The sequence below is a fragment of the Castor canadensis genome, chromosome 1 (assembly GCF_047511655.1).
Source record: "Castor canadensis chromosome 1, mCasCan1.hap1v2, whole genome shotgun sequence".
NCBI classification, from domain to species: domain Eukaryota; kingdom Metazoa; phylum Chordata; class Mammalia; order Rodentia; family Castoridae; genus Castor; species Castor canadensis.
This window is the reverse complement of record NC_133386.1, coordinates 134,931,260-135,003,348: the sequence shown is the minus strand read 5'-3', so window position 1 is coordinate 135,003,348 and position 72,089 is coordinate 134,931,260. Positions and strand designations below refer to the sequence as shown.

The window sequence follows — 72,089 nt, the reverse complement described above, 5'->3', positions numbered from 1 at the left end:
CATTCACAAGTAAATGGATAGAACTGGAGAGTATAATTCTGAGTGAGGTTAGCCTGGCCCAAAAGGCCAAAAATTGTATGTTCTCCCTCATATGCGGATATTAGATCAAGGGCAAACACAACAAGGGGACTGGACTTTGATCACATGATAAAGCAAGAGCACACAAGGGAGGTGTGAGGATAGGTAAGACACCCAAAAAATTAGATAGCATTTGTTGCCCTCAACGCAGAGAAACTAATGCAGATACTTTAAAGTGACAGAGGCCAATAGGAGAAGGGAACCAGAAACTAGAGTAAAGGTAAGTTCAAGAAGAATTAATTTAGAAGATAACACACATGCACAGGAAAGCAATGCAAGTCAATTCCCTGTATAGCTATCCTTATCTCAACTAGCAAAAACCCTTGTTCCTTCCTATTATTGCTTATACTCTCTCTTCAACAAAACTAGAGATAAGGGCAAAATAGTTTCTGTCTGGTAGCGAGGGGGTAGGGGGAGAGAGGGAGGGAGCGGGGAGAAGAGGGGGAAATGACCCAAACATTGTATGCACATATAAATAAAAGAAATAAAAAAGAACTAGCAGTGAAGTTCATAGAAAACTTTTATTCTAGCACGTTAGCAACTCTGTTCCTAGCAGCTGAATCTCACAAACAATTCAAGTGTCTATCCTCAGGTAACTATATAAACAAAGTTTGAAAAAGTCTATGCAATTGAATATTACTCCACAATAAAATAAAACACATTAATCACACATGCAATTTTATGAATGGCACTCAACACATTATGGTTGAAAATATTCAGATGAGAGTGAACATACAGTATACATTTGGCTACATATATGCATGAGTTTTGCATGTGTGGATTTAGCCAACTTTGCATGGAAAATATTTAAAAACTAAATTTTTTTATTTATTAAAATTGTTTCATTATATTAAACAAATGTAGACAATTTTTCTTGTCATTTTTTCCTTGAAAACACAATATAACAATTATTTGCATATAATCTATATTTTATTAAGTATTGCCCAAAATCCAGAAATAATTTTAAGAATGTGGTAGGTGTGCATAGGTTATGTGCACTGTTTTTTATAAGGAACTTGAGTGTCCATGGATTTTGTTATCTGTGGGGAATCCTGGAAACAAATTCTCACAAATACTGAGAGGCATTTCTATAAAATAATTTAATGAAACACTACAAAAGCAAATCTCAGGTAAAGGGATATAGAATAGCATTTCTTTGATGTTAGAGAATTGGTAGTTTCTTGGAAAGAAAAGAAGGGATGTGGGGAATGGTAAAAATTAAACTATAAAATTGCTACAGTTTATTGTATCATATTTATTATTTCATATTTTACTTTAAAATGGATAATTTTCTAAATTACAATAACTTAAAACATTGAACATTAATATATATCTTAATATAACCTCTGAACAATGTTTATACAGACTTCTTTCATAGCAAAATAGTTGAAAACATAAACTAAATAACTTTTAATATTATTAATATAACTTTCTATATACCAGATTCAATGTCAGCCCACTAAATATCCTAAATTTCAACACTTTATATTTTAAAATCTTTTTTTGTGAGTAGTGGGATTTGAACTGAGGGCATCATACTTGCTTGATAGGTGCTCTACCACTTGAGGTAGATCCCTAGCCCCTAAATTCCTATTTTAATTGCTGATGAGGATAATAGATTTTGATTTTAAGACCCATTTGAATTTCTGAGACTGGTTTAGGGCTTCTTTACAGTCAGGTGCCTTTAACTATAGTATTGCATTTAAATTTAAGGTGTCAATAGAAAACGTGGAAGATAGAGAACCTCATTTCGAGCACTTGGATACAATTTGTTGTTTTCTTTCTTTTAAACTGAATTCCTACAAATGCAGACATTTGTAAAGTCCTTTCAGAAACTTTTTATCTTAAGTTACTCTTTTTTAGGAGAAGAGATAATAGGAGTCTAATAAATATAATTTGCTCTTTACTTACAGATTGGGAATAAATTATCCTAAGAAAGAAAAAGAAAATACATCAGATATTAAGAATGTTCTAGGACTTATAATATAGTGGATCATCTTCTGTCCTAACTCAATGCTAAGATAACACCAAAGGACGCATGTTTTATGTATGTATATATCTATATACATGCACACACTTATAGAACATGCTTCCAGCAGTGGAAATGTTTGAGGCAACCAGGGCAGGAAGAAAAGGAGAAAAAATGATAGAGAATAAATAATACTGAAATATATCACATCTGTGTAGGAACAAGCCACAAGAAAATGTACTGTAAGCTGTTGAAGAGTGCAGAGTAAAGGGGAAAGGATAAGGATAAATAATAGAGGGGCTTAGAGTGATTAAAGTACAAAATGTACTTTACAAGTGAAATGTCAAGGAAAAACCCCACTGAACAAAGAACATGCACTTTAAAAATGAAGGACAGTAATGAAGAACAAGTCATGTTAAGGAGTGGTATTAGTGGGAAGTGGTGGGTAAATGGAAACAGTAAGGAAGAGTAAATATGGCTGATGTTCTTTCTACATGTGTCAGATGCAATACTGGACTTGTTGAAGTCATTTTAGGAATGGGGAGTGGAAGCAGAGAGAATTATGGTGAGGATGTACCTACTCATGGTACATTGTGCCCTTACATGAAATGTCATGAAGAACCCCCCTATACAATTACTGTATACTAAAAGCTTAAGATAAGTGAATAAATAAATAAAAGTTTGAAAATGCTGAAAAAAGAATAAAAAGGCAGAACCAAATCTCCACAGCTACCACTGATCCATTAGCTTTCAACTTGGGAAATAAGAAAACTTCACTTAAGAAGAAGAAATCAGTTTTTAATGTAAACAAGAAGGGTTAATTGTCATCTGAATGCATATATAGGAACAATGTGAAACATTAATATCAAAATCTCACATGACGTATTTAGGCTGAAGGTAAAAAGCATAAACTGCTATCTCCGTAGACAGATTCTACATTCAAGAGATGGATGATGGAGTTATTCTCAAAGCAGCATTTTAAGAAGTAGTATTCTTAATTTTCTTTGATGCCATTTTTTTCATCCAAGTGTATCAAGGAATACAAAGGATTTTTATTAAATGTTGCTCTAAAAAGTCCATTATATTTTGTTTTATTATTTTTTTCCTGACAGGTCCATGGAATGTATTCTGAAAAAGCATGCTAAAGTTTCTTTACTAACACATGAGACAGGCATTACCATCAATCCTATTCATTTTTTTTAGAAATCATATGTTCTGTTTCCTCTATATCTTCCTCTATTCTTTAAAATGTTCAGGAAATGGAATGCCCTCAGGAGCCATTAAGTCCTTGAGAGTTTTTTAAATCCATGAAGAAATGCAGAGAAATTTTAACAGTGTACACATTGTATCTTTTAATCAGAAAGCAACTCCAGGGAGTATATTCCCATTTGAACTAAGGTAACTATATAACTGAACTTCTTATCTGAATTTACCCTCTGGCATGATTTTAATAATCTTGTTCATACTTTCATACCAAGAATTCAGTGCCTTTGATTCTCCTATATTAAAGGGTAAGTTTAAATCCCAATCAGCAACCTGCTACTACCATTATTTACTCAATTTATGCGTCATTTTAAATGTAAGATATCTCTAGCATAATTTTTTAGTGTTCTGCTTTTAATTTTGTTTTCATGAAATGTAGAGAAATCAAGCATGGTTATAGATGTTCACAAGGTTCCTAAATAAGATAAAGTGTTTTATATTTTTCCTTTCATTTATATGTTAAATACACTTATTTGAATCTTACATACATACATTCTACAAATCAGTTATTAAAGGAAGAAGAAAGTATGTTCAGATTATAATATAATAAAAAGTTCAAGTTATGGGAGAAAAATGAATCATAATTTAGTCATCTTTTATCACCACTTATCCTATGTGTCTATCATTTTTTCTACATGAACATTAACTTAGTTGTTCAACTTCTACTGGAGGCATAAAAAAAGATAAATGTTTTAATTCAATGGAATATTCTTCCTAAAGTAACACTTACAATCTAAATCACAAATACTTACAAGTATTATTCACCTATCACTACATAGATAAGCTGAATTTAATGTAACTATACTCCTATTTGTTATTATTTCAGTACTCCTATAATGTAATTCTTTTTCTGAATGTGCCCCAATTCTATAAAGAACAATCACAAAATGAAGGCAAAAACACCAGTCTTTACTTATTCTGTGGACACGAAGTTGCCAATATCGTAATGTTTAAAGTATTTCCATTTTTACCTGGATCAGAGGGACCAAGTGGCAACTAAACCCACTGGACCCTCATGGAAGTTCCTTTCTGCCCAGATTGTCATCACAGGAAGGTTCTAATGGAGGATGATGGTTTGATCTTGATCACCCATGCTGTGTCCGACTCTATGAATAGGACTGGTGCCTGTGTCTGCAAATTGTTTATAGTTCTGTCATTTATGCTTCTAAAACAAACAAGAATTTATCACCAAAACAAGTGAACCATATTCTGAGGTACTAGTAACACAATGTTCTGAGGTACTAAAAACAAAATCAGGAGTTAGACACCTTTTTTTGGAATCATGCAGAAGTGAGTATGAGAAATAATAAAGTGCAGTGTAAGGACAATATAAACCAGTAGAGTTGGAATATGTCTTATGAAAAATCAAATCTTTACTTCACTTCCAAATATTATTTCAGGTAAGACTCAGATAAAGCCACTTAAAAGCACAAAAGTCTTATCCTAAAATACAGCACTAGTTTATATTTTTTGTTTATATATACATTTGTTATAAACATGTGAAAAGACTGTTAACCTTTTCAGACAAAATTAGTACTGTCAGCAGGTAGGTATGAACTGATATGTGGAAAAGACTGCATACTCAAGGAATAATGTTGCAACATGGAAACAAAGGAAGCTTGAAAAGAAGTACCTATGTTTTATAAGTTTGCTTTATTTCATGAGTTTTCTTCTCAGAAAAGCAAAAGCACTTTTGCTTCTTGAGTCCCTGTAAATTATTTCTATTTGTCATCAAAGCGTAATTGTGAGTTTATTTTCATCACATTTCATATCCCACTGCTAGTGGGTCCCCTTCTCAGGAGCCAATGCCTCAGGCTAATGTCCTAGGTATGGATGCAGAAGTTTTGTATGCTAGGTCTCTGACTACTTTTATCACATCTAACTTAAAAAAAATGTGGCATGCTAGGACTATAACAGTGGTAGCTCACTTGCCTAGCATGCACAAGGCCCAGGGATCAGTATTTGGTACTGAAAAAAATACAAAGTAGAGAAGGAACTAATTATGAAGGATAAGTGGAGTGTCTTATCCACTTAGGCTAAAGGGCCAGTATATTTATTTATTTACCCACTTACTCATTTTGTTTATTTTATGCTAGGTATTGAACCCAAAGCCTTGTACATGCTAGGTACTCGTCCCACCACTGAGATACATCCCAACCCCTACTTTTATTTTTTTCTTTGCAGGGGAACAGAATTCTTGTTTATTGATATATTTCATATTACCTTCCATAAAAGTGAAAGCAAAATGTACAAAAGACAGCTTCAATGGGACTACAGATTAAATATCCATTATCAGTTCCTATACTTTCATAAGCGAGACTTTACATAGGTTACAGTGAAATTCGCGTCTGCTACTTGTACAAATTAAGAACAGTGACTTAGATGGGTGCCGGTAACTCACACCTGTAATCCTAGCTACTCAGGAGGCAGAGATCAGGAGGATCTGTGTTTGAAGCCAGCAAATAGTTTGTGAGACCCTATCTTGAAAAAACCCATCACAAAAAAAGGGCTGGTGGAGTGGCTCAACATGTAAGAACAGAAATTTAAATGCTCCTGCAGTCAAACTTCTAATATTTTCGTTTTCAACTTACAGAATATTTTTATGGAAGAGGAAAATAGACATTGTTTCATGAGACTACAGACTCTCAAATTAAATTTTTCTAAGTTTATAGGCACACCAACCAGAGATGAGAAGTCACTAATTTCTCACATGGAGATTTATCTTACAGTTTCCAAAAAGTATTGTTATTGCACTACTTCTACCAATTTACTCCAATCTCCTTATCATTTACAGGTACCAAGAAACACAGTCACATGGGTGATGTCAATTTTATGTTTGTTACTGAGTTTATCCTTTTGGGACTGACCGATCGTGCTGAGCTGAAGTTGTTCTTCTTCGTGTTGTTCCTGCTCATCTATGCCATGTCCTTGGTGGGGAACCTAGGAATGTTCTTTCTAATCCAAATGTCTCCCAAGCTCCACACACCCATGTATAATTTCCTTAGCTGTCTGTCATTTGTTGATGCTTGTTACTCGTCAGTTTTTGCACCAAAAATGCTGCTGAATTTTTTTGTCAAACAGGAGACAATCTCATTCTCTGCATGCATTGTGCAGTATTTCTTATTTGTGTCTCTTCTTACCACTGAGGGCCTCCTGCTCGCAGCCATGGCTTATGACCGTTATGTGGCCATTGTCAATCCTTTACTTTATACGGTGGTTATGACAAAAATGGTTTGTGTTTTGCTTGTATTTGGATCATGTGTAGGAGGTTTAATCAACTCATTGACACACACAATTGGCTTGGTGAAACTGTCTTTCTTGGGCCAAATGTCATCAGTCACTTCTTCTGTGACCTTCCCCCTCTGTTAAAGCTGTCATGCTCTGACACATCCATGAATGAATTGTTGCTTTTAATCTTCTCTGGCATTATTGCCCTGATTACATTCTTGACAGTGATGGTCTCCTATGTCTTTATCGTTGCTGCTATACTGAGGATACACTCCAAGGCAGACAGACACAAAGCCTTTTCCACCTGTGCCTCGCACTGAACTGCTGTGACTTTATTCTATGGCTCTATAAGGTTTAGTTACATTCAACCAAGCTCGCAGTATTCCTTAGAACAAGAAAAGGTGGTTTCTGTATTTTATATCCTAGTGATTCCTATGTTAAATCCATTGATCTACAGCTTAAGGAACAAGGAAGTAAAGGATGCCATGAAAAGGGTTATAGACAAAAAACATTTTTCTTGCTAATTTAATACTGCATGTGTCCCCAAAAGAGATACAGTGTTTTGCTTAATATTAGGTTTATTAAGTTTTAATAAATATATTTGATATTTGTGCATAAAAGACATCCATATAAGTGCATTAATACAAACATTTTCATTTTTAAGCCAAAAAAACTAAGGTGATCATAATTAAACCTAATTTTTTGTGTTCTTCACAAATCTCCAAGAGCATTCAATATAATATCTTACAACATGAAACATAAGAAATGTGATACAGGCAAGATAATTGATAATGAGAGCAATAAGCAGAATTACTTATGAAATCTTTTACAATAAAAAACCCATAAAAGGTGGGACTGTCCTCCCTGGGTGCAGACACTCAGTTCCCTAAGGATGTATATTTGAAAGGAAGTGATACTTCTTAGGAAAAATATTTTTTGTCCTAAGATTACAAGCACTGAAGCTCACAAATAGTTACAATATTATACTATGAACAAAAACTAGATAAAAAATTAATTTTTCCATGAGAAGAAATTACTTTTGTAGAATTCTGACAGAAACTGGAGAGTCTGGTGATAGATTTTTATGAGGCAAGTTGGAAAAAGAACAAAATGTTCCTACTTTTAAAGTAAAACAACATCATAGCATATATTATATATTATCATGTATGTACATGCCATGTCACACATATTTACATATAGTATCATTTATATATGGTATAGTGTCAATTATAATTTTATTATAATCTTGACTTTTTCTGAAAGTAAATGAAATTTGGTTAAGCATATTCCAAGTGTTCTGACATGGTTGGTATAATTATTCAAGAGGAAATAAAATGAGGTCTCCATCAATGGAATATCTGACATGTAAAATATCAGGAAAAATGATCTGAGAATGGACACTTGTTGTAGCAATAATTCCTTTACTCCATGTATGAAAATAGTTACCATTCAAAATCAGCAATTGGAGAAATCTCGGCCCAGGAGATATTTATCTCACATGCCTTTCTTTTAGTTCCTCAGGGAATGTCTATTAAATATGTGCCAATGTTTTAATATGTGTAGGCTTGGAATTTGTGATTTGGGGGTTTGGCCTAACTCATCAGGGAAATACATTGCTGGTATAATCTGGACTGGTAATGGCTACATTTGCATCTTGGTCATGTTTTTTCACTTACACAGGTCCCCAGGAGCCTATGCATTGAATTCATCTTTCCACCATTCAGGGTTGAGCCTTCCTCCATAAGCACATACTGATTTCACTGATCCAAGCTATGATAGCTATTTTCAGATGCTGTTCATCAAATTTGGACTGTGTACAATTACAATACCCCAAATCAAAAACAACTGAAGATCATGTACTCATGCCATCTAGATTATAACGTAAGATGGAATACACTGCAAAAAATGCTCTGACTAAATTAATTAATGACACTTTTTTTCATTTTAAGAAAGCCATTCCTCTCTTCTTAGGGATTTCATCAGTCTTAGATATGTCTAATGAAGTCTGAGAATGTGTGTATTATTATTCATCATTCTTAAAAATCTCAAGTGTTCTATTTTTGCTAAAACATTCTAAGATAATTTTTATGTAAAAGCTTGGACATTTCTTTAATTGCCCTGGGCCACTGCAAAGTGAATCAGAATGTTTAAGAAATAAAATGTATAATGACTGAACATAATACTGATGAAGTGCCTGGAACAAATTAAGCACTTAATAAAGACAAATCATTCCAACTAAAATCCTTCTTAGCATTCCAAAGAAAAGGAAATCACCATTTTGACAAAGTGCACTCTAATATTCAACATGTGTTAATAAAACTATTTGCTCCTCCACTTTCCCTTCTGCTTCCTTATAAAATCACTACAGGTTTTCCCCATCATGTTTATCTACAGTTGATTTTCCTGGTTTTGTTGTATATGACTTATATTAGTGACTTAATTATTCTCATTATTTTCCTTTTTATAACATTTATCTGATGCATTTACCCTGCATTTATCACTTTTTTATTCTGTTCTCCAATTATCTGCCTGGTCAACATTCTGGTCCTACTTATCTAAATTATTCATGACATTTAAAAGTGATCTAGCCTATGAAAGTACACCCAGAAGCACAGGCATGCATGCACACACACACATACACACACACACTTGAAATTCTGCTTAGAAATTGCTTCCACGTTTTTGGGTTGTCCCACATTTGAAACACGAATGTATTTTTCTTAATTACTATGGTTATATTCATGGAATAAAATACTCATCAATAAATAGAATTTGGGAATTGAAAATAGTATATATTATATATAACATGTGCACATGGTTAAATAATGTTATCATTGTAAACATAACTTATAACATTTTAGTTTTTCCTTGATTAGTATCATATAGGCAAGTCAAAAACACCTGTGATAATTTTTCTGTCTAGCTGAGAAAAGGTTGAGTATATGAATTATTACACTTTGGAAAGAGTGCTAGTGATTTAATTTCCTCAGTGCTACATGGCTGTTTTAATGAAACCCAGTGTTCACAATGCACTGGGTATTGCATCTTCCAAAGTCTCCGAAGCCAAATATAAACCCAACAGTCAGGAAACTAAAAGTCAAAGACTAGGGCTTCTCAACAGCAGGTAGGTATCCAATTATATTTCCTAGCAAGGGATTTATAAATTTCTTCTTTGATTAAAAGAGCAACTCTCAGTACATGAAATGAATATAATGTGGAAAAAAATCATTTGATTCAAATTCATTCCAATTATTGAATTGAGGAAAAAAAGGAATTAGCCCACTGCTGGTGTTATGTGGATTTCTTAAACTACAATGCAGGTTTATTCCACATTTCCTCAGAAACCTACAATTAGAGCTTTCTGTTTTTTAGTAAGTTACAAGACAGAATTTATTTAAATAAATATCTTGAAATGTAAGAATTCAAGATTGTTACTAAATGTTGAATTTTTATTAATCTGAGAAGAGTAGCAGCGTTTTGCTCATTATCAGAGATAACTTTTAGACTTGAATATTAATTTGCTGCATTATAACTGATTTTACAGCAAGAGAAAAACAGGAAATGAAAGGTAGCCCAGATGAAGATTGCTATTATTAGATAAATTAAAGAAACAATTGTGAAATCAATGAAATTGAAAGCCATCTAAATATAATTACATCCAAAAAGATAAAACCATAAAAGTTAGCTTAATGAGAAAGCCTTGTCAGGTATGTGAACAGATCATCACTTTTTTTTAATTTTGAATAGGCAATGAAGATTTGGAAGTCTGTATTATATGACATTTTTCACGTTTTTTTCTTCTGTAGTTCTTACTATACCCACTTGAGAAAATTTACAGACGAATGCAATAGTTTGGCATAAAATTATAGGTTACACCAATAAAAAGTGACCATTCTTTTTAACTTCTTACAGTTTTAATAAAATGCATATAAGCAAAGAAATCTTGTAAGGTTGTTTTCAGTATCTAAATTGTTATTACATGGTGTAATTTAAGTCACACTGATACTAAGGGGTAGAAATATGAATCTGTTTATTTATCACTATTCAATTTTAGGGAGATATTATTCTCAAATAATTTTGAACTGTGTGTGGAATATATGCCACCATATTCATAAATATTCAGGGAAAAGAGTCAGCTGTAGAATCAATGTGATAAATTCTCTACATTTCTATTTCTTACTGAAAATGCTAAACCACAGTGGCATATTATGCATCCCCAAAAGTCCAGTAGTAAAGAAAGATTCCATTAAACATTATTTAATCAAGTGCTTTCCAAATATATATCAGCCCCTTACTTTTTATGTATTTTGGGTTATATGATAAAGCCTAAAATACACTTTATTTAACGATCTAGCTTTCCTTGAATAAGAAAGCCAGATCTGTATGATTGGATGTGGCGGCAGCATGTGCACTGTCCATAAAATTAGATTTGAGACTTTGATTTTAGTGATTAAAACATATTTAAACAGTTTTCTGACTCCATAATCGTGAAAAATATTTGATATGGGCAAATTCTAACCATTGCATAATAAATGCTGTAGTAAATTAGAAAATGAAATGATAACTTTTGTTTGGAGTTGCAACAATGACCTCCTGGAATAAGCTAGCATTAAAAAAAATTTATTACGATAGAAAGTGTTTCCATTTTATATCCCAGACAGTGCTAATTCATTTTCCTTTTCTCATGCATACACTCTAAGTTTTAATGTATATTACATGTGAATATGCATATGTAAACATGTGCACATACATGTATTCAACATGTAATCTTCTTATTACTTGTCTAAACATCATAGGAATACTTTTGCTAAGTGTCTCAAAAATCTCCCTGTTAAATACTGATTTTTCTTGTTTGGGTTTGCTTATTTTGTTTATGGTTAAAGGATGCTTTTCATTAGAACATGAAAATTCTTGCCTTTCGTTCTAGAACCTGGCATACTCCCTTACCCAGGATCAGTTTCCCAGACTCTCTCTACTAAGTATTCTTATTAGGGCTCTCAGACGGGATTGTGCATAGTACCAATTTATATCATTTGATGAGAGCCAACTAAAAGTTTCCAAGCTAAGTTTTCATACTTGGAAAATTTGACTTTATTATTGATTATTAGTAGCACAGGTAATGCCTGTCTAATCTACTAAAGATGTTAGTTAATCTATCTAAAGATGTTAGTAGGTTGAAATTATGTATTCAAGTTGTATGCTTTGATTATTTTATCTTTCCCTTTGTTCCCTGCAGACACCTTGTAGGGGAGCAAGATAAATGGTTGACAGGAATGTCAGTTTGATAACTGACAACCCTGAACTGAATCTTGGCCTCTTTGTGTTACTTCTGTTAATCTATGTCATTACTGTGGTTGGCAATTTTGGGGTTATCATGATAATTGTGGCTAATGTCCAGCTTCATTCTCCCAAGTACTTTTTCCTTAGTCAGTTGGCTTTCTTGGATTTCTGCTATTCCTCAGTCTTCATTCTTAAAATGCTGGTGACCTTCATGGTAGGACATAAAGTCATCTCCTATCATGGTTGCCTCCTACAGTACTCCTTTGTCAACATGTTCCTGACTACAGAATGCTTCCTCCTGGCTGCAATGGCATATGATCGATACCTTGCTGTTTGCCTCCCACTTCAGTATAGAGGGCTTATGACCCCCACATTTTGTATCTACCTAGTAACTGCCTCTTACCTATTGGGTTGTAGCAACTCACTCACCCATCTGAGTAGCTTGCTCCACCTGTCCTTCTGTGGGCCCAATCTCATTAACCATTAATTCTGTGACATTACATCGCTCTTTCAACTCCCATGCTCTGACACCCACCACAGTGAGATTTTATCACTTTCCTCTCTGTAGCAACATCAGTGACTACCTTGTCAATAGTAACTAGTTCCTATTTGGGAGTTCTTCTCACTGTCTTGAAAGTACACTCTATGACAGGCATATATAAAACCTTATCCACATGTGCCTGCCAGTTAACAGTAGTAATTCTTTTCTATGTAACAGTGATAACTACCTATCTGGGAACCAGCTCTAGCTACCTACAGAATAGAGCCAAAATATTTTCTATGTTCTATACCCTTTTGCTACCAATATTAAATCTTCTGATATATGGGGTAAGAAACAGAGAAGTCAAAGAAGCCATTAAAAGAATAATTCAGAGAAAAATAGTCACTTCCTGAATAGGAATTTCTAGGCAGAAACACTTTTAAGGAATATTTATCAATGCTGCAGCCTGGTACATAGTTAAATACTCAGAGGACCTGTGAGGCAGGGAAGGTATAAAAGCAGAGTTTACTTGAAGGAGGCAGTCATTATGAACTTTCAGTAACATGCAGGATTTCATATTCATATGGAAATATTTTCATTTATCCTCTTAGGCTCACTCTTTGGAGTCCTGTGAACTAACCCATATAATAAGAGAAAAAGCAAAGTAATCTTACATTTAAACAGAAAAGCACAAAAGATTCAGATGGCTTGATAATTAGAGACAGAGGTCTATACACCAAATTCAGAGGGAGATAGGAGAAAAGTTTTTATGGGAAGAAAAAAATGGGCTCTTAATGGAACAAATGGAAGATAAGAAAGTTAGTCATGCTTGTTTTATGCTGGTGAAACTGGGATCATCTGTATTCTTCCTTGGGGATTTATTGTCATTTTTTCTTCTTCTCTTCTTCCTGGAGTGAAGCACCCCTGGAGAAATGATTTATGGCAGCAGCACTTTAGGAAACTTCTGTTTTTAGTTAGATAAAGAAAGTTCTGAAAAAGCTCTTTTTTGTATCCATTGAATTTCAAATGTCTTCTATTAAAAGTATTTTTATATTCCTGATGTATAATTTATTCCTTTCAATTCCCAAATTATCATTTTGAAAAATCTTACTTTCTGTGTAACAAGTTGAAAGCACTTTCTATAGACTGATGAGTTATAAGATATGATATCCAATTCTCATAAAGAGGCTCAGAAGCCCAAAAGTCACATGTTCTCTCTCATATGTGGAGTATAGACCTAGAACAAATGTGGTAATATTATTGACACGGGTCACACGGGAGGACTAGGGAAAGGGAAAGAAATCTAAAACTTGAATGTGGTTGATGTGCTCACTGTAGAGGAGAGAATATAGTAATCTTAAACTGGCAAAGGCCACCATGGAAAGGGAACCAGGAAGTAGCAAAGAGGTCTGGCAGAGATGAACCAATGTGGGTTGCAATACACATGTGCATGGAATCAATGCAAGGAATCTCTCTGTATAGCTATCTTTATACTAAAATAGAAAATCACTGTGTCTTTCTTATTATCTCTTATGTTTTCTCTTCAACAAAATTGGAGAACAAAAGGACAGGACAGGTGTTGCCTGGGGGAGGGAGAGCATAAACCAATGTATATGAATGTTAATAAATGTAAAACTGATAAAATTTTAAAAAATATCAAAGAACCAGTAGGTGGACAATAACACAAATTATCCAATACACACACACATACAACAGAGGAGAATTATTTAGACAGTGATTGCAATGAAGCAAGCAGTTTTATGGAGGAGAAAACAATGGATCTAGGGAATTGAAAACTTACTATACATCGGACATCAAAGTCTTTCAGCTAGAATTCAAACGCGTAAAACTAACACATTTGTATATAGGTCTCCTTCCATTTCATATTAACAAGTAGAATTTTTTGTATGTATTTGGTATTCCATCTTTTACTGAGAACTGAAAATTTGAATATTTGATTTGAAAATAATTTCATAGTCAAAGAAAGGTTTCTTCTTATGGCATTTGTGTATCCATCAATTTGATAGAATTACTAAAATAAAAACAGAAATGTCTTCTATTATATTAGAGTACACTGGAATTCTCCAAAATCAAGATTTAAAAAAACTTCCATGAAATAGGACTGCCTTTCAAAATGCTGTTTTATTTTTTGGAAGAAAATATGCTTATAAGCCTATATTGCATTTATTCAGGCATTATTTTAATTGGCATTTATTGTTTAGCTTACTTGAGGGTATATTAAAAACTCAGTATAGGAACATAGCTATTCCTAGAGTTGATGAGAACAAAAGTAGCCTTGGCTAACTAACACATTTATTACATGTAGCAAGCAATGATTTTGAGCTTATGAAAAGGCTGTTTATCAAATAATAATAAATTGTTTTAAAAAAGAACTTGTAGCAATAAATCTGAATTGTTAAAATCTAAAACAGCCTGTGGAATTTGTCTTAAAGTTTAACAAATTTACATACTATATAAAAAGATAAGTTAAAGCAAATTTGCTTTATGAATGATATCTCCTAAACACATACAATCAAATTTAAATCTGCATTCATTCTAAAAGTATCCATTTATTGATATTGAATCACGTAGGGTGATTTATTAGTTTATTTGTATCATGATATATATGTATAGAACACAACAATATAGTCAGCCTTTACATATAGGTTCCATTTAAGGATTCAATCAACCACAGATTCATAATGTAAGAAAAAGAAACAATAAAAAAGAATACACCAATAAAAATAATACAAATAAAATTAGAGGATAGCAACTATTTACATAAAATTAGGTATAAGTGATTGTAAGAAATATTGAAAGTAAATTTCTGAAGTATTTGGCAAGCTAAACATAGGTTTTATGCAAATATGATGTCAATTTATATAAGAGATTGAATATCGATGGACTTTTGTGCCTGTGATGAGTCTACAGACAAGAACTCTGTCAATACCAAGGGAAGGATATATTGGAGGGAATGCATACATTTGCATTAGGCTTCATTATTGAACACTCTGAATTCTAGACAAGTTCTTTTTTTTACCACACATTATTCTTCAAATTAACCAAGAGAACATATTTTCATTGGACATTTGAGCACATTATATCTTACCCTCCAAAATGCCCTTCAGGATTCTTAATCCCAATATTCTTACATTATCATCACCATTGTCATTACATCCATTTTCTATGATTATATTTATGTTTTCTTGATAAAATGCAAGCAAGAAAAACATGTAGAGTCAAGTTTCAAGACAAGTCAGCCTAGATTCATACCTTATCTTCTCCAAATTTTAATTAATTATATCTTGTTGACATTTTTTTCTCTCACAAATACCCTTCAAATAAGTTGCTTCTCCTTAATTAGTCATCATTGCTTCTGTCTCAGTAGAGATCCCCAGATTCAGTAATCCTAATTATGAAAATAATATTGAAACTTTTGTCAATTTACCATGGTACATTATTCTTGCCCTACCTCTACATATGTCTGTTATTGTGTTTAGAATATTTTCCCTCTAATTTAGTAAACATTCTCAAAGACAAAGAATAAGAATTGCCATCTCTAATAACTTTGCTGTTAATGCCTTTAAATAAATCTGCATCCCTTTATTCATTATTTCATCATTACTTGTCCCATTGTAAAGATGGAACAAAAATTTGCATTTTTATTCTCTCTTCTCTTCTGGATTCTATTTTGGTAAGAAAATGAGTGTGGCATATTAAATTCTCTAGTTCTCACACTAATAAGAAAGTAACTATTACCAAGTTGTCATTCAGTATTTATTTAGTGGATAAATTGATAAATTAATCATTTTATAGATTGTTTTGTTACCACCTATGCACTAATAAATGTGATGTTAAAGAGTAAATGAATAAGTGAAAATAAGAATATGTATTACTTTTTCAATCTACTACAAATTCAAATGTAGTTGTATATGGAAGAAGGTTTGCAATAATATTTAGAGATGAACATGTAAATGTTAATAAACATGAGAAAATGTTCCATAAGCTATCTTTTGACTTCTCTAGCTCAATGAAATGTGGAGTTTCATAATATGTCAATGGTCAAGGTAGCTGAGGTGCTGAGGAAACTAAGGGTTGGGGACATTGCCCAGTCATTCTAAAATATCTCATGCTAATAGGTAGCAGAAATTTATAGTTCTGTTTTTGGTGGATGGGGAGTTTGAGATGTCTCCTCAGTCCTTAGGTATTACATATAAGATGCATGCTGCCCTAGGGACAGCAAAACAAATAAACAAAGAAACACACATCAACAGACCCGAAAAGAGTAGGAAGGTAGTAAACAATGATTTGTTAGCAAAACATAAGTTCACCTCTTTGAGGCATTAGATGGATAAAGCTGGATAGAGCATCTGTCTAAACAGAGACAGTATGCCTCAAAGATATGAGACAGGTGGATACAGAAATGCTATTAGGGTTTGGGGTTTTGTCCAATAGAGTAGGCCAACTGACTTGTATGAAACTGAGGGTCCTTCTTGTATGGTTTTGTGGCTACACATGGACTGCCCAGATGTGGGAAGGCATATACTTGTGGATTTGATCCTCTTTGTCCTTTCAAGTTTAACCTTGACATAGGTAGTGGAAAGTATAGATAGGATATTGTACTATTGCCTTAATCATCAGCCTAGGTCTAGCCAATTATGTCAATTTTTGGTCCATGTTTAAGTCATTAGGGTTTTATTGTTTTGTCCCCTCTCCCCGCAAGGGAAGTAATCTTGGGCCTTTCCTCATTCCTGTCTACATGCTAATAGTTCTGGTCCTAGAATATTACTTTTGTTATTTGTCTAAAGATAATGAGCTGGGTGTTTAATACCAGTGACTGTCAGTTCAAGGACATCTGGGGCAAAACAAAACAAAATTTAGGGACACCATATCTCAAAATAATTCAGATGTGGTGAGAGACCTTATAATCCCAGCTACTTGCTACTTGCTACCCTACGCCTTCTCAGGCAAAATGTCCAGATCCAATCTGAAAAATCAAACTAAAATGGTTTGATTGAAATGGGGTGAGGTTGAAATGGTAGAGTGCTTGCCTAGCAAGCTCAAGGTCCTGAGTGAATTCAATCCCAGTACCACTAAAAAAGGTACTGGGATTTTTTAAAAAAAAGGAATAGCACTAAAAAACATGATTCATATAAATATCTAAAAATGATGGAATATAGTTTAGTAGATATTGTAAAATATTATAAAGCCATGTATATTTAAGACACGAAACAGTTATCAATTGAATACTTATTTTGTCTTCAACATCATGCTAGATGTCTTATGTGTGCTATATTATTTAACTTAATCTTCAAAAACATACGATCACATGATGCCATACTGTTTTTTTTTCTGGCAGCACTGAGGTTTGAACTCTGGGCCTCACACTTGCTAGGCAGGTGCTCTACCACTTGAGCCACTCCATCAGCCCCAGAAACTGTGACATGAATGCAAAGCTATCTGTGATATTTCTGCACACAAACTCATAATCATGGCTCCCCAATGGAAACACTATTAACGACAGCATCTTCTCTTAAAATGTTAAAATTATAAAATTTTGGGAGTCTAAAATTTTGAAAATATACATAAGGTATTCTTAAGAAAAAATAAAAGTACACCTATGACAATAGTTTGGTACTGATCACATCGCAATATTTAAATACCACTGACAACAGATACCAAGGATCTGTGAAGGGGTGATTGATTCTAGGTCTGAGTCTAGAAAAATGCAAGTTGGCAGAATATAAGAAAGAAAAGAAGAATAAAGAGAGACAGGGACATGTTTGAAGAGCAATGCCCACAGAAGAATTGACGGTAGTTCTATCAGCAAATCCAAAACAATTTGGGAAAATTGTTTAATGACAGTGAAAGTGGAGTTTTCGACCCTGGCCCAAACTCCTGGGCTTCCACATGTCATGCCCTATGTGCCAAATAGGGAGATATGGTGAGGGGTAGAGAAAGGAGATTCAACTCCTTATCTCAGCTCAATTGGAATACACAGGGTATATTGTATAACACATTTTTAAAATTTACATCATATTTTCTTATATTGAATGTTACTTTCCCTTAAAATAACAAGTATTTAACCAGCAGATTTAATAAGATTTTATGATTGGCAATGACAGTACCAAAATTTAAAAATGTGCTACTACAAAAAACTAGATAGCATTTGTTGCCCTCAGTGAAGAGAAACTAATGCAGATACTTTAAAGCAACAGAGGCTAATAGGAGAAGGGAACCATGAACTAGAGAAAAGGTTTGTTTGAGAAGAATTAATTTAGAAGGTAACACATATGTACAGGAAATCAATACGTTTCAACTCCCTGCATAGCTATCCTTATCTCAACTAGCAAAAACCCTTGGTCCTTCCTATTATTGCTTATACTCTCTCTTCAACAAAATTAGAGCTAAGGGCTAAATAGTTTCTGCCTGGTAGCAGAGGGGTGTGGGGGGAGAGGGAAGGGGGGTTAAAGAAGGGGGTAGGGAGAATGGGGGAGAAATGACCCAAACATTGTATGCACATATAAATAAAAGAAAAATAAATAAATAAAAAATTAAAATGTACTAGATATGTCAAAAATCATGTATTGATTAAATATTTGTCAGCTCCACAAAATTATGAACATTAAGCAAATCAATTATTTTTAGGGAGAAACATAGGACATGTCCAATAGGAAAGAAAGAAAAGATGAGTTTAAAAGCTTCACAATACTGTTATTTTAATTACCTGGAACCTCCTCTCTTCTGCATGCCTCTAATGAAAGAACATTTCACATCTTTGTTTCTAAGACCAGCAATGAGAGGATTCAACATGGGTATCACAATAGTATAATAAACAGAACCCACCTGATCCTTTCCCAAGGATTAGGATTTACTTAGTTTTAAATAACTAAAGATTGTAGTGACATAAAAAATGGTGACACCCAGGAGATGAGATGCACATGCAGAGAAGGTTTTTTTCTTTCCTGAGATGGAATTAATTTTCAGAATAGTATAGAGAATGGATATATAGGACACAGATATTGTGAAAAAGGATACCACTAGGGTAAAATGAGCAAAAAAGCAAATCAAAATTTCATGTCAAATGTTTCTTTTCAGAAGAAAACTTAAGTTGGGATGGCCTCACAGAAGAATTGATGGATTACACTGGAGTTGCAGAAATGCAATCTACTCATGCAAATCACATTGATAGAGGTATTTATAAACCCAGTCAAAGAAGACCCAGTGAGGAAGACACAGCACAGCCTTGTGGATATAATAAAATGGTGGTACACAAAGGAATACTACTCAGCCACAAGGAATAATGACATGGAGCTTGAAGTTGAAAGGATGCAATTGGAGGATATCATGCTAAGTGAAGTTAGCTAAGATCAGAAACACAAAAGATGCATATTTTCTTTCATACTAAGAAGATAGATCTGAAGATAAACATATATACAAAAACAAGCATGAACATATACAAACTCAGATGTAAAACATGTTTGTAGCAGTGGAACTTCTCTATGGGACTGAGGGAAAGTGGGAAAAGAAAAGAGAATGATAGCGCATCTGTAATATCAAATACCATAATATGTAAAATTACAGGATATAAGGATGTGTATTACAAACTGTTGAAAAATGGGGGAGTGGGAGCTAAAAGGGTAAGGTAGAGTATTCAAAGGGACTGAACAAACCAAAGTAAAGCACACTCACAGTGTACACACATTGAGACACCCCTTTGAATGTCAACTTAAATATTAATAACCAAAATAAGGACTGAAAAAAAGGCACAATGTGTGTAGGTGAATACTAGTATGAAGGTGAGGGTGAAAGAAGGAGATTAAGGTGATGGTATATAGTTGATGGAATTCATATATCCATATGAAACAGAACTAAAAAACCTCTTGCAATTTCTTAAGTCGGGTGGGGAGAGGGCTGAGGAGGGGAGAAGATGGGGGCAATAAAAATAATGTATAATATAAATCTACTGGAATTATCACTAACAGTTGCCTCCCTGTATAATGAACATATCCTAATAAGAAATTTATAATAATAAAAAACCTTCTTCCAATATCATATGCATAAAAAATTTCCAGCTTCTATCTTTTCACAAATAGAATATGAAATCCATTTAAAGAAGTGAAAATAGCTGTAATGTGGCATTAGTATTCCTTGACACAGTTATCTTTACATTTTTGTTCATGCATTTTTTTATTCTGACACAGGTTATGTCACCACAGATATTTTTTCCAGTTTGCTCAGATGAAATGTTTATCAGAAATTTATTTCTCAAAAGAATCCCAAGATGCTTTAGCTGTTGTGAATATATGCAGAGCAGTGTGTGCTGTGCCTCTCCTTCGGACATGTCCAGTGTGCCACATTCAGTTGGTGAGGGGATCATGCAGCAGTTTGTCATCCTTAGGACCAATTTCCAAGGAAATTTACTTGATTTGTTTTCAAGGACAAAAATTTTAATGACTAAATGGATAAAGAGTTTGTCTTTTCAAATAGAATCTCCACAATTAAGAAAAAGATCAATGGATTGTAATTTTTTACAATTGACACACAATAATTACACAAATGTTATGATTCATACAGCCTGGCTATTAATTAGATACTTTCCTCCCGTCAAAAAGAGACAATATTTTTAGAAAAAATACTTATTATTCTCTGACTGACATATATCAAGGATATAATATTTTATAATGAATACTGAAAATTATGTTTATAGTTGCAAAATGTGTTGTTTAACAACATAGAGCACACCAAAATTCAAAGAAATTAATGAAAGCAATTCTAAACTATCACTATTTGAATGTAATTTCCCTTAACCATTTCTTCTTTAAACATAATACTAATTTGGATGTATACATATAAATACATATAGTATAATAATTGTTATTATACTATACATTCAGTATTATGCTCATTTTACATGTAAAGTTTAATAATAAACCAAGGTTTATGCTATGTTTTCCTTTTATGAACCCTGTTTCATTTGATTTGCATTTTCTTGTGTCCCGTCATTCAGTAAGTGAACTGGTGCTCATCAGCTGATAAATACACCTGTTAATGCTTCACGGGAATGTGCAAATTCTCTGTTCTCTTTTCATACTGTCATCTATCAACTGCATGCAAAAATTAGCAGTGTGCTTACTTTTATTGTTCTTTTTTGCATTTAATAAAAGATAAATGACTATTTAGAAGATTGAGATCAGGAGAATCTTGGTTTATGGCCAGTCAGGCAAAATTTTGTGAGACCCCCATATCAACCAATAGCTGTGCATGGTGGTACACTTCTGCTATCCCACCTACTTCAGGAATCATAAGCAGAAGGATGCCAGTCCAGGCCTTCCCTGGAAAAGAGCGATACCCTCCTTCAAAAATAACAGAGCTAAGGGCTTAATTTAGGGGCTCAAGTGGTGGAGCATTTGCTTAAGATCATATTTCAGCATTGCCAAAAATATTTTTAATAAAATAACAGAATGAAGACAAGCAGCACTCATATAAGGATATATTATGTGTATTATGTGTGCAATTGGACTAATTTTTTCAAAATAAAATTTAGTGTATTTAAAGCTGGAGAAGGATCTGTGGCAGAGCACTTGCAGGACAATTGCAAGGCCCTGGGTTTGTTCACATGCAAGGAGAAAAGGAAGGAAGGAAGGAAGGAAATAAGGAAGAAATGAAGGAAGGAAGGAAGACCTTCTACAAAGAGTAGGCAAGAAGAACCTGACAAACAGTCATGGTGAAATCCTTCTCTGCAGTCTGTTATTGTAAGAACATACCCTACTTTTCATGAAATGTATACATAAAAATAGGAAACATTCCTTGGGTAATTAGGTCTTCATTCTTGTATGTGCTTGTGTAACGTCACACTTTTCTGAGGTGTACTTGAATCTATTCTACAAATATTCTTTATACCAGTTTTCATTATGTACCTGAGTAGAAAACCCTAGACAAAATGAGGAGGCTTACCTAATTTGCATAAATTATGTCAATGTAAATAAGATTTTGGACACTGAATAATTGTATAAATTCTTTACTTTGATAATTTAATGTAGCAACAGGAAATAAACAACTCTAAGGAAGGTTTTTGTATATTTTTTCCATCACAGATGAGATAAACATGTATAAAGATTTTAGTAATTTCCTCAATGTTCCATAGCTGTTAAGAGTGTCATCGGCACTCAAAAGTAAACTGTCCAAACAAACAGTTTCTGCCTTTAAGCTTGTTGCACATGGTTTAAAATGATTCACTGACCTTCTCACTTTGTAATTTACTTAGTCTCTAGACAAAATTAAGGAATTACTGACAGTCTTCATTGTGTCAATGGCAGAAATGAAAGAAAAAGGAATGCATTAAAAACTTTAGGAGAAGTGGCTTCATTGGATATTATAATTGTACAGTTCATTAGATGCATAGTTTGCAGATTCTGAGCTCAGGTGATCAACATTAAAAGAGAAAAAGAAAGAATAATACAAGGAAGAGAAGATGGAGAAAGCAGGTGATGGGAATGAATATGATCAAAGTATATTATATGCATGCATGAAAAAGGCATAATGAGAATTGCTAAAAGTACAAAATAAAGGAAGGAGACATGAATGGGTAAAAGAAAGTGTAATAGAGGAGTAATCTGATTGAAAACAATATCTGCATGTACAGAAATATGACAATGAAATCCTTTTTACAATTAATATATGCAAACAATTTTTAAATGAAGCAAAGAATTTAACAGAATAAGAACAAAGAAGATGAGATCAGGGAGATCTGTACGTATTTTCATGTTCTGTTACATTTTCAAGGTGCATTATAGAAATTTTTCACTGTTAGGATAGAGGAGACATTTAAAACAATAATAATGGATATAAGACTTAAGAGTATGGAACTTGCATTTCTACCCAGGATATAAAAGTAGAACACGATCTTGCCCTCATATTATTTTTAAAAATTTCTTAAAATCTAATTATAGTTACTTCCTATGACCCTAATCCAGTGTTGAACTTGCACACATCCAAATTATCTGAAATTAGAGGATTCTTTGAAAAGGAAATAGAGCACATGAATCATTTCACTTTAGTAAACAGACAAGTGATGTGAGAATGAGTGGCAACTATAAAGGTACATAAGAACAACTCAGTGACACTTGAGATAACTGTAAACTTTTTAAATTGAAAAAACTGATAATTTTTCAACTATAGGTACTTGATAAAAGCAGACTACTGAAATGAAACTGTCAATATTTATCCTCAAAGTCTTTTTTGCCAGGACATACCAGTGCCTATGGTAATAACTAGGAAACTCACCTTATGTAAATTCACAGTTTCCTTGATAATTACTTGAAAAAAGTTTTAGGAGAGGGGAAACAACATGCATGAATATAACAAAAACATGGATCTACAAAATATGTACATTCAAATACTGGTAATACTTACACACCCAAACACATTCAAAAGCAGAGACAAAGAAATCTTACAATAGGCTCATCAGTAGTGTTAATACATATTAGTAAAGAAGTATTTGATCCTGAAAATAAAATGGTATCATGGAACTATCATTCAATATAGATGGAACAATAAAAATCTTCCACGATAAACAGATACTGAAACAATATATAACAACCAAGTCACCACTACAGAAGATTCTACAAGGAATTCTGCACACAGAAGATGAAAGCAAACAAAACCATGACAGGGCAAGAAATATCAAACTATGGGAGAAGAAAAGACAAATAATCAGAGAGTAGCATTGATTCAGCTGCACACATTCAAATCCTTAAACAGCAAAAGCAAGTAAATGGCACTAATCACCGCATACCTGTCAATATTAACAATGAGCACCAATGGACTCAACTCACCCATCAAAAGACACCATTTGGCAAACTGAATACAAAAGAAGATGCAACAATCTGTTGTTTACAAGAGACCCATCTTATTGACAGAAATAAACACTGGTTTAGGGTGAAAGGCAGGAAGAGGATTTACCAAGTCAATGGACCCCCAAAACAGGCAAAAGTAGCAATACTTATACCACACAAAGTAGACTTCAAACTTACATTGGTCAAATGAGACAAAGAAAACTTCATACTAATAAAAAGGGAAATTCACCAAAGGAAATAACAATTACAATCTGTATGTACTCCATGTCAGTGTGCCAATTTCATTAAACATACAGTAAAGGACTTAAAAGCATATATAGACTCCAAAACAGTGGTAGTGGAAGACTTTAATGCCTGTTATCACCAATACATAGATAGTTCAAACAAAAAAATTAACAAAAAAATCCAAGAACTGAATGACACCATAGATCAAATTGACCTAACTGATGTCTAAAGAATATTTCATCCAACAACAGCACAATATACATTCTTCTCAGCAGCCCTGGAACTTTCTCCAAAATACATCATATCTTAGGGGTCAAAGCAAGCCTCAAATATAAGAAAATGGAAGTAACCCCCTGCATCATATCTGATCACAATGCATTAAGACTAGAACTCAACAATAGAACAACAGGAGAAAATATGCAAATAACTGGAAGTGAAAAAAACATTGCTCAACCATCAGTGGGTCATAGAAGAAATAGAGGAAATCAAAAATTCCTGAAAGCTAATAAAAAATGAAAACACAACCAACCAGAACCTATGGGACACAGCAAAGGCAGTCCTATGAGGAAAGTTTATTGCCATGAGTCCATATATTAAAAACACAGAAAGATCTCATACAGACAAACTAATGGTATATATCAAACTCCTAGAAAAACAAGAACAAGCAAAACCCAAAAGAAGCAGGAGAGAAATAAAAAATAAGGGGCAAAATTAGTGAAATACAGACCAAAAAAAAAATACAATGAATCAACAAAACAAAAAGTTGTTTCATCAAAATAATAAGCAAGATTGACAAGCCCCTGGCAAATCTGACCAAAACGAGAACACAAAAGACCCAAATTCGTAAAATCAAAAACAAAAAAGGGGAGATAACAACAAATACCAAGGGAATCCAAGGAATCATCAGAGTCTACTTTGAGAACATATATTCCAATAAATTCGAAAATCTTGAAGAAATGTAGAAATTTCTAGATATTTATGACCATAAAAATTGAACCAAGAGGATATTAACCACCTAAACAGATGTATAACATGTGTTTGAAGCAGCAATAGAGTCTCCCAAAAAGGAAAATTCAAGGACCTCACAGATTCTCAGATGAATTCTACCAGACCTACAAAGACAAGCTCATACTCCTTAAACTTTTCCATGAAATAGAAAGGGAAGGAACACTGCCAAACCCAATCTAGGAAGCAAATATTACTCTCACCCTGAAACAAGACAAGAGCACAAACAAAAAGGGGAACTACAGGCCAATTTCCTTAATCAACATTGATGCAAAAATCCTCAATCAAATACGGCAAATCAAATACAACAATATTTCAAAAAGATCACTCACCATAATCAAGTTGGCTTAACTCCAGGGATGCAGAGATGTTTCCATATAGGCAAATCAATAAATGTAATACAGGACATTAATAGCAGCAAAGAAAAAAACCACTAGATCATATCAATAAATGAAGAAAAAATCTTTGATAAGAATCAATACCACTTCATGATAAAATCTCTAAGAAAACTAGGAAAAGTTTTCTTATACTTTTCAATAGTTTTCTCAAAATTATAAAGGCTATAAAGCCAACATCATATTTAATGGAAAAAACTGAAACCATTTCTCCTGAAGTCAGGAACGAGACAAGAATGCCCACTCTCTCCACTCCTATTCAACATGTTCCTGAAATTCCTAGCCAGAGCAATAAGGCAAGAAGAAGAAACAAAAGGAATACAAATAGGAAAATAAATAGTCAATGTATCCCTATTTGCAGACAATATGATTCTATACCTTAAAGACCAAAAAAACTCTACTGACAATCTCCTAGATATAATGTACATTTTCAGCAATGTAGCAAGATACAAAATCAACTTACAAAAATCAGTAGCCTTTCTATACAACACAGATCTGAGAAGACTACAGAAAGTGTAAAGATCTTCCATGTTCATGAAATGGTTGAATCAGCGTAGTAAAAATGGCTACACTACTAAAACCAATCTATATATTCAATGTAATTCACATCAAAATCCCAATGACATTCATCACAGAGATTAAAAAATCTACCTGAAAGTTCACTTGGAAATATAACAGACCATGAATAGCCAAGTAAATACTGAGCAAAAAGCAATGCTGGAGATATCACAATACTGTATCTCACACTGTATTACAGAGCCATAGCAATGAGAACAGCATGGTACTGACACAAAAACAGATATGAAGACCAGTAGAACAGAATAGAGGACCCAAATATGAATAAGAATAGGGAAAGGAAAGGAAACCTAAAACGTGAATGTGATTGATGTGGTCACTGTAAAGGAGTGAATGTAGTAATCTTACTGTGGCCAGTTTGGGAAGGGGACCAGGAAGTAGTGAAGACATCAGGTAGAGATGAACCAAGGTGGGTTACAATACACATGTGCATGGAAGCAGTTGTAGGACTCTCTCTGTATAGCTATCTTTATCTCAAGTAGAAAAAAACATGCTATGTTTTTCTTATTATCTCTTATGTTTTCTCTTCCACAAAATCAGAGAACAAGAGGACAGAACAGGTTCTGCACCAATGAAGCAGGGGGGAAGAGGAGGTAGACCAAACAATATACACAAGCAAGTTAATGTAAAATGATAAAATAAAAAATTCTTTCACAATTAAATCTATTAATAAATGTGTCTTTATAAGTTAGTTATTGTATAGATGAACAGTATAATAATGCCTTTTCATGGGCTTCTGAAAGATTTTCAAGGGTCATGTTGAACTAGAACCTGAATTTCTATGTCCAAAACAATAAGCCTGTCTTAATATTGTTCTGCTCTGAGTAACATCTGTAAGAAACTTGTAAGGAAAGACTTTATCAAAGCAATTACTCATGTTTTCAATTGATCTTGTCAAGATTTTAAATACTTAAACTAATCCTTAATTAAATTAGAGTTCATTTAAGTATTTGCTCAAGTAAAGTTCTCTCAAATACCTTATAACTGGTCTGTGCCTAGATTTCACCTAATTATTTTACACACATCTGCAAATTTAAAAGTGTCAGTTTAGTATATGTAAAATTACCAACTGAAGGTTTCTTTAACCCAAACAGATTAAATCTAAACCTTTGGTATATAGAAAGGTTCGTGGAACTTTTGATAGTTGTAGTGTTGTGATCAGTAACATTCAGAATAACTCTGTCATTTGGGAAATCCTGCTATTTAAAACTGACCTGTATTTGTCTTAGCCAAATGAATGTTAAAGTTTATATGAAATGCACTTGTGTACTAGATTTAGCATTACAGGCAAGCACTGTTCCCCTAACTTGCAAGAGATCTATAGTTAAGGATGCTAGACTTTCACAGGATTGTGTCCATGTGCTCCTAATTGTAACAAGGAGCACTTAGTGTTGCTATTTTAATGTTGTCACTCATAATTATTCTCTTAAAATTGTGTCTGCAAAGAAATAACTAGAAGTTCTCACAGTTCCTAAACTACTTTTAAATGTTTTAACCATGGCTATTCTAAGTCTTGTCATCCACAATCTGGGTCCTTCTCTGGAGCATTTGCAATAAAACCATAAAAACGATTCTACCAAGTTAAAAGAATATTTGAACTTGAAAATAACTAATAGGTATTAGTCAAACAGAATGAAAAGAGAAAGTGTTAATAAAAATATGTAAGAACATTGCAACAATGTCCAACAGACTAATATACAAGAAGGAATAAAGTGAAATAAATATTAAAAGATATAATGTTCACTACTTCTCTAAAACTAAGAAATGCATTACATCTCTCTTCCAAAAATATAAGAACTCAGGAAGGACAAATATGAAATGCAAGAGGAAAGGGAAGTCAAGAGGTTTAAAAAGGCAGATATATGCAAGTATCACATGATTTCTGTGTAAGTGGAATCTTCATAGAATAAGATGACCAAAAAAAGAAAATAGAAGGGAAATTTTAGAAAATAGGAAGTGTCTGAAGAGAAGGATAAGAGAGGACAATGGAGAGAGGATAGGAACAGAGTGCAGGCATATATGGAATAAACTCATATTCTACATAATTAATATGTATATTTAAAAACAATTTGCATGTCTAAATTGTTTCTGTATCCAATATATCAACTTCATATTTAATAAATGTAACTTTTTTAATGTCTCAAATTAAACCCCTTATAAGATTATATGACCATAAACTTAAAGGACACTAACAGCTCCAATGGAAGCTGATACATTGTATCAAAATTTTCAGCAAAATATAGGATATAAAATTAAAATACAGGGATGAGTAGTTTTTCTACATATCAACAATGAACATGTTACAAAATGAATCAGGACAGCCCATCCCACTCACAATAGCCTCAAAAAATATCAAGGAATAAACCTACCCAGTGAATAAACTTAACTATACAGTGAAAATCATACTATTACCTATGAATTGATGTTTTAGAAGCAAAAGACAATTCGTAATTTGCTATTGTGCATGGCACTCTTTTCAAATACTGTATCTATTCATCCTGTATAGTATTTTTACATGCAACACGAACCACAATTTAAATTTTACACAATGTAAGTATTACAATTTAAATTATTTCAGACAGCATCTTACACAAAATAGAGCAAGCATTGATATAATATTGAAATTATAGGGCAAATGCAAATAGCTCTAATTTCACATACTGCTTTTAGATTATAGTCATTTAAAACATTGTGAAGATGCTTTTTGGCCTACAAGAAAAAGAAGATAAAGTGATCTTTCTTTAATGACCTTAAGAATTTTTTCAACTTAAATTTTGTCTATGTCATTATATTTTCTAATAAGCATTTTTGCCAACACAAGCTGACAGCATGAATTTTCTAAATCACAGGAATAAATGAAAGCAAAGTAAAGCTACATGTTATAAAAATCACTAGGAATGTGGAAAGAAGTTGTGAGTCTATGAAATGATACAGACATTTATAGTATCAGAGATGAATCTAAAAGGTCAAATGTAAGCTTTCAATAAATTCTTATTTGTAAGTAAGAACAAATAGTAATATCAACAAATATACATTGTAGACAACACAAGTACAAAAGCCAACAAAAGTCTCAATCCTTTCATATGGCATCAATATTAAAAAAGGCAAAATCTTGAAATAAGAAAGTTGAGAAACATAACACAATCTAAAATATTTAATGAGTTAACTGACAGCTTTGAATTTTCACATAAATGCTAAAACAGTGCTTTCAACATTAAGAAAGCATTTAGAAAAAAAATCAAGCATAATTTTATGCAAACAAATTTAATATCAATTTCAAAAACAACTAATTAAACCATATTAATTTAATGTTGGTATTCAATTTTATAAAAGTTTAAACAACAAAAATTACTTAGAAAAGAAATATTTCTAAAGTATCCTTTGTATAGCACAGAAAATTAAAACTCCATTTCCAGCACAGGTAGGTAAAATTTAAAAATGAAGAAATGTTAGAAAGTGACTTGGCCAAAAATTATGGATGACACTACATCTTAATTTATTGTTAATTCTTTGTTAAGTAAATTTTCACCATTGAGAATCCAAAAAAGGTCAGGTAATTATTTAATTCCAGATTCACTTTTTAAGAATATTAGTAAGCCAAAGGAATCATATGAAAGGCAATGCAGCAGTTAACTAATGTTCTTTTTTTTTTCTTTTTAATATTGCGGGGATTTCAACTCAGGGCCTCAATCTTCCTAGAGAGCCTCTCTACCACTTGAGCCACTCCAAGAGATCACAATACTTGATATTCATAGAAATGTTTGGATTTCAAGTTTCACAGGAAAACACATAAGAAGTCTCCCTGCTCAAAGATTTTTGAGTTGGTAAATTCACTATATTTCAGTTCCAAAGCACTGCAAAGATAAACTCATGATTTTGCCTACATACTGAGATAAAATTCATCTCATAACTGTCAGTGACAAATAGATTATCAAATGTTACAGTTTTAATGGAATACAGAAAGTTCACGTAGGAAATACAGAAATTCCGTTTATACTGGTCATGGACAAACATACAGTCATGACTATTTACAGAGAATATGCAGAAAATTATAAATAACCGTTACAGTGTTGATCTGCATAAATTTTTATATTTTCCAAATTTTCTCCAATATTAGAAAACACCATTTTGCTATAACTCATTTCTACATCACTGGCTTAGTTGATGCTTGGTGCAAATAAAGAAACTGTTGACTCTTTTCCTTTGCAGCTATTTTTGTGTTCATGAATGAAATTAACTGAACTTAATTTGCAAAACAACAGTGCATATTTGTCAAAAGGCATTGTTCATTACAATATTGAAGGAGTGTAAGTCGTGCAATGATAATGGCCAGCACTCAGGGTTATTGCCCTATATACAAATCTTTGATCCTTGATCACACAGATTTAGAATTACTACTAATCTCATGTGGTACAGAAAGCTAAGATTTAAACTTTGAGCGACTTATGAATGCTTGTGCATCTAAGAAGGTATTTCTTACTTTAAAGAGAATGACTTCTGAAACATATCATTTGTCAAAATGGATATCTATTTTTAATACAAAATTATGTAAAATTGGAACATAGAAGGAAATTTATATTCTACACTGCTAAAAATTAGATCATATTTTCTTCTTTAGAATGTTATTTTCCCTTAAAAATCGCATACATTTAACAAATAGATTTTAACACACTTTTTGACTGGCAATCACAGCCAGACAAACCATATTTGAATAAATATATGTCAACTCAACAGAAATATAAACATGAAGCAAATCAATTGTTTTTAGAGGGAATCCAAGGGCATGTCCAACAGGAAAGAAAAAATGAGTTGAAATGCTTAACAGCATTCTTAGTTTAACTGCCTGGGAGCTTGCTCTTCTGCATGATTCTAATGAAAGCATTTTTCACTTTTTTGTTTCTAAGACTATAAATGATAGGATTCACCATGGGGATCACAATGGTGTAAAAAACAGAAGCCACTTGATCCTTTCCCAAGGAGTAGAACTTCTTTGGTTTTAAATAAGTAAAGATCATAGTGCCATAAAAGATGGTGACTCCCAGGAGATGGGAGGTACAAGTAGAGAAGGCTTTTTGCTTTCCTGAGGTGGAATTAATTTTCAGAATAGTAAAGAGAATGGATACATATGACACAGATAGTGTGATTAGCGACACCATTAAGGTAGAACCAGCAAAAATGAATATCACGATTTCAGTGTAAAATGTATCCTCACAGGACAGTGCTAAAATTGGGGATGTATCACAAAAAAGTGATGTATTACAATGGACTTGCAGAAATGTAATCTACTCATGCAAATCACGTTGACCGAGGAATCCATAAAACCTATCATATAGGTTCCAGTGAGGAGGGAAGAACACAGCCTTGAGGACATAATAACTGGATACTGTAGAGGATTACAGATGGCTACATAGCGATCACAGGCCATGAAAGAGAGAAGAAAACATTCAGCAGCACCAAGCAAAACAAAGAAGTACATCTGTGTGAAGCAGCGCATGAATGAAATGCCCTTGTTGAAAGTCACTAAGTTCCCTAAGGTTTTAGGTGTGATGACATTTGAGTAACAGAGGTCAAGAAATGACAGGTGATTGAGAAAAAAATACATAGGAGTGTGAAGCTGGAGATCCAGGTGAATGATCAGTTTCATCCCTACGTTCCTCAGCACAGTGACCAGGTATATCAGGAGAAAGAGCACAGAGAGCAGCAGCTGGATCTCTTCTGAGTCTGTCAGTCCCATCAGGATGAAGTCAGGCAAATGTGTGTTGTTCCACATACTCATAGTGTTTTGTTCTATACAGGTTAGATGTCAAAGTTTGTGGTTATCTCAAAGGTTTCTAAAAAGGATTTTGTTTTAATTAGCTTTTCTGTATTTTTATAAGCAGCTTAGTCTCCTAATAAGTAATAAACATATAAACTATCACTAAAATAATTGACTTGGAAATATAGATATGGATACAAACTGACATTTGCATATGATAACACAAAACTTAACATATGTCATAATTAGAATGACTTGAAACTATTCTAAATTCTTTCCATTAACATACTTTACCTACATGCAATATTATTCCATAGATTCTATATCATCCAGATGCTTTCAGGTAAGTCCAAAATAACTTGCATGAAGTCGGTGCCAATGCATGCTGACTTTATGAATTTATTTTATAATTTTGAATTCAAAGAGCAAAATAGCGAATTCCTTTTCAGGATCAGTTCAGGAAACCTGAGCAAAATGCCAGATATATAATGGACAATGATAGAAAATATCTTTAGTGTGTCATTTACTGTTTCGCTCTTAACATTCACAAACACTAAGCAAATTTTGTTTTAGTGGATTCTTAGGGAATATTACGAACACAGACAACATGTAAGCTTTGCATCTAGGAGATGAAATGTCTACCTATTTTGACCTTTTATTAACCCCACTATTTGATCTGCTTTGCTTCAGTAAGTGAACTTAGTGCTCATCTGCTGATAAATACACTTTTTGAGGCATCATGGGAATGTGCAGATTCTCTGTACTGATTCATATTGTCACCTATTGCCTGCTTGCCAAAATTAAGCATATGTTGTCATGTCTTATTGGCCTTTTTAAGTTTAGTAAAAGAAAAATAACTACTGAGGAGGTGGGAATCATGAGGATTTTGGTTCACACCTAGGCCAGGCAAAAGTTTGTGGGACCCCTACGTGAAACAATGGCTGTGAATGGTGGCACAGTCCTGCTATTCTGTCTACTGCAAGATGCATAATAGAAGGATGGCAGTCCAGGCCAACCCAGGAAAAGTATAGACTATTTGATCTATTGTAAGAATCTTTGTAAATGCTACAATACACCTCTACCCAGCAGAACAATAAAATAGAAAAACAAACAAACAAAAAAAACCATGACACTACCTTAAATATAACCAGAGCAAAAGGGTTAATGGAGTGACTCAAATGGTAAAGCAACTACCTAGCAAGTGTTAAGCCCTGAGTTCAAACCTCAGTATGGTCAAAAAGAAAAAAAATTAAAAACAGGGAAAAGAAAAATCAGCCCTTACTCTAGGAAATATTTGGCAATTAATTTAGTAGTCAACAGTTCACATCCTATGTGTGTAATCAAGCTAATTTTTGTTAAAATAAGAGTTTACATATCTAAGGCTGGCATATAGCTCAGTGGTAGGGCACTTGCCTGGCATGTGCAAAGTTCTGGGTTTGTGCCTCCACACTGAGAAAGGAAGGGAGGAATGAAGGAAAGAAGGGAGGAACAAAGGAAAGAAGGAAGAGAGGGAGGGAGGAAGGCAGGAAGGAAGAAGAGAAGGAAGGGAGGAAGTGAGGGAGGGAAGAAGGGAAGAGGGCCAGACTTCTTTTTCTTAGCACTTAAGACTTTATGGTTTTTATTAACTTTGGGTTTCCATGTAGATACTCCACTCTGCTAAAACTATAATGTTTTTGCCTCTCTTCATAATATAATGAGCAGGGCATAAAATTTACCTGGAAAATATTACTTATTAAAGAAAATATTTACAAAATAAACGATAAGTCAATGAATGAGTTACATTTATTGCATGTTTAGGCTGTTCAATGTGCTTAAAATTATTAATGAGCTTAGATCTTTTCTGTTCATTTAATATACTTTTTTGTTTTATCAATTACTTAATTATTCAATTAATTTATTTATTTTGATAGGACATTGGTTTGAACTCAGAGATTTGCAGGTTCTCTACTGCATAAACCATACATCCATTTCTCAATAAACTTTTGCATAAAGTTCTTCTCACTCTTTGCAGATCACTTGTCACTCACCTGCCAATTCACCTCTTTTCTCCACAGCCACCAGTTCAGTTTCTAATAATTTTTGGAACATTAGCTGAAGGTTCAGATTGGAAATGTTGGGGGTTAAGAGCATAAGGAATAAGACTCTATAACTTTGGTATGATGAATATTTTGAAATTAAAGGCCTCAGAGAAAAGTCTCTTTGATTTTCCCCAGCCCTCTTTTCTTCTGTTCTAGTCTTCCCAGACAGGTGATAGGTTAGAATTTCTCTTCCCCAAGTGGGGTCATCAAAATAAAGAGACTTCTTTCCCAAACTATGACATAAAACAAAGAACCATCACTCTGAAACTCTACAGTTTCTGTGTATAAACTTATCATTAGTGAATTATCTGACCCACCTTGTCTGAAAGTGTATAATCTGACATTCATGTCAGAAATGTCCTGACTTATACAAAGAGAGAGAGAGAGAGAGAGACAGGAAGAAGAAGGAGAAGGAGGAGAGAAGATGAGATGGAGAGAGAGGAAAGAAGATAGGAAGAAAGAACTATTAGAACTATTACCCAAGGAAGGCAAGAAGAACCTGACCAGACAGGCCTTGTGGAATCCTTCTTTAATCTGTTAGCCTTAGAGCGTAACCTTTTGTATAATCACATATCTACACAATTGGCTATTCTTCATGAAACATGAAGATAAAAAATAGGCAACATTCCTTGGGTCATTAGGTCCCCATGCTTGCAGGAACTTGTGTAACATAAAAGAGTTAAACTGTTTTTATAAGTTTTATTTTTATACCTGTGTATAAACCTTAGGCACATGGAGGAAACTTAACTATCTTATGATAATTATAATTTAAAAATACATGAAGATTTTCAGACACAGAACAATTATATAAATTCTTTACATGGATTATTTCATGTGATCTTCATAACAACCAAAAGAAAGGTTTTTGTATCCTTGTTTTATCATAGATGAATTAAACATGCATAAAAATTTAATTAATTTACTCAATTATTGATAGAGTTAAGACTGGCATTAGCACTCAGATGTATGCAGCCTGGCTACACAGTTTCTGCCTTTCGGCTTGTTGAACATGGAATGAAATGAGTCACTAATCTCACTTACAGTTTTCTTACTCAGTTTCTAGACACAAAGATAGGAAATACTGAAAGTCTTCATTTAGTCAATGCAGAAATAAAAGAGGCAGGAATTCATTAAAATCTTATGGAGCAGTGGCTTCACTAGATATTATAGTTCATACCATTCATTAGATGCACGGTTTGTACTTTCTGAGCATGTGTTATCAACATTAAAAGAGGAAAGAAAGAATGACACAAGGCAGAAAGCATGGAGAAAGTTGATACAGGAAATTGATGATGGTGTTAAGGAGAGAGAGAGAGAGACAGAGAGAGAGAGGAGAAAAAAGAGAAGAAGGAAGAAGAGAAAGAAAAGTAGGAGAGAAGAAAGGAAGGAAGGAGGTAGGGAGGGAGGTAAGAAAGAAAGAAGGAAAGAAAGAAAGGGATAAAAGATACTGGTCAACAACCAGCGAACAACTGAGAAATTAATTAAATACAATTCTAAACTGATCTATAGATGTAACACCTCTCCAATTAAATTTAAAAACATGTTTGCAACAATAGGCAAATTGCCTGTGTAATTTATTTGAAAATTCAAAGAAGCTAAGAGAGTCATACTGCTTTTGAAAAATTAAATTTGGGATATTAACATGATCTTATCATAATGACTAATTTAAAGCAAAATTAATCCAGAGAGTGAGATTTTGGTAAAAAGATAGACACCTTGACCAGTAAAATGTGATAAATTACTCAGAATAGATGCTTATCATATATAACTTGCTGAGATTTGACCTAATTGAATCTAATGATTGTCATATGCTTATCTTTAAAAATGGGTCACTGAAAAGCAGTCTGTGTCATTATCATATCAATTAGATACTAAAATCCTTTCATCATAGAATTACAGCCTACAGGGCTGGCAGAGTGCCTCAGTGGTAGCAGTCCTGCCTAGCAAGTATGAAGCCCTGAGTTCAAACCCCAGTACTATCAAAAAAAAAAAAAGAGTTACAGCCTACCTAAGTTATAAAATTATTCAAACTTTGCAATGAGATCATTCCTTACACTTTTTCTTGGCTTTTCTTCTCCTCATAGTGTTTACAGTCCCTGAAAGTAGTTTCTTTGTTTCTCTCTTTACATAGTAAGTTGTCAAAATTAACATCAAATTTGTAAATATTTTAATGATTATGGGAGTGATTCCACTACTCCAGACTAATTATCAACACAATTTGAAATTGCTCACCAGATTTGTTTCCAACCCAGCTGCCCTTGAGGGACATTGAGGCAAAGTAAAAATGTTTTAGTACCCTTTGTACACTAATGAGAACTGGTAGTGTTTGTATTTATTATGTTGGAAAGAAGGTATCCTCAAAGAAGTTAAATTCTTACATAGTTATCTTAGAACCATGACACAAGATGATTATTTTGTTTTGGTCATTTTATTCTGCTTCTGAAATTGAACCTAGACTCTTTCATTTGCTAGCAAAGCATTCTACCATTTGGGCTATGTCCCTAGTCTTTTTGTTTTTATTTTGGATCATTTTAAGATATATATTAAGTGTACATAAAAAGGGGTTACATTTTTATCCGTACACAAACGCAGTGTATTTTGATCATGTTCACCACTCTATTACTCCTTATCCTACTGCCCTCCTTCTTTTCCCTTCTACCTCCCTAGTAATTCCCATTCTGTTTTCATGATCTTATTTTTGTGTTTGTTTTTATTTTTCCCCAACTTCCATATATAAGAGAAAATGTGTGATATGTCACTTAACATTTTGATTGCCAGTTCCATTCTTTTTCCAGCAAATGACATAATTTCATTTCTATTAATGGGTGATTAAAGCAGCATTATAGATTTAATTTTATTTCCCCATTCATCCACTCATGTGTACTTAATCTGATTCCATAAGTTGTGACTAGTGCCATGATAAATATTGCTACTGAGTTATCTCTATAGTTAGCTGACTTTGATTCTTTTGTATATGTAGTATGCAGTATGACTGTATCAAACATGAGTTCTAGTTTTAGTATTTTGAGGAACCCCATACTGATTTTCATTGTGGCAAGAGTTTCTCTTGCCTGCATCCTCAGCAGTGTTTGTTATATTTCTTTTCCTAATGATAGCAATTCTGAGAGGAGTGAGATAGAATCTCAATGTAGTAATCTAATTGCTATGAAACTTTTCTCTGATGCTGCATGCTATCTCTTCACTGTGCTCATTGTCTTTGTTTTGTTTCATTTTGTCTTTTTTCTGTTAAGAAGCTTTTTCATTTGATTTGATGCAATCTTATTTGTTCTTACTTTCTGAGTTATTAGAGTCCAACTCAGATACTCTTTGCCTATGCCTGTATTTTGAAGTGTTTTCACTAAGTTTTCCTCTAGGAGTTTCAAAGTGTGAAGTTTTGCATTAAGGTCTATGACACATTTTTATCTGATTTTTGTATAGGAAGAGAATTAGGAATCTAGTTTCAATCCATGATCTTTTTGTTGTTGTTTTATTTTTGTGGTGGTACTGGCATTTGATTTCAGGGCTTTATGCTTCCTAGGCAAGTGCTGTATAACTTGAGTCATGACCCCAGCCTTTTTTATGCTGATTATTTTGGAGATAGGGTCTTGTTTTTTGAACACATTCCTCACATTTTAAGCATCCCTCAATTGCTGGGACCAAAGACACATGCCACTATGCCTAGCTTTTCTCCTTTGATATGGGGTCTCACAAATGTTTATGTTTGGGCTGGCCTGGAACCATGATTCTTCTGATCTCAGCATCCCAAGGAGGTAGGATTACAGGTATAAGACCACAGCAACTGGCCAGTCTTTGTTTATTAATTAGAGGATTAAATTTATTAACATTCCAGTTATTATTAAAAGAGATATACTAATTCCTTTCATAATATTTGATTTTTTCTAATATTTAATTTCTTCCCATTTCTTGCTTGCTTATCTGTTCTATTAGTGAGATTTATTCTATCTCATATTCTCATGGTTATGTTTAATGTTCCTTTTCTGTATGTAGGATTCTGTTATCTTCTGTAGTACTGGTTAGGTAAGCACGAGTTCCTTTAGTTTTTTTTTTTTAATTGTAGAAGGTTTTTATTTAGCTCCAATTATGAAGGACAGCTTTGCTAGATACATTAATCTAATTAATTGACAGGTTTTCCTTTTGGGTTTGAAGTATGTCATCTCATATCCCCCTGGTTTTTAAGGTTTCTGCTGTTATTATGATGGTTTTGCCTTAATTTGTGATTTGTACCTGTTTTGCATAGCTTTCAATAGTCTTTCCTTTTTCTGTATATTCAAATTTTTAGTATGATATAGTATAAAGAGATTCTATCTCAAGATGTGGGAAATTTTCTGCTGTAGTTTTGTCAAATATGTTTTTGAGTCCTTTCTTTTTTATTGTTGTGTGTTTGTCATAATTCATCTACCTTGTCTTTAAGTCCTGGTGTTCTGTCTTCTACTTGATAAAGTCTTCTGCTGAGGTGTTCAACTAAATTTTTTATTTGTCCTACTAAAGTTTTCCTTGCCAAAATGCAATTTGACACTATTTTCTCAGAATTTAAATCTCCTTATTGAATTCTTGCATTGTCTTCATTGTTTCATCCACCTATTTATTTGTGTCCATTTTGAATGCATCCAGATATTTATTTATGTCTTCTTTAATTTTGTTGGTCATTCTTTAATCACAGTATTGAACTGTTTCTCTGGACTCTTGTCTATTTCACTGTCATTAATGCCCAATATTTTGGAATTATTCACTTATGTATAAGTCTTTGTCATGTTTTTTATTTCATCTTGTGTTTCTGCATTGGGATTTTTGCAACTGAGCTAAGTGATCAATTGGAGGTTTCAGTCTCCTCTATTCTATCAGTTGAAGTATTCACACTGTACAGGCAGGACTGGGTCCTTGGAATTTTGAGGATCAGTTTCTTACCACTGAACTGCAAGTGTAGTTCAGTAAATCAATAATTTGCCAACATGCTCAAAGCACAGGGCCTGATACCCAGCACTACTAACAGAGGAAAAATATGGCTACAGAGGCAATTGCTCAACACATGCCATGAAAATATAGTGGTTACAAACTTAAAACAATTGCCATCACAACTCCAATGACATTTAAGGAATAAACGAGCAAAGATACTGCTAAGTGAACTTAGAAGATACAAGTTAATAAGTGTAAAGATGGAAAGAAAAGAGAATGAATAATACTAGTAAATATTGCAAAAAAGACAGAGATATAAAAATGAAGGAATAGGGAAAAGTAAAGAAAGTGGGAAAATGAGAAATAAGAAGGGAACAGATAGATAAAATTCAGCTAAAAGTAAATTGGGTAAGAGAAAATGAGAAAAAAAGTAATGATAAAACACAAAACAACCACTCAAAAGCAGTGACAATAAAGAAAAAATATATAAAGGGGAATGGAGAAAAAAGAAAAAGAGAGATAAGTGATCAGAAAACAATGAAATAGGTAGAGGGACAAAGAAGAGGGAGGAAGATGAGATGATTAAAAATTAAATATTAACAACTGCATATGGGAGTTCACATGTGTAATCCCCATACTCTGAAAGCTGTGAGAAGGACCTGTCTGGAAGACAGAACAACAAAAAATAAATGAATGACTAAATAAATAAATTAAACATTAAAGTTTTAAAAAGTACAAAATATATCAATGAAATCATATGTTATATGAAGAAGTAATACAAGGGAAACCTATAAACAAAGAAAAGGGAGAAATAAACTGTATAAAATATGAGTTGGGTGCTGGTGGAGCTCACTTCTGTAACCGTAACTACTCACAAGGCAGAGATCAGGAGGATCAGGTTTGGAAGCCAACCAGGTAAACAGTTTGTGACAGCCTATCTTGAAAATACCCAACACAATAACGGGCTGGTGTAGTGGCTGAAGTGGTAGAGTGCCTGGAAAGCAAGTGTGAGGCCCTGAGTGCACACACAAACACTAGATACGTATATTACTTATATATGTGTGTGTGTGTGTGTGTGTGTGTGTGTGTGTGTGTGTGTGTGTGTGTGATTAAAAACATATGTACATATTTAAACTGATGAGTATGATTTTAAGTCTTTATGGAAAAGTGATCTGTCAAAGAGGAAAACAAATATTAAAAAGTGATGAAATAAAATAAAAAGCTTTTATTTTCTGAAATAGTGAAAAAAAGAACTTGTTTCCAGTCCTGTAAGCATGCCAATGGCATGAGCCCAGGGCAAAATGCCAACCAGCTCTACTTTCTTGGGCAGATTCACCAGCCTGTTGCCTGTTTCCCAGTGTTTTCCTTTGTGTGCATCATCTAGCAAGCGGAGGGCATGTTCTCTGGGACAGGCCAGTGGGTGATAACACCTCAGGACAGGATACAAGCGACTGTAAGGTTTTGGATCAGCAGATTCTAATCCCTGGGGTCTTCAACAGCCTCATGCTGTGGTAGGGGTGCACTCTGCAGTAGGGGTGCACTATGCAGTAAGGGTGCACTCTGGACTAGGGGTGCACTCTGGACTAGGGGTGCACTCTGCAGTGGAAGACTCCATGGCCTCTGTCCTCCTGATCTCCCCCTTCCCAAGCTCTACATAGGTGCAGAATAGATTCTGTTCCCCTTCATGAGTTCAAGAACAACTTGCTTCAATTTGTGCTGTGACTGAATGCTGTAAAGAAGAAAGACCTCCCTCCTGCCTATACAGTGTGGTCTCCAGGACCCCTGCCTGGCTAGACTGCAACTCTGCTAGTTAGAGTCCAAGGTTACCTGTTGTCTGAGACTCTTATGGTTTGTTTCATCTCCATTCCCAACCTCTGCTATGTCACTTCTTTCCAGAACACTCCCTGAGGTTTTCTCTCCTCCCCATCCAATTTCCAATGGTTTCTAGATTCTTTTTTCTGTTTAAGTAAGAGTGTTTTTTCACAGTTGAAACAGTCTAAATCCAAGTACATATTTTCTGAGGCTTTGTTCTTTTTGCTTTTTTTCTTTATTATTGTGCTGAGTGAGGGTACATTGTGGCATTTACAAACGTTCTTATAATGTATCAAATATATCATACTTGAATTCACCCTCTCCACCACTCTCCTTTCTCCCCCTCTCCAGTGATTCCTGTAACAGTTTCAACAGGTATCATTTTGCATTTACATACATATATACACATTTTTGCACATTTTGGTTTTCACCCTCCTATTCCCTGCCACCTCTCCCCTCCCACTGGTACCAACCTCCCCCACCACCCACCACAGGACCTGTTCTGCCCTCCTGTTCTCCCATATTGTAGAAGAAAAAGCAGAGAAGATAAAAGAAAAATAATGACACTTTTGCTTATTTGAGATAAAGGTAGATACACAAAGGGTTTCATCATGATATTTCCATGTATACATTTATTATAGCCTCAGTTGGTTTATCTCCTCTAAGTTTCTTCATTCTGCCTTAGTCTTTTTTTATGATGGTTTCAGGTGGTTTTAAGATTTCTATATTCATTCTTGTGTAGATTAAGACAGCCTTTTTCATTCTTTTGCTTCAGTCCCTGGTCTTTACAGCTCTGGATGTTTTGTCTGGCTGGTCTTTCCATCTGCCTGAACGCTCCCTCTGTTCATCTTGCCAGTGCTATCTGCCTACTTCTTTAAAATGTAGTTCTAGCTATTCACTAATAACACACAAGTGTGGCATACCATCACTCTCCTTAAAGATTAGCTGCTGTCCAAATGTTCCCTGTCTTTTCACAAGAGATACTAGGGATGAGTGGATGCTATTACTTCCATGTTGTCAATTTGTTACCATATTGTTCTTGAGATAAGGTGTCACTAAATTTGCCCACTTAGGGCCACAAAAATCATGATCCTTCTGCCTCCACTTTTGAAATAGCTGCAATTATGAGTTTACACCACCATGCCTAGACTATGATATAAGATTTTGTCTCATATCTTAAGAGTTCTTAAGTAGTATTAAATCATGCATTTTTTCCTAAAGCATAGTTTTGGTATATTATTTTGTTTTTAATCACAATGACAAGAAAACTACATTGATATAGGGATTAGGCAGAGATTTAGGAAACATGATGGCTGAGAATAATGATTTGAAAAAAATCACCTCCTAGCCTATTCATGTTAAGGAAATTACTTGTGCAATAAGGCAGAATCTTGCTGACTCACAGTCCCCCACAGCCTGCAGGAAGTGAAAAGCCCCATTCTGACAATGAAAATCCAAAATTTCCACCAACTACCCTGTGGGAGATATATAACCCAGTCTCCAAAAGTTAATGATGCATAACTCAGTTTCCCAAGAATTGCCACTCCCATGCCCACAGATCCAAATCAGAACTCGAGATCTTGGGATCCTCAGCACAGTCACTCATTTTGGAACCTACCTACTCTACCCTTCCGAGTGTACATTAAGTTTGGTTTGCTTTGCTCTGCATGACTGAAGCTGCTCATGCTAATGTGTCCTCTGTGCCTATCCTCGAGTTCTTTCTCCAAAGAGACCAAGAAATTTCTGGTCCATCCAGTGACTTGGATCTGCAACATCCTTTGGTAAGTCACTTCAGAAATAATGAGGGCACTGCAATCCAGGGGCAGGTGACTTTTTCTTCCTTCAATTCCATAAATCCTGTTTCCCTAACTATTGTTCACTTGCTGCTTGTCTATTTTCATGAGATGGAAACCAAATTGCCACTCTGTACAGACATGATTTGAGCACTTAAATTTTACTAAGAATGTTGCGACATAACGATTACCATGACAGGTGGAGTGGTGCTCACAGTGACAGTGGCATTAATGCCTCCCACCCTCCACAAATCAAATATCATGCAATGCTGTAGGAACACGGAGAACATCACTCACGTCTGACCCTGAGGTTTGTGCACCTCGGGTTTTTGCTTGTTTCAATCTTGTCTGTTTCTTATATCCTTTAATCTTCTCTTGGCCGTCTCATTTCAGGTCATCTTGCATTGACCAGCATGTCTCATACACATTGTGCTACCTAGTTTCCATCCTGGTGGAAGAGAAATTATGTAATTATTTCTGCTATACAGAATTTAGTCATTTTCCTGCAGCACAATGCCTAACTTACACTGGACATTTGAGTATTTTATTCTAAACAATTTATTTAGAGTTAGAGGATCAACAGAACCCAGAACAATGATTTCCTCCCATGGGCTTGACTTGAATGTCACCTGATCCCTTGCCATTACATATGAAAATGTGGCACCACCCTAATTAGCTTGACATGAACTGACTATAAACTGACACACAAGAAGCTGAACTCAGGTTTAAATTCCTTCTCTATGACACTAGCATGTTTTCAATTGACAGAAATGAGCCTCCAAAGAGGTCAAAGAGACCTTAGGGTAAGACAGGATGCAAAGTCAGGGACTTCACTCTGGGAACCCAAAGACCATAGACTTTGGAAGGCTCAAGAGAGTTCTGAGACTTGGGGCAACAAACATCAGGCCAGAACATGGACCTCAGAATGCTCAGATCTGCAGTGTGCATTCATAGAAGGAGCAATCTCTCCTTAGTAGTAAGATTAAGCCAAAACTTTGAAATTCTGAGTTTCTCCTCAAGCTTCTAGGATTCCTCCTGAAGAAATTGGCTCCCTTTATCCATATTAAACCTTCTTTCTTGTCTTTTTAATGACTATTGTTTTCACTGAATCTTGATTGACTCACTTCTGGAATTTACTCTCAAACATCAGAAGCAACTATCTATAGATTTGCTCAAGGGGAAAGCTCTAATTTACTCCTGAAATTTAGCTTGGCCTCAATATAAATAATGCAAATCTGAGGATGGAGAAATGTGGCCTGAAAATGGGAGTTTAAATCATTATACAATCCTGCCACTAGATCTCTTTTCCAGAGTCATGGCAAATGGTCTAAGGGGCCATATGTGCAGGCATTTACTTCCCAAAGGCACGAACCAAATTTATGCTATCAATTCTCCAGAGGAAAATGTAATCCTTGGCTGGTGGAGTGGCTCAAGTGCCAAAGCACCTGTGAAGCAAGTGTGAGATTCTGAGTTCAAATCCCAGTACTGGGAAAAAGAAAATGTAATCCTTAGAGCTCATGTTGACTTTTAAGCCTTAAGCCCCTCCCAAGATGGATACAGTCATTTAAAGCAGTACTGCTACCTCTCTGAAAGCCCATTTATTTTACTGTGCCCAAAGTGGCCTCCGACATTCAACTCCAATCTCTACATAAAGGTGGCCACTGAAGCCATTAGAAGATGTGTCAATTCTGACCTCACTAATCCCAGAAAGCCTCATTATTCTGATGACACATTTTATTGTACACTTAGATCAAGACATTGGGAAGAAGCTCTACAATTTAGCACTGATTCTTCAAAGCCCTCAATTTCAATTACTACATACAGTCATCTCAATCTTTAAAAAAGGTGATCTGCAAAGGAAGAAAGAAAAAAGCATAAGATGAGACCAGACCAGAGGCTAGAAAAATGATGAATCAAGATTTTGGACAACCTTTGAGGAGCCATGATACCTCTAAATTACTCAAGAAGTTCTCTGAAAGTCCAAAGGAAAGAGGTTTACTTTAACTGCAAACATTCTGGGTATTTGAGTAAGAAATACCCTTCAAAAGATAAGTCACCAAAGATGGCTTGTCACATATGGAAACCAAAGGTATCTTGGAAATGGGACTGCCTTCGGCTCTGAACAGAGCTAGGATCATGCCTCAACACACAACTACTGTTGATGTCCAGTGGAAATTTCCAAGGGCTGTTGGTAGCCTACTTCAGGACAATCTACATCAGAGTGGAGGAGCTTTGAGTGACTTTGAATGAGCTCACCAATAAGCCTACCTGGTTCCTTATCAATTCAAGGGACAGCCTTTTCAGATTTGCTCTGTCATCATAGACATTTAATTTCTAAAACCTGCACTGTTATAGCAGTGGAAACAATGCTTCAAGAGTGTAGCTCTACTCCTTTTCTTCCAATTTGTTATTTGCATCCCTAAATTTTATACCTTAAAGTGCAATTAGAGATTTGTCTCTTTGTTCATTTTCTCATGGTTCTGCCTTTTTCTTGCTTGTGTTAAGGCAGTTTGCTATTCATGGTCATTTGGTAGTTTTGTTTTCTTAGCCAACCCCATTTGGAATGCAACATTCTGTAACTCTTGGACTTATGTGAGCCCAAAGGGAAAATTTGTAAAAGGACATTTTTAAAAATAATCCATGCAATAATATAATATGCACAATTATGTGTGGAGAGGTGATTATAATTTGCTTCATTCCATTTTGAGTATATTTTGGGTCAATAAACAAGGAAGAAAGGGGCAACTGAGAAAGAAATAAGGAGATATAAAGAAAATTGTAAGTAAGAGAGAAGTTTGTGGATAAGGAAGGAATTTGCGACGAGGCATGGTGGTGAATGCCTGTGATCAAAGCTACATGGAAGGGAGAGGTAGAAGGATCTTGATCCAATACTTGCTCACGGGAAAATTGTCCCATTTAAAAAGAAAAATAGATAAAATTTAAAATAAGACAGGATGGAGTCATGGTTCAAGTGATAGAGTGTTTGCCTAACAAGTACAAGGCCCTAAACTCAAACCTCAGTACTGAAATAAATAAATATATAAATAATAAGAGCAAAAATAGGAGTTAATGAAGTGGATCATATATGGGATGTGGCAAGATTTTTGACAGGATACAGCTGACAGAAGAAACCAAATCTAGACTGATGGAGTACCTCAGGCAGCAAGAATGCCTGCCTAGCATGTATGAGGACATGAGTTCAAAACCCAGTGCCACACACACAATAAAAGAAAATCCATACCATCTTGGTAAGTTTATAGAAAGATATGAATACAAAACAGCAGCTTGCCTATGCAAGGGAAGATGAGGAATTGCACTGGTGCAATAGTGGCACAACTAGTATGAGAGCAAATAGCAACATTCCAATTGGATCTTAGGCCCACCCAATGGGACGCAGCCTATATTTATTACTTTAAGCTAGGATAGAAACCTATGGTAGGGAAAGTCAGAGTGCCAAGTGGGAAACCACTGCAATTGTTTTGTTAAATGGGTATGATTTGTGGTAAAATTGCCATATAAACACTGTGAACACACCCATAAATTAGTGCTACTGACAGCCACAGTCAAGAGGAACTTCTTCTTGGAAGAGTCAATGATCTCAGTGGCAACCCAAAACAAAACCAACTGGTGAGTTTCAAATGTTTCAACAGTGTTTTCAGCCAATACCACAAGATGAACACCATCAGCAACTGGGACACATCACTACAAAGCACCATATGAGTCTCATCAATGAGCCCTAACAGAGAGGGAAGAGAAAAGATAGACTGATAGGTGGTGCCAGCACTCCTGTTCAGTAGGAAGTAGTTCTGGAAAAAGAGATTTATAGCTCTTCTTCCACTGTCCTTGAGGAGGACTGAAAAGGAGGTTATGAAAAGAGTTAGGAAACTTGATTGCTGAAAATGATGGGTTGGATGTTGAAAAAAATCAAATCATGGTCATTAATGGAATGACTTGATACATGCAGCATGTTCATGTTGACCTGCAGCCCCAGCAGCCCACAGGAAGTAAAAAGCTCCATATAAGCAGCCAAGGTCAACATCCCTTTTGCCTGACATATAAGAGGAGTTAATGATGCATAACCCAGTCTCCAGGAGTTAATGACATATAACCCATTTTCCCAGGAATAACCACCTCCATGCTTACAGACTCCAATTAAATCTTGAAATCTTGGCACATCAGTGCAGTCACTCATTCTGAAGCCTGTCCACTCTCCCCTCAATGAAAGTGTATTTTCATTTTATGTTCACTTTGCTTTGCATCAATAAACCTGCATCTGCTAATGTCTCCTTTCTCTCCTTCTGTGAGTTTTTCTCTAATGAAATCAAAAACTTCTGGCCCCGCTCCGGTAACTTGAATCCAGAAACTTATCTTGTCAACAAATTTTATGTATGTATGCAGTACTTTTATCTATAGGCACAATGCTGAACCACAGATTTTCAAGACAAATTTGTAGAACTATTTTTTTTGGTGGTACTGGGATTTGAACTCAAGGTCTCATGGTTGCTACTCAGGTGCTTCAACACTTGAGTCACTCCACCAGCCTCTGTCTTGCATAACTAAAATTGTATAACATCAAATACCAAGTCCTTCTTGTACTTCTTCTGGGAAGAAATACCTTCTTCCCAGTCCCTGATGACTACCATTCTACTTTCTGTTTAAGTATTTCATTATTATAGGTATGTTTAGAAGTAGAATCAAGCAGTGTTTGTTTATGTGAGGCTGGTTTATTTCACTTTTTATAAAGTGTGTGAGGTTCTACTATGTTGTCACATGTTTAGATTAAAATCTAAATAAGATCCCATTGTATGTATATGTCACATAGTCTTTTTCTGCTCATTCACTAGTGAATATTAGCTTTATTTCTGTATTTTGAATTTTGCAGATACTGCTACTAAGAACACAGGAGTGCAAGTAACCTTATTAAATCATCATTTCAATTATTTGGATAAGTAGTTAGATGTCAGATTGCTGGATGGAGTGGTACATGTAGTTTTTAAAGTTCAGAAGAACTTGTATGCTGTTTTCCATAGTGACTGTGCTGTTTTATATTCCCACCAGCAGTGTAAAAGAGATCCACTTTCTCCACATCTGGGTCAACATTTTTTCAAAAAATTTTTTGATAATGACTCTGCTAACAAGTTTAACATGACTTTACTTTGTGGTTTTGATATGCATTTTTAAGACTCCTTTTTACCCATTGCACATTCAGTGTAATCATTCCAAAATTCTAGTGGCATATTTTACAAACATAAAAAATCAACATAAAAAAATCAAGCACAATCACAATAACCCCAAAGAGCCAGTGATATCTTGGAAAAGATAAAAGCTAGAGACATCACACTTTCTGATTTTAAGTATATACAAAACTACAGTAACTAAGAGCAGCCATACTCGCATAAAGGTAGATAAATAGACCAATGGAACACAGTAGAAAGCTTGGAAATAATTTTACAGATCCAGTCAAGTGATTTCAGTAAGTTGTCAAGAATACAGGAAGAAGAATGATTACTCCAAAAATTATACCAGGAAAACTGAATAGTCAGGTAGGAAATAATGAAATTAGAATCTCATCTATCACAATGTAGAAAAATGAACTCAACATGGAGGAAGATTTAAATACAGGCCCAGAAACTAAAATTCCCATAAGATATATTCAACATCACTAATCATTATGAAAATACAAATACAAAACATTTAAAACAGACACCAAAGAATACTATTTACTTAATAAACAGCAGCAGACCAGATTTTATTTCATGGCCATTTACTTGCTTTATTATGAAGTGAACCATTACACTGCTATTACGATATAGAAGATAATTGGAACATATTCCCTTTGGGACATCTTCTTTGGGATTTATCAACAGTTGAAAAAATGGATATAAACAACCCCAACTAATCAAATTTAAAGTGTCCCCAAACCTGCATGTGCTGTTTCCTGGGTAAGAGAAATAGTCAGATAATTAAAAAGCTATATTTGGAAATTCCTTAAACTTCAAGGAGAACGATGTTCTTTTGTACAATGCTTTTTAGCTACTAAGCCCTTTAGTTCTCACCTATTGCATGTGTGAAACACTTGTGTTCATAAAATCTGATCTATTCACAGTTCTGCCTGGGAATTAAATCCTTAAATTCTTTGAAAGAAGAAAAAATAAAAACTATTGAATTTATGTTTGTATCTAGGATACATGCCTTCATTTTCTTAATGGATTTAGTTAGTTCAAAGGAGGGACTCTCACAGATGCATCAATTGAAGTTATGGAAACATTTGACATATGAAACAAGCTGTGCTCTTTGATGTGTTATGGAAAAACAATGCTTAAAAAACATGTACCCTATCTACGTAACCTATAAGTCAATTCAAATTTTTCTGGTTTAAAGTAACTAAAAGTATTCAAATACATCAAGATGCATGTTTTGTTTTATGCCTTGGTCAGGGAGAGAGTCCAGCTACACAATGAAACCATAGTGCATATGGGAAGACAGCAAAATAAAAATGGATGGGAAATGCAGTGCACTATGAGGAGAGCTAGGAGTGAGTCTTGGCTTGGGAGATGATTACCTAAGAAAGTTGTTGCAGAGTGGAATAGCAGGCTGTGCACAACAATTATTCCTATAGCAAGTGATCAATAAATGGATGTTATCATTTATCTTGTAAACTTAGTGTTTTATCATGAAGCTTCAGTCACTTGCTGTTTTCTAGCTTGTAGTTAAATTCAAATTATAGAAGTAGATTTATGTTGATTTTAACAGTAAAACCTATATTATTCAGTAATCATAAATTACATGTTTTTTCTAGAGATAGCTCCAAATTTTCCCAAGATGTGCTAATATTGTCTTAGATGTATTCATAATATCTCTTATTTCACACTGTTGTAGAAGGGCTTATCTCAAGAAAAGTCTAGTTAAAATGCCCCATTTGTCTAACGTAAAGGTAAGCCCAGTGTAATGTGGAAAATAGAATTGATATAATGTTCATGTTTAGTCCTTCAAAACAATCCATAAAAAATAGAAATCTATATTCTCTAAAGTATAATTTAGTTGATAAGGGAAAAATCCCAATACATACTATATATGCTTCATGAAATTTAATCTAGATAGAATACTGAGTAAAAACATGTAATTTAGCAAGTCTATAATTGAATTATCAGAGGTTCATTTTTAATATAATTTGTTCTTCAGTATTTACTCCAAACTTATATTCATTTTACAGGTGAAAAGATCATAGGAATCCATTGTACAAAATTGCTGAATTATCTAAAATTCTGATTTTATTCCAAACGTCTGCCCTGATATAATAGCTTATCTATTCCGATGAAAGTGGGATACAACTTAGTCACTCATTTTTGTGTTTTAATATGCTTAATATAAAAAGAGTTGATAGAATTCAGGGGCCCATCAACCACTTGACCTGATGGTTTTAAAGGCTGCATGAGTTCAGCCAGGGTAGGACACTCGTATGTTCTCCTTCACTTAGCCGCCAGTGGCATGGACACCCAAAGCACAATCATGTCACTGTTTTGTAGTGTGATGAAGGGAAATTAGTCACTTCCCCAAAAATACCACACATATGAGCATGTCATGTCCTTAGACTCACAGTGATGTTCATTCCTTCTTAATAATATGAGCTGATATTCTACAGTGATTTTTAAAGTGTATTCTGTGAGATTTCACCATGAAGAATGTCACTGAAGTCACTCTATTTGTGCTGAAGGGATTCACAGACAACACTGAGCTGCAGATTGTATTCTTCTTCCTGTTTCTGGCAATTTACCTTTTCACTCTCATGGGAAATTTAGGACTGATTGTTCTGGTCATTGGGGATTCCCGACTTCACAACCCCATGTACTATTTTCTGAGTGTGTTGTCCTCCATACATGCCTGCTATTCCTCTGTTATCACACCAAATATGTTGGTAGATTTTATGTCAAAGAAGAAGATCATTTCATCCTCTGGATGTGCTGCACAGATGTTTTTGCTGTAACTTTTGGAACCATGGAATGCTTTCTCTTGGCTGCAATGGCTTATGACCGCTATGTAGCTATTTACAACCCCCTTCTCTATTCTGTGAGCATGTCACCCAGAGTCTATGTGTCACTGATCATGACTTGCTATGTTGGTGGAATTGTGCATGCTATTATACACACCGTAGCCACTTTCAGCCTGTCCTTCTGTGGGTCCAATGAAATTAGACAGATGTTCTGTGCTATCCCTCCTCTTCTTGAAATTTCTTGTTCTGATACCCATATAAACCAGCTTCTACTCTTCTACTTTGCTGGGAGTATTGAAATATCAACTATATTAATTATCCTAATCTCCTATGGTTTCATTCTCTCTGCTATTCTTAGAACACGTTCTATGGAAGGGAAACAAAATGTTTTTTCTACTTGTGGTTCTCACTTAACAGGAGTGTCTGTTTTTCATGGTATACTTGTGTTCATGTATGTGAAACCAAGTCCCAGCTATGTTTTGGAGCACGACATGATAGTGTCAATATTTTATGCTATTGTGATTCCCATGTTGAATCCCATCATATACAGCTTGAGGAACAAAGATGTAAAAGATGCAATGCAAAAATTCTTTGGAAAAAATCAGTCTATCAATAATGTTTATTTTTCACACTAAAATTAATACTGGAAACTTGGAAGTAATGGGATATGATGAAAACACTTGTTTAATTTATTACTGCAATTATTATCTTGAATATTTTAAAATAAAGGTCATAGGCAATACTCAAAATGCTATATATGTTTTTTCTATAATTTCTATTGAAGTTAAATTGTTTAGGCTACCATAGTTACAATTATAATTAATTCTAAGTTCTATGTGACTGGTTTGATCAACAAATACATAATCTAAAGGAATAAACACTGCTTCCATAAGTCTAGGCCATTTTTCATGAAGTCATTGGTAGCTAAATCTAGTTCAAAGCAATCTGCTCCATTAGCATGTACAGGTAGCAATCACAGCCTGAACAGACAGTTTAAACAGAAAAGATACTGTTCACACAGATCTGATAAAGTAAAAAAAAGTCCTGGGTATCATCACTGGGTGACTAATGAGGTTGAATTTCTTCCTCTTCTATTGTATTTTCTAAAGCATAGGCATAGCACCCATGCTTCAATTCTTCTCTGAATATGGAGACATGGCAGTAGTGTTTTCCAAGATTAACTTAAATTCAGGAATAACCAAAGAAAAGCACAATTCCAAAAGTAAGGTAAAACTGGCTGGCAGATGTAACTCTTCCCAAAATACAGCCCATCAGGCACTATGGGATTTCCATAAATCCTGCTTCTTCTCAGCTTTTGCCTATATTTTTTCTTTGTTTTTGTGGGACTAGAGTTTGAACCCTAGGCTTTGTGCTTGCAAAACAGCTTCTCTACCACCCTCTGATCCATTTTGCTTTGGTTAATTTGGAGATGGGATCCCTCAAACTATTAGCTTAGGCTGGTCTCGGAACTTGGTCTTCCTGGTCTCAGTCTCCCAAATAACCAGGATTACAGGAATGAACCTGGCACGCAGCCCCAAATTTTCATTTAATATCTACCATTATGTGCTGCTCTTAAACATGCCACTCTCCCTCACTGCCCAGTTCCAAGCACCAAAGTCCAGAAAAGTGTCTCTAGTGTGCTCACATTTAAGCCTGCTAGTAACACACTTTGTCTTCACTGCACAGATATTTCTTCTTCAAAGATGTGTTTAAAAGCTGTGGTTTTCTTTCCTTTCTTCATCTTCTTTATTACTTTTAAATTATTATTTTATCCATACACTTTGTCCATCAAGAGTTCCTTTATTCATTACTTAGAAGATACTTAATTAAAAATTAATTGGATAATATCCCTACTGCATAGAATAAAGCCAACAAATACTTTCCTAATATGGGATGAATGAACTTAAATAACACTGCAAAAATAGAAATATAAATCTTCTCATAGTATATTTATATATTATCTTTACAGTTGTTTGCTGCTCTGAGAGCTCTTCCTTGTGTGCTATCAATTATTTTTTTCCTTCAAATGTCCAAACTAAATTATGATAACTGATATCCATTATCTGTGCATATCTAAGCAATGCAAACTAGCACTGACCCTGTACTTGTGTATTTATACATATGCATAAGTGTGTTTACACCATTAAAAATACAGTTCTAAAATCCAATTCAAAATTACAAAGAACGATGACATTTATTCTTATGAAATTTTAAAATCTGTATTAAAGAGGTCAATCATGAATATAAGACCAAGCTACTGATTTAAGAAAGCAGGACTAATTATATACCTGTTGTGTTAATAAATAATAGACTATTAATCCACAGGAAACTCACAAAGAAAGAAACATTTTATGGACCATGTCTCCACATTAATAATGACCTGAAAACTTCAAACACAAAATTGTATCAAACAGTCTTACTTATCCATAAATTGACACTGATTTAAAAGTTGGTAATTTCATGCAAATCAAAACCATCTTAAGATTCCTCCTCATTCATGTTAGAGTGGCCATCATCAAGATCGAAAAAAACAATAATTTAAAAAAGAATGTGGAGGAAATGAACCCTCATACAATGTTGGTAGGAATGTAAATAAGTATGACCACTATGGAAAAATGAATGGAGGTTCCTCAGAAAACTGAAAAATCCATGAAAACTAACTTAAGATCTTACAATAACACTCCTAGGTATATACCTGAAGGAATATAAGCCCTGATACAATAAAAACACTGGCACACCCATGTTTCCTGCACTATTTTTCACACTAGCCATGCATTGAAAACAGCCCAGATGACCTAAAACTAATGAATGGACTAACAAAACAGAAGAATGGAGTATTATTCAGCCATGAAGAAGAATGAAATTTTGTCACTAGCAGGAAAATGGATGGAACTAAAGAACATCATCATAAGTAAAGTAAGCCAGATTCAGAAAGACAGAGGTCACATGTTTTCTCTCATGTATGTAAGATATATCCAAATACAAAAATAAGCATTATCATATCTACATATATATGCAAAATGTTTCCCAAGATTGGAACTGTTTGCAGGACTAAGGGAGGAAGGAGAGAATGATAGAGTGAATAATATTAAAATTCATCGCATATGTGTAAGAATAAGACGCAACAAATTGAACTGGAAACTGTTAAACAATTCAGGATGTGGGGAAATGCTAAAGTAGATAACAGAGGACATTAGACTAATTAAAGTATAATATATTTACATGTAAAATGCCAAGGCAAAACCCAACTGAACAATTAACAGAATGTTAAGGAAGGACAGGAACGTAAAACAGGTGTTATTAAGGGCAGAGCACTTGAGGGAGCAGAGGGTCAATGAAGAGGGTAAAAGAGGGTAAATATGGCTGATGTGCTTTCTACACAAGTACAAATATAGAATATTGAGAGCTGTCAAAGTCATTTTAGGAGGGGGAAGGAGGAAGAGGGAGAATGATGGGAGGGATGAAACAAACTGAAATACATTGTATGCATATATGGAAATGTCGCAACGAAGCCCACGGTACAGGTAGGTACTATATATTAATAAAAATGTTAAAGATTAAAGTTGGTAACATCAAAATGATGGAGGAGATGGAGTAAAGGAAATAATTCTACTCAGCTTGTGTGAGTGTAACAGTATCGCACATTTTGTGAAACAAATTGCAAACTTATAATAAATTCATATATTCAACAAGATCAGAGAATAACCTCTAACTAAATGAATCACCATCTAGTTATCCAAAGCAAGCAACCAGGAAAAAAGAAATTTGCAGATGGATATTCCATATCATACTGTAAAGCTTTCCTAAAATATCTGCAAACATGATGTACTTTGTTCATGAGTAACTACATTTCAAATGGCAGATGGTGCTTACATCTGACAAACCTGAAGACAAGATAGGTTAAGGAGCAGGATTAAAGAAAGAGGAAGAAGCATACAAAGAGTTAAGAATTATGATTTTCATTTTTTATTATTTACATTATGATTTAATTGGAATTAATAATATGAATATATAGCATCAGTCATCCTCATGTGTAACCTTCCTTATGAAAAACAAGCATATTTTAATTTAGGAAAATACATAGATGCAATGTTAAAAATTACCAGCACTATTCCTCTTTTTACTTTTTTAATTTTGCTGTTTGAACACAGGGCCTTGTGTTTCCTAAACACGTGCTCTACCACTTGAGTCTCTCTGCCAGCCCAAGAACTCTTGATAGTAAAAATATCCCCTGAGTTTATTATATATATGCTTTTAGTTTTAATTTTGGGCAATTTCTAAACACAAATTACCATGATCACACCAAATGTAAAAAAGACCTATAAACTCCAAACTATTATAAACTAATTAAACACACAATCATTTTGTTGTATGCAATAACTCAAATTTATTATCAAGAATGATGACAAATCATGTCAGAAATTATAAAATAAACGCTTATGAAATGACGACTAAGGGTTGTGAATGGGGGAAGGAGGATACAGTAATACAATCAATTTTATTAAAAATAAAATTATATGGCCATTCAAAAACAATTGAGAAAAGTTTACATGCCCTAAAATTGCTGTTTTAAATTTAAAGGAAATGTTTTCAAGGCAATGATTTCACTTTTTGTGTGTCCAATAACCCTCTATCCACTTTGAAGCATTTCTATCCCTACTAAACTCTTACTAAGTAATTTCACCCATTCACTTCCTTCAGACCTGTCCCAATCTGTTTTCCATTTCAGTGATTTTTTTCTGTTGCAGTTATTTTGATAATGACACACAGCAAAGATGATCTGTCCTGGCTGCTTTGAATTCATGTAAAGTTTTCAAGACTCATTCCTGTTATAGCAATTGTTGGCACTTCATTTTTTTTAGTTTAATTTTTTTGTGCTTACTGGCTGTACAATTTTCATTGTATAAAAAGTAGCTGTTAAAGATCTGCAGCAGATTTCTAGATCATATTTATTTTGCATAATGGAAATATCAAGTCTATTCATGACCAATTCCTCTTTTCCCCCATCACCAGTGCTTCACAACCACCATTCCATCTTCTGAATTCTACAAGTCTAAGTATATCTGAAACCTCAGGCTGATAGGATCATACATTACTTTTCCTTTTATAAGTTGTTTACTGCATTTACCACCACATTCTCCAGGTTCATCCTTATTATAACATGCTGAGGTATTTCATTTTTAAGCTAATATTCCACTGTTTGTGTTTAACACATTTTATATATCTATTGACCCATGAATGAATACTTAATGTGTTTTCACATCTTGGCATTTGGGAATTTTACAGCAATGTACAAGGAAATGCAAGCATGACTTCAATCTAAATACCAATTTTTTGCACAAAACCCAAAAGCTGAATTGCTGCCATACACAAGCAATTAATAAATAAATAAACTCACAGCTGACTATAAATTGTCCTTGACAATTAGTGGAGAACTTCCTGGCATTTCATTAAGCTCTCAAATGCTTTAGGGATAATCTACAAATTGTTTGGCATATCCTCACGGAAAGTCTCAAAAGATGAAAAACTCCATAAATTTTCTTTAAAAATGCAATATTAAGGAACACATAAGAGAACCAAGAGATAGTTTTCATTACAGGTAAACAATGACAGAACTTTTCATATTGTGCCTTATGTTACCAGTACTTATAGAAATGGTCACAGGTATTCTGGTATTGACATCAAATGGAGGTCAACATTTCTGACTCAGTTTCTTCAACTTCTGCTACTCCATGATTCTTGAAAAGCAGTTGGACCTTTTCCTTTTAAGTTCACATTAATCTTCATATATTTTCAAATAGGTTGAGAAACTAAGCATCTGGAAAAAAGACATTATGTGTGTACAGTTAGAAAATATTTAATTGTATGTTCATATACATACTTATAAAATTATATTTAATTATATTAATATACATATAAATATAATTGTTTATATTTATGTATGTTCAACTAAATATCCATAATATATATAATTGTATACAGATGAAGTATAAGAGATATAGATTTTTTTTTAATTTTATTTTATTATTGTTACATTAGTTACATGTGTATTCATTATTTAGGCCACCTCCACCCCCAGGTTTTCTTTTTTTTAAGGCAGAATTTGACATTGCACTAAGTCTTTTCATCTTGATGGCTTTCCAAATATTTTTATATCAATAAATTATTCATGGGATTCATTCCAGATAATGTGAGATGGGAAAAGACTATTTTGATGACAGGAGAATTTTATATATACTATTTTAAATTGACAGTAACATGTTTTTCAGTTTTCAGTGTAACCTGAGTAACTATCAGAATATAGTATAAAAGATTAAAATTGAAGTATTCAATAAGAATAGTAAGCTATGAAGAAATTGTTTGCTTGCATTCAATCCAATGACAGAGAGATGAAATAATTTTTTATTTTCTTTATGATACATAAAAAGTGATACCCCTACATGCACATTATTTTTGTAACTTTTAGGGATTATAAATGAACACAAACCAGCCAGCCTTACATTTAATGCTGGGGAAACATAGGAATTTATGTGTCTCTCTACATGTCACTTACAGAGTGCCTTCACTACAATTTTCACTGCAAATGTGTCGTTGCTATTTCTGTGTTTTGTTTAGGAAACATTGGTAAGTACATGCTATACTTTTGGTATCCCCTCTATTAAAGGTATTAAGAATATTTTATTTGGTTATGCATATGTTTTCTGCATTATTTGCTTTATCTTATTTGGAAGAATTTCTTATGGACTTAGCGAACAATATGTGAATTCATGTGTATTTCACCGTATGGTATTATATTTTGATTCTGTGGTATTCTGCATGATGGTAAAATACTATACAATGAACCATTTTATAATATATATTATAAAATTTTCCTTTAAAATATGATACTCATTTATCCAAAGGAAACTTTGCAAGACTTTATTTCATAGAACCCAATGACAATGACCTCTTTCATAATTTGCTCAGATATTTTCAGATTTTCTGAGTTCTTCAATACAACATGCATCACAATTGTTATATTGTTATGTGTATCTTAAGTATGATGGAAATGCCTCCATAGAAAAATTTATAAGTTAAAGGAAATTATTTTAATGTAACTGAAAATTTTATTAAATTTTTATAAAAAATTAAACATAAGTAATCTAAAATCATAGAACATAGTCCAATTTTATTCATAGAATGCAGGTATGAGGATAAAATAGAGACTGGGAAAAGTTGCATACATTCTTCTTACAACACGTTTTCAACTTTTTACCATTTTACCCAGACAAATAAGTGCGCTTTCTTTGCAGAAGCATGTATGTATATATGTATAAAGAAAACTATTTTCAGGTATGTTTCTATTGGTATTTAAAAAATAAACTAAAATATCATTATGTACATGATCTTTGAGAAATATGTCTCATGTAGCATGGATAAATTAGTTCTTTCCTACATCTCGTTGAAGTGTTGCTTCTCAAAAATAACTTAAGGTATATGTATTTTGGATTTGTATATTAAAATTAAGAGTTTTGGTTAACAGTTTTATTCACCAAGTACACTGAGCTATGGGCTGATACATCTACATATGTAAATATTTATTCTGCCTTGTTTTTTCATGTAAACATGAGTAATATGATCTCCCACAGTTTTAGTATTGATACATTGGCTAACAGTACAAAAATTTCCACTTTACAACCTGTAAAATGTAGGAAATTTTGAGTACTGTTCTAATGTGAGTAGTTGCATCTACTTTGAAATTTGTCATTCAAAATTTCTATTATGTAATTGGAATATGACCTATGTCATTTGATTAAATGTATTTATAGTTGTAATATGATTAAATTGTACATGAGAAATAGAAAACTAGAGTAAAATAATTTGTTATTCATCTAAAACCTAAAGCTATTAACATTTGAAATTTTATTATTTTTCTTTATTTATCTACATTTCTGCTTATGTATATCTCTTTCTGTCTGTCTATATACATATCTATTCATCTACTTATATATCCAGTAGCATTTCTAAATCTCATAGGAAGGTTTCTGTCCTGAATATCACCTTGGATCAAATATCATTTAAAAACCAGTCATTTGTCAGCTCAAATGGTTGCAAATAATAAAATATCAGTACCCACCTGAGAAAACACAATATCTACAGACACTGAAGTAATTCCTTCTTTAAATGAAGCCACCTTAACTAAGAAAAACTTATCTATTTCTGTCTCATCATGATTTAATTTGAAAGATGTGTTTATTTTCAAATAGTCTTCATTTGAATGTTCAGATATATGTTATTTGCACTATCCTTGCACAATTAATCAATAATATCTTTCAACTTGAAAGATAACTTTGTTAACTGTGTCTATCCAGAATAGGTTTTGTAATAAAACTGGATGGAAAAACACAATGTCACTGTTGTGAAGGAATTCATCCTGATGGGCATCACCACATGTCCCAAGCTGCAGGCTCCATTACTTGGGCTGTTTCTCCTCATCTGCTTAAGTGCAGTGTTGGGCAACTTGGGCATGATCATCCTCACCATGGTGGACTCCAGTCTACAAACACCCATGTATTTTTTTCTCAGACATCTGGCTATTACAGATCTTGGTTATTCTATAGCTGTGGGCCCCAAAATGTTGTTAAATTTTATTTTCAATCAAAATATGATCTCCTATTACCTTTGTGCTACACAGCTATCTTTCTTTCTTGTGTTTATTATTAGTGAAATTTTTATTCTGTCTGCAATGTCCTATGACCGCTACATGGCCATCTGTAACCCTCTCCTCTACACCGTCATCATGTCACAAAGAGTATGTTGGCTACTGGTGGTAATTCCCTATATCTACCGCACATTTGTGTCTCTTCTAGTCATCACAAAGATTTTTACTTCATCTTTCTGTGGCTACAATGTCATCAGTCATTTCTACTGTGATAGTCTCCCCTTGCTATCTTTGATCTGCTCAAATACTCATGAAATTGAAATGATTATTCTGATCTTAGCAGCTTTCAATTTGCTTTCATCTCTTCTGATCGTCCTTATGTCCTACCTGCTCATCCTTATAGCCATTCGCAGAATGAACTCTGCTGAAGGCAGGTGTAAGGCATTTTCTACCTGTGGGTCCCACGTAACAGTAGTCATTGTCTTCTATGGAACTTTGATATTTATGTATGTGCAGCCGAAGTCCAGTCACTCCTTTGACACTGATAAAATGGCTTCCATCTTTTACACCCTGATTTATCCCCATGTTGAATCCCTTGATTTATAGTTTAAGGAACAAAGATGTAAAATGTGCTCTACAAAGTACATGGAAAAAGATAAGCAACATTTTTTGTAAATGATAAATCCAGTATGAATCCTAAAATTCAGAATTAGATGTTAACCTGATGTGAATTGGCTCAGAATGTTTTAAAAATGCCAATAAACTTAACATATGGTTGACTTTCTTTGCATGAGTCAAAGTTGAAAATGTAATGAATATACCAATAAACAAAATAATAAATGACTGCCATTCTTGAAGAGAAAAATAAATTATGGTACAATAATTAAGAATATTCTCTAGTACATGTGAAGTACTGTTGAGTCTTGAAGCCAAAGGAACATGTTCCTGAATATGGATACAGTTTGGAGGTGAAAAGCTATAGTGTATATTAACAGTGAGTTAATGTGTTCTTTGTGGTAGACCTATACAGCACACTTCCAAGTATCTGTGTGTGCTTGTATGTATCTTTCTTCTTTTCTGTAAGCAAAGTATTATAGTTTAGCCTTCACACAATTCTATGGCTTGTATTAAAACCATTCTCAATTGTGGTATCAGGAGGTTCATTGTAGTGTGATGGTTAAAAAAGGTCAATCATATAAATTTTCTCAAATATTTCTAGTCTATATGAGGACTTAAGGGTCCTTCTCTTTTCTCACTAGTACACTTACTTTAAAACGTAGGTGAAAAGCATCTACTAACTCAATATATTTGACTATTAGTAATCCATAGCTGCAGTGTAACATTAATTTTGTCTAATTCAGGGCATATGTGTATAGAAGTAGATACAACCATTAAGATAACACTTCTTCAGCTCTTCATAGAAGCTTCCCGGGTTTTCTTTTATCCCTTTCCTTACTTGCTTGATCTTTATTCTTTTTATCCATTTTTGTTTAATTGGTGATAATTCCTCCTTACCTCTCTAAATGAAAATTATAATTCTTATTTACAAGTCATAGTTTATTTATTTATTCTTGCATAAAATCATTAATTTATGATGAAACTGTTTTGTTGCTCTTCTTATTGTTGACTTTCCTCATATTTGGTCCATATGATAATGTAATATCTCTTAGTTTAGATATGTTCTTTCACTACATTGATTTGCTTACTCAACCTGAAGACATTAAACATAGATAGTCCTATTATTTCCACTATGCTATTTATCTAGTAAGAGGGTAATTGGATATGCATTGATGAGAATATTTGTCATGTCTTCAGAAATTTTATCATCCATTTCACTATCTAAAATTCTTCCTTTTATCATTATTTTTCATAATTTAATATTCATGTCATTTAGTTTACATCACAAGTAGAATGATCTGTTTTCTTATTATGTTATCATATAGTAAAATGATTTGTATAGTGAATCAAATATGTATAAATATAATCTATCAGAATCATAAAAACATACATACACAGTCATGTGGGAAATAATATTACTAAGTACTTTATACTGTTTTTCATTCATTATCAAAAATTTATATAAAATGTTATATGTGCAAGAAAATATTTTACTTTCCTAGAAAAATATATTGAACAGAGATGAAGTGAAAATTTCATAATGTAATTCGTTAGGGTAGATACAATTGTGGAAAAAATTTTGTTTCTTCTTCCTTATGATAAATATTCCACATTCACATTTTTCTTGAGTCAAGAGTTCTTTGAAAAAATGCCATCAACCTTGGCTCATCTAAGATTGTAGTTACCTGACTCATCCATTCTTCAAAAGGCTTCACAAATAACATCTGTTTTAACATGGATATTAAACCTGCCTGTGACCTTGTCAACTTCAGTCACATTCATCTGGATGGAAGTGTAATACTTAACACCACTGATATGATTGTTGGTGGAGCATTTCCAATGTACAAACAAGCCCATGAACATATCAGGGTTGTTTAAGAAGCAGAAGCTATGCCTGCTGCTTCTGAGATAAATAAGCCCAGAAAAGCAATTTGTTGAAAAAAGATTTCACTATGTAGCCCAGGTTGGTCTTGAACTTGCTATGTCACCAGGATGACTGGAAATTTGTGGTCTTTCTGCCTCAGAACCCTAAGTGCTGGGAATACAGCCTTATACCAATACATCTGGCCTGGAAACATGTAATTTAATGTATATTTTAATGATTTTACACTTCCCCAAATTAACTTCAATAAATAACTATAATAAAGGCAAAATATTCTAGTATGTTATTTTGATAACTCTGAATAAACATAAACCAGTTTCCTACCACTATAATAAGTGTGGTTCAGACTTTTGATTGTCCCTTAAGTGGAGAGGCAAACACAGAACAAACAGGGCTTTAGTTTGAAAATAATAAGGCATTCCATTGAATTTAATAGTTACTTTCTATTTTATTTGTACCTTGATTTTTAAATTGTTTTAGAAAGAAGTGACAAATAATTGGAACAATTGCTAAGGTGATTTGAATTAAGAGAACTTAATATTTTATCCAAAAGTAATTCAGAAAAGTAAAAACAATTTAGAATGAGAAAACATTTAAATGTAGGGACACTCAGAGTGTGAGTAGATAAGCAACCTGTAGTTGAGGTTAGGCTCATTAGTAGAGGCATATTAAAATTTTTCAGTTACAGATGTTCTAAGAAAAAACATAAGTGAGTGAAGTGAATATCAAAATGGAAGTTTATGTAAAAAATTGCTCTGTATATTCACCATAAAATCAAGTCTAAGTGGCTTGATCTTTAAACTCTACTAAATGGTAGAGTAAAAGAGGAAATTCTGACTTCTAGAAACTTTTGGAAAACTAAAGATGTGGCATATTTTCTAACTGATTGAGGAATGTTTCCCTGATATCAAAGATGATGAAGACAAAATTATGTGAAAATAGTGAAAAAATATTATCTGATGAATGTAACAATATGTAAACAGTAAAGATCCATGTTCACTTGATTATAAAAATTTCTTTAACATTCTCTGTATAGTTGTCTTTATCTCAAACTAGCAAAAATGCTGTATCTTTCTTTTTATCTCTTATGCCTTCTCTTCAACAAAATTGGAGAACCAGAGGGCAGAACCTGTTCTGTCCAGGAAGTGAGGGTGGGAATGGAGGGAGGGGGAGGGATGGCCCAAACAATGTACACACATATGAATAAATGTAAAAACAATAAAAAATGTCAATCTACCTGTGCAAAAAATCAAAATGCAGCTCATCTTGTTAAGAAAATAAAAGAAAAAATGTGTATAATGTAAGTATTTGCAAAAATATATAATAAAACAAATGAGAAAAGAAAAATTAGCAAGGACTCAAATATTATTGTCAGTAAACTAGCAAATCTCTATGATAAATAAGGGAGAAAAAAGAGCAAAGATTACTTAAATCAATCAGGAAAAATAAAACTAATAAAACTATTAGAATTAGAACATACTTTTCAATAATATGCCGAATGCAAAGGCCTTAACTCTCCAAATAAATGATACATACTATGTGATTGGGTTTAAAAACAAGATAGGATTAAATTGCACACCTTCTGGCAAAGACAGAATGATAGTAAAAGATGGAAAATGATATTGCAAATAAAATTTGACATTAAGATACATATGTAAATGTCAGAAGGAAGCTCCCTATAAAGCCATCTTAAACAAACAAAAAAAGTCATTTTTTTCTTTTACAAAGATGGTACCTATGGGATGGAGGAGGAGATGGGGAAAGGGTGTAGGAGGGTGAATATTGTACACATACTGTGTACACATGAATGTAAATGGAAAAATGAGACCTGTTTAAACTATTCCAGAAAACGGGGAGAGAGATAAAGGAGAATGATAGAGGGGGTGAATTCAACTCTAATATATTTGATATATTATAAGAACCTTTCTAAATGTCACAATGTACCCACAGCAAAAAAATAATCATAATAAAAAATCTGGAGTGTCTACACTCCTGTCTGACAATTCAGACCTCAAGCCAAAGTAATTAGAAGATATTTTAAAAGTCTCCACATGTGAACAAAAGGAACAAGCCATCAAGATAATTTAACAGTTATGAATTTATATGCAAAAATGTTTTTGCACCCATATTACTTAAATTCCAGTATGCATTAATGTCAAAAATTTGATCAAACTGATATCAGCACACATGCAAATCCAGTTTTTAATTCTGTATGTGCTACAAGACAGTAGCATTTATTAAAATAATATTTATACTCAAAAACAACAAGAAAGCACAACTTACAGGATAAATTATAAAACCTGTCGAATTTGACACTTCCAGAATTGAATCTCCACCCATTTATTTTGTATTCCCTCTGGACCACTTCTCTATCCATCATTTTCTTTCTTTTCTTTCCAACTCTATCATATAGTGAGATTCATACTGATGCCTCCCTTCCTTACTGCCCAGTTTATTGCAGCATTATTCACAATAGCCAAGTTATAGAATCAGCCAAGATGACCCACTACTGATGAATGGATTAAGAAAATGTGGTATTTATACACAATGGAATTCTACTCAGTCATGAAGAAGAATGAAATCTTATCATTCTCAAGCAAATGGATGGAACTGGAGAATATCATTCTGAGCAAGGTTAGCCAGGCTCAGAAGACCAATAATCGTGTGTTCTCCCTCATGTGCAGACTTTAGATCAAGGGCAAATACAGCAAGGGGATTGGACTTGGTCACATGATAAAAGCGAGAGCACACAAGGGAGGTATGAGGATAGGTAAGAAACCCAAAAAACATGACAGTGTTTGATGTCCTCATTGCAAAGGAACTAATACAGAAACTTTAAAACAACACAGGGCAATAGGAGAAGAGGATCAGGAACTTAAAAAAAGTTAATTCAAGAAGAATCAACTTAGAATATAACACATTTGTACATGGAAGCAATGCTAGGAATCTCCCTGTATACCTATCCTTATCACAACAAAAACATTTCTTTTCTAGGCTCTCATTTAACCCTGCTTCCAACAGGAATCATTTTAATTTCAAAGGATTCACTTTCAAAAATAGGTTCAAATTGCTATGTTTTCTTCTTTTAGTCTTTACTTAGAATTTTAAATTACTACTGTGATAACTCATTTTTTCACCAGTGGTTTCTCTTATTCATCAATCACAGTATTGATGAACAATAATTCATCAATTAAGAAGAACTAAAGATTCTGAAAAATTAAGAATAATTCTTAATTAAGAATTAATTAGGAATTCTTAATCTTAATTCTTCAGAATTAAGAATTGATCTTTGAAGAACAATATTCTTACAATGCAGAATACAAGAAAAGGATATTTTCCTAAAAGATGATTGCATAATTCATATAAGACTTCAATGAATGTACAGCATATCCTACCTCATTATATTGCTGCACAATATATTAAGATTTGTTTTTCACTGGTGCCAAACTGTCATTTATGATATGACCTCTGTCATTCCTTTCCTCAAACATCAAATTAAATGAATGATCATTGAAATCCATTGCCTGGCATATAAAACAGTGCCAAGTAGAAGTGACTGTGTGTGTGTGTGTGTGTGTGTGTGTGTGTGTGTGTGTGTCCAGCATTAAAAAGTTTTTAAAACATAAGTAAAAAATGTAAAATGATGAGTTTTGTGCTTTAGAATTTTTAAGTCTGCATCAGGCAAATCAACTGTAGATTAGAAAACGAACAATAGACTCTAGAAAATATATAAAGATATGTCTTGTGAAATATTAAATAAAAATTCAAAATATGTAGAAAATTGGACAAAATATGTATATAAGAATTCCTCAAAAGCAGAGTTCTTTTACTAATAACTCATGTCATTTATTTTCATAGTTATTTGGAAACTAGTAACTGCAGCATGAGGGCAACATACATGAGTATATATACTCATAAAATTGAGTATATATACTCATAAAACCTACTCACAAAATTTGCTGTTTGATTTGTTTTTCCTTACTGGCTGATTTTTATTCCTTCCTGTCTGTTTTTGTCACATGGATAAGACTTCCTTCAGTCTCTAAATGAAAAGAGTAATTCTTATTTAAAAGTTGTAGACTTTCACCAGGTGTCAGTGACTCATGCCTATAATCCCAGGTACTTGTGAGGCTGAGATTGGAACAATTGTGGTTTGAGGCCAGCTAGGCAAATAGTTACTGAGACCTCCATCTCCAAACATGACCAGAGCAAATTGTACTGATAGTGTGGCTCAAGTGGTAGAACACCTGCTTTACAAGCTTGAAACCCTGAGTTCAAATTCCATTCCCACCAAAATAAAGTGGACTTTTTGTTAATATACTTTTTCCATAGATGGCCTACTCTATGACGAAGTAGGTTTGTCATTCTTAATTTTTTTGTACTGGCTGTCTTCTTATTTGGTCTATATGAGAGTTTAGTATGGGTTAAGATATGTTCATTTTCTACATCAATTTATCTGACTGGGAGGCAACAAGCAAAGATGAGATAATCCTATGATTTGAACTATACTATCTTTCCAGTGAGAATGTAGTATGATATGTAGTGATGTACATACAACAGAGTTGATTTCATACATACAATTATGTATCTCTTGAGCTAACAAAAATAAGATCCCCTATCCCATAGAAAACTAGACAAAATACATGTGCAAAGTTCATAAAGACAGACTCCTGGTATTGATAAGGCACATAGTTTACTTTCATAGTAATCTGGCAATTAAAAATGTAACACATAACATAACTGTTGCATATGCATAAAATTTCTATAAACTCAAAATTTGTCACTTCAAAGTGATGGTGAGGACCTGGACTAATGGACACATATCCACCTTGCTGTTAAGTGTATAAAAGTAGCAAATATTTTAGGAAAACATGCAACTTTCTTATAAGATTGTATATCCAGCAAAATCAAAGAACAGTACCCATGTAAATGAGTTAACATAAATGGAGCAAAAACAATCAGTAGAAAAATGAAATTGCAGAGTAATCACTTAATAGTATTACTAAAAGGTCCAGGAATATATATTTTGTGAGGTCATAAATTTATAGTTAACCTCTGAGAACTTACATATGAATGCTACATTGTAGACAGTACTTAAATCCAGGAAAAGAGAAAGCTTGTGAATAAGAATGAAGATTGACAAGATGATGAAGGTTAGATAAATAATTTTAATTTTATAATACATGATGTTTGTGGTAAAAATAAAAAATGCCAATGTTATCTTAATTATAAAAAAGAAGAATGTTTTAATTTAAGAAAATACATAATAGTATTAATAATTTACAGAATTATAGTTACTACAATTCCCTTTTGTAATGACATATTTTTGAAAATTTGGGTAATTTGCAAATACACACTTTATTTTCAGTACACCACATTTGAACCTTCTATGAAACAAAAGCTATCATGAAATAATTAAAAACACAATTATCCTACTCCATATAGGATAATTTTTCAAGAATTCATAAAAATGTTATGGGAAATTATGTAAAAACAGCCACTTCACTAAAAATAGAGAAAACAAACGTAAAATTATAACCAATCTCAATTATTTTTTATTTTATCATTTTTGCAGTTACTTACATGTGTACACATTTATTTGTGCTTCTCCTACCACAATCCACTTCCCATCCCGTTTCCATGAAAAACCTGTTTCATCCTCTGGTTCTCTGATTTTGTTACAGAGAAAATGTAACAGATAAGAAAGACATAGCATTTTTGCTAGTTTGCAGTAAAGAACAAAGCGAGGTTCGTAGCATTGCTCCATACACTTGTGTATTGCAACCCACATTGTTTCATCTCTGCCAAACCTCTTGTTACTTCCTGGTCCCCTTCCCATAGTGGCGTATGCCAGTTTACGATTACTTCATTCACTCTTCTACAGTGAGCACATCAACCACATTCAAGCTTTAGGTTTCCTTACCTTGCCCTATTACCTTGCCCATGAAATTAAAATGCTTCTGCACAGCAAAAGAAATGGTCTCTAAACTGAAGAGACTACCCACAGAGTGGGGGAAAATTTTCTGCTAGCTCTACATCAGACAAAGGACTGAGAACTAGAATATAGAAGCTCAAAAAATTAAACTCCTTAAAAATTAACAAACCAATAAAGAGGTTGGCAACTGAACTAAACATAACTTTTTCAAAGGAAAAAGTCCAAAGACACATGAAAAAATGTTCACCATCCCTGGCCTTAAAGAAAATGCAAATTGAAACCACACTAAGATTCCAACTGACTTCTATTAGAGCAGCCATCATCAAGAACACCACCAACAACAAATGTTGGAGAGCATACAGGAAAACGGAACCCTCATACACTGCTAGAGGGAATGTAAGGTAGTCCAACATTTTGGAAAACAATTATGCAGGCTTCTTAAAAAATAAACATAGATCTGCCATATGATCCAGCAATACCACTCCTAGGGATATTACAAAAGGAATGAGACTCAGGTTTTTAACCAATCTCATTTAAAATTAATTTATTGAGGTCAAATTCCTTTGTACTACATTTAACAATTCGAAAGAGAATGATTTAGTGGCAACTGTTAAATTTATAGTACTCCAGTTTCATCTAGTTTTGTCAATAAAGGAAGAACTTAAATAAAGCCAGGATTCAGACTTCCATTTTTATTTTTTTTCAAATGTTGTTTTAGTTTTATACCAGCTATAGGTATTTTTGACATTCTCTTTAAAATAATTTAATATTGGAGATGAATAAATGTTTTAAAACCTTTCCACCACTATAAATAACCATTATCTCTTTTTCCCCATTCATCACTTCCATCATTTCCTTTTCATTTGTTATAATGTGGAAATTTTTTATAAAGGACTCAACCAAAGTGACTTTTGTGATCTGGATATTTTCAATTTTGATGTGTTCAAGATTCCTGCCTTGTAACAGCTGCAGTCTTGTGCTGGGGCAATGAAACAGAAGAAATAGCAGGAGGCAGGTATGAAAAATAAGGTTTATCAAAATGTACTAATAGGGATGCTAACAGAGGAGAAATACTTCCTAATAGGGAGGTACCATGAGGAGCAGCTAGGAGATCATAGCATGACTCTGGAGGTCAAAAGCCTAATGGTGTCCAGCTGCAGTAGGAATATTTGTTCTCTCCACAGGGCTTCTCACAAAACGTTCCAGCAGTGCCACAAAATTCCAGTGAAACTTACCTTATCTAGACATTCCAGTCCTGGCCCACTCTCATTGCTTCTTACCCACACTTCATGTAAGTTGAATCATGTAGCATTTGTTGTATGGCTGATTTATTGCATTTAGTACCAGTTCTCCATGTTCACCGTTGTCATTTCATATTGCAGGAGATCATGTTTTAAGGCTGAATAATGTTCTGGTGTTTGGGATTTTTTTAACCACATTTTGTTTAAATATTCATCCACTAATAGATATTTAGTTTGCTTCCAATTTAGTTTGCTTCCAATTGCTTTTTATTTGAAATTATGCCTCAGTGGACCCGAGAATACTAACAACTCTCTGAAATCCTAAAACCAGTATTTTGGATAAAATCTAGAAGTGGGTGTGCAGTTTCCTACAATAAATAAATAATAAAGTCAAAGTTGAATACAAATCATCCTTGACAATTAGTGGACAATCTCCCAGGCATTTCATTTAGCATTCAAATGCTTTAGGGATAACCAACAAACTTCTTGGCAACTCCTCAGAGAGTATCTCCAAAGTTAAACAAAACACATAAATTGTTCTCAAAGAAACAATTGCTAAGAAACACATGGGAAAATCAAGAGAGAGCTTTCATTGTAGGTGACAAAAAAAGACATTTTCATGTAGTATCATAAGGCCTGACTAGCTCTAAGACCTCTTTCCTTTCTTCAGATAAATTTTTGCGTATTCTCCTCATCAATTGATAGGATAAATGCTAATAAGCAACTTTGAAATACTACCTTGGATTTGTGCTTAGAAAATTTTGTGTATGCATATAATTTTACATCTAAAATAAGGCAAAATGAGTGAAGATGAAGAATAAATTAAAATGACATGGATAAATTTTTTGAGAAAGTAATTGAAACAGAACTCACTGTCTCAGTTTCATACCCTTTCAAATACTTAGGGATTCATATATTGTAGGCTTTTGTGACCCTCTCATTTATCATGAAAATAAATATATGAGTGAGATTCAATCCTGTTCTCTGATAAGAAAAAATGAGTTTTCATTTCATATTGAGATGTTAAAAGTTTTTTGGTTGTTATATTTTTTTCTGAATGTCAGAAGACTTCCAAGTAACCAGTTTATGGTGATGGTAAAACGTTCTTCGTTTAACAGTGGGATCTGAGTGAATTTTTCAAGAGTGTATGTTTAAAATTAAAGGAGTATTCAGTAGTTATATTACAGGGAACAAAAAGAAATTTGTTGAACTATAAAACTAGTGACAGGAAACAACTTTCTTTTCCTTACAGTAATATTGGTACTAATTGTTATGTGTATTTATTTTGTCATAATTCATGATTACAAATCAAACCAAACCAAAATAACAACAAACAAGGTTTAGAGTCTTCTGAGTGAAATTATTGAAGATATTTATTAATGTTATAAGCTGATACACTTTGCTATATTTAATAGAAAATGATTTTTGAATAGGGCAGGGCAGGCTATCTAGTAGCCACAATACAAACATTTTATTGAGTTAAGTACAATTTATATGTAACTAGATTCACATGTAATATTATACAATTATTTATTTGCAGCTCACACACAGATGCTGGTACTACAATTTCCATAGTAAAGTCATTTCTTTTTTTTCTAATTTTAAGATAACTGGTGACAACAATTTTTTCACATCATAGTAATTATTTTATCTTTAGAGTCTGTGTTATATTCATTAATCTCTGAGCTATGAGAAATATTCAGATATGTTTTATTTGATTGCACAATTCTTTGCAGAATATCTGTATTATATTTGGAAGAATTCCTATGGCATATTCCACAGAGGATTCCAAAAACACATCTAAGAATCCAGGTGTATATCATTCTTTGTGTATTGCATTTCTGTCTATGATATTGTGTGCCAATATGCACCATAATAAATGTTTTGTATAATGTAGAACTATAAATAAGAGTTTCCCATTTTTTCTTTTTTAAATATAGCACCCATTGCTTTATCTAAAAGGATATTTGTGAGTAAACATTGGATCAAACAAATGCCAGATACCTCCATTTCTCCTAATTTCCACAGATTTCCTCATATTCCATCAGGTTCTGGCATGATAAAGGGTATCTGATTTGCTAATTTTGATTATGATGAAAATGCTCATGTGGGTTGAATAATATTTTTATTAAATATGTACCAAGTTAACTCATGTGAAAATGTATTCAAATACTTATTGAGAATAAAATATAAGTAATCCAGGGTGATATCATGTTCATGCCTAGTTTCAGCCATAGAGTGGAGAACTGAGTGAAGTTAAAATTTAATTCATCACATTTATTATGATCTACTTCACCTATTTTTCATATATTCATTATTTTTGTCCAGAAAAAAGTTAGACCTCTGTGCAGAAAAAAGAAAACTGCTTTCAGGTAGGTTATTATCACCACTTAGAGTTAAAAACAAAAACAAGGTACGAATGGATTAAGAAAATGTGGTATCTATGTACAATGGAATTTTATGCAGCCATGAAGAAGAACGAAATGTTATCATTCGCTGGTAAATGGATGGAATTGGAGAACATCATTCTGAGTGAGGTTAGCCTGGCCCAAAAGACCAAAAATCATATGTTCTCCCTCATATGTAGACATTAGATCAAGGGCAAACACAACAAGGGGATTGGACTATGAGCACATGATAAAAGCGAGAGCACACAAGGGAGGGGTGAGGATAGGTAAGACACCTAAAAAACTAGCTAGCATTTGTTGCCCTTAATGCAGAGAAACTAAAGCAGATACCTTAAAGCAACTGAGGCCAATAGGAAAAGGGGACCAGGAACTAGAGAAAAGGTTAGATCAAAAAGAATTAACCTAGAAGGTAACACCCACGCACAGAAATCAATGTGAGTCAATGCCCTGTATAGCTATCCTTATCTCAACCAGCAAAACCCCTTGTTCCTTCCTATTATTGCTTATACTCTCTCTACAACAAAATTAGAGATAAGGGCAAAATAGTTTCTGCTGGGTATTGAGGGGGGGAGTGGGAGGGGGGGAGTGGGTTGTAAGGGAGGGGGTGGGGGCAGGGGGGAGAAATGAACCAAGCCTTGTATGCACATATGAATAATAAAAGAAA

General features: G+C 33.7%; 1 protein-coding gene and 4 pseudogenes across 1 annotated transcript; 4 read left to right on the top strand and 1 right to left on the bottom strand.

Moving 5' to 3' along the window:
• Positions 1–6,055: 6,055 nt before the first annotated feature.
• Positions 6,056–7,062, top strand: LOC141420849 (olfactory receptor 5J3-like; annotated as a pseudogene).
• A 4,736-nt stretch (positions 7,063–11,798) lies between these two features.
• LOC109674025 (olfactory receptor 5J3-like) lies at positions 11,799–12,712 on the top strand (annotated as a pseudogene).
• Positions 12,713–31,193: 18,481 nt separating this feature from the next.
• On the bottom strand, positions 31,194–32,134 carry LOC109676849 (olfactory receptor 8H1-like; annotated as a pseudogene).
• An 18,251-nt stretch (positions 32,135–50,385) lies between these two features.
• Positions 50,386–51,335, top strand: LOC141423197 (olfactory receptor 5T7-like; annotated as a pseudogene).
• Positions 51,336–59,074: 7,739 nt separating this feature from the next.
• LOC141420848 (olfactory receptor 8K3-like) lies at positions 59,075–59,947 on the top strand. Its single transcript, XM_074066241.1, has one exon. The coding sequence runs from the start codon at positions 59,075–59,077 to the stop codon at positions 59,945–59,947; it is 873 nt and encodes a 290-aa protein (XP_073922342.1).
• The last annotated feature ends 12,142 nt before the right edge of the window (positions 59,948–72,089 follow it).

Coding starts and splice junctions, on each gene's coding strand:
- LOC141420848 (XM_074066241.1), top strand. CDS start 59,075: ATGGAAAAACACAATGTCACTGTTGTGAAGGAATTCATCCTGATGGGC.